General features: G+C 43.1%; 2 protein-coding genes across 5 annotated transcripts; both read right to left on the bottom strand.

Moving 5' to 3' along the window:
- Positions 1 to 11,957: 11,957 nt before the first annotated feature.
- On the bottom strand, positions 11,958 to 53,878 carry LOC306706298 (rho GTPase-activating protein 12-like). Of its 4 annotated transcripts, XM_079173311.1 has the most exons (19): positions 53,727 to 53,878; positions 47,942 to 48,709; positions 22,806 to 23,075; positions 21,418 to 21,624; positions 20,874 to 20,954; positions 20,471 to 20,599; positions 20,209 to 20,271; positions 19,679 to 19,753; positions 18,965 to 19,026; positions 18,674 to 18,755; positions 17,438 to 17,539; positions 17,039 to 17,137; positions 16,397 to 16,499; positions 15,982 to 16,101; positions 15,244 to 15,342; positions 15,019 to 15,096; positions 14,332 to 14,466; positions 13,954 to 14,059; positions 11,958 to 13,131 (listed from the first exon to the last, which is right to left on the bottom strand). In XM_079173311.1, exons 2-19 carry the CDS (start codon positions 48,641 to 48,643, stop codon positions 12,957 to 12,959), a joined length of 2,688 nt encoding a protein of 895 aa, XP_079029437.1. In that variant the 5' UTR covers positions 48,644 to 48,709; positions 53,727 to 53,878; the 3' UTR covers positions 11,958 to 12,956. The 4 variants fall into 4 exon arrangements, with proteins under 4 accessions (XP_079029437.1, XP_079029438.1, XP_079029439.1 ...); XM_079173312.1 differs by lacking the exon at positions 20,209 to 20,271; XM_079173313.1 differs by lacking the exons at positions 19,679 to 19,753; positions 20,209 to 20,271.
- A 1,418-nt stretch (positions 53,879 to 55,296) lies between these two features.
- On the bottom strand, positions 55,297 to 71,639 carry LOC306706297 (kinesin-1 heavy chain). Its single transcript, XM_079173310.1, has 26 exons — positions 71,316 to 71,639; positions 67,455 to 67,542; positions 67,302 to 67,375; positions 67,097 to 67,201; positions 66,466 to 66,514; positions 66,042 to 66,097; positions 65,872 to 65,959; positions 65,659 to 65,783; positions 65,406 to 65,510; positions 63,922 to 64,067; positions 63,596 to 63,744; positions 63,124 to 63,314; positions 62,780 to 62,848; positions 61,276 to 61,482; positions 60,792 to 60,935; positions 60,522 to 60,710; positions 60,299 to 60,416; positions 59,959 to 60,014; positions 59,715 to 59,824; positions 59,386 to 59,487; positions 59,125 to 59,185; positions 58,861 to 58,932; positions 58,635 to 58,739; positions 58,271 to 58,487; positions 57,978 to 58,155; positions 55,297 to 57,872 (listed from the first exon to the last, which is right to left on the bottom strand). The coding sequence occupies exons 1-26, from the start codon at positions 71,439 to 71,441 to the stop codon at positions 57,869 to 57,871; spliced, it is 2,934 nt and encodes a 977-aa protein (XP_079029436.1). The 5' UTR covers positions 71,442 to 71,639; the 3' UTR covers positions 55,297 to 57,868.
- Between the last annotated feature and the right edge of the window lie 450 nt (positions 71,640 to 72,089).

Here is a 72,089-nt window from a genome sequence, read left to right as displayed (position 1 = left end):
CGTACTTTTGTTTATGGTCTCAGTCTCTAGTTTCCAGTGTTCTTCACTACAGCCTGATGTTCACTACAGCCTGATGTTCACTACAGCCTGATGTTCACTACAGCATGATGTTCACTACAGCCTGATGTTCACTACAGCCTGATGTTCACTACAGCATGATGTTCACTACAGCATGATGTTCACTACAGCCTGATGTTCACTACAGCCTGATGTTCACTACAGCATGATGTTCACTACAGCATGATGTTCACTACAGCCTGATGTTCACTACAGCATGATGTTCACTACAGCATGATGTTCACTACAGCCTGATGTTCACTACAGCCTGATGTTCACTACAGCATGATGTTCACTACAGCCTGATGTTCACTACAGCATGATGTTCACTACAGCATGATGTTCATTTAGTCAATGATGCTCCATTTAGAGTCAAGCAGCCGACAGAGCAGGGTATGCTTCAGGGTATGCTGACAACTTCAACCGTTTCAGTGTGTTTACAGTTCATTAAAGGTTATTATAACCTTTTAGTCGCCGTAAAAAATGTCTCGCTCAGCGTTCGGGTGTACTTAGCTCCGCCCACTCGTGTCGCTGCTGGTTGCAAAAAAAAGGCCAAAATACCGAAGTTAACTGTAGTCCACAAACCAATGGACGTTTCTGTGGCCTTCAGGGTCTTTCAGCGCACTTTAAACAAAGACTTTATATTTTGTGAATGATAATAAGCACAGCTGGGGATTCTGTTAGTGACACTATTCAGTAAACTCACTCAAAACAGGTTACGACTAGTATCCGACGGACACAAATGTCCATCTTTGCCTCCATCAAGACCTTCAGAGTTAAACCTTTTTAAGATACTGGAGAGCAAACTGTCAGCAAAGTGTTTGACAGCGGAGAGACAGACACAGACGTCCTGTGAAGCGCAACGAGTGGAGCGTCTCCTCCACAGTCACTGCTTCTATTTCCACTGGGACCGTCTGAACTCAGAGTCCGTGCACTCTCAGCACTGTGAGCTGCTGCAGATAAGAGCTGCATGTACACATGATGACACTGAGGTGTTGATATCTGTCTCCGTCTGCTGCTTCTGTCTTCTCTTCACATGCTGCGTCATCTTGTTGGTGCAGAAAGACAAAGAAGAAGAAAAACCTCCCGGCCGCCTGGTTGAGCCAGAACTTTGTGTCTGACGGCCTCCTGATAGAATCCAGTGGAGACCGGACTCTTCCAAAGCTTTATCAGCAGCAAACAGCAGCACAATTACACCACAATCTACAACGGAGACGATGACTGGAAACAGCTTCTGGAAATTTACATAACTCAGAGCGACTGCCCGTCTCTGTCTCTCAGCATCTCTGCTTCTCTTTTCATTCTTCTCTCTTCAATCCTGCAGCGTCCCGGCGTTATTCTCAGCTCCACAGTTAAACCTGTTAGCTTGCATTACACAGAGCAAAAGGATTCCCCCACTTTAATTCACGCTGCTGTGATTCCCTGGACTGTTGTGTTGCTCTGGCAGGTTTCAGCAAAACAGCGATTAGTGATGGAAACGTGGAGAAAACACAAACATCTCCACTTCCTGCCAACACGCCTCCACAGGTAACAGTGTTTTTTTTAGATATTATAGAGGAAATTATGTGGAGAGAAAAATTACAATTTCTTTCCCACAGCGGATCCTCTGAGATCCTGGATGGAGGAGCATTTTCCTCAAGAGGCTCATGGTGCCAGAGAGGGCAGCTATTATGCAAATGACTTCAGACATCAAAGTGTGAGATGTTTTCTACTGGACACGTGTTGACAGCAAATGACTGGAGAGGTGGAACTTGTTGGGAGTAATCAGGCGAGACAAGCGGAGCCCGAAGCCGACACGGTGGTCAAACCTAACCGAGCGTGTGAAATCACAAACGCGTCGTTCCTCCTGCTTTTGTTCGACGGTCTCCCCGCGGAGCAGGAAGCTCACAGATCTAACCAAGCATGCTGTGTTAGCAGATGCTGCGACCATCGGCAGGATTCATTTAATGACTTCAGACGGAGCTTGAGCTGCTTTTGGAAAAACCAAAAAACAACCGTTCAGCCTCGACGGCCCAAGTTCAGGAAGACGCATTTGTCCTGGTGTTATTTTATGCTCTGAATACATTTACAGGAGACAGCGTGTGCAGCAGAAGGGTGGCGACAAATCCCTGAGCTGTTTCTTGACACTTTATGCTAATCTGCTCTATTATTTGCTTCCATTCGCCCTTGATGCAGACAGCTGCACCCTCAAGCAAGTTAGAGAAATGGGTTTTGGATTAAGGCCTGTCAGACACACATACACACATAAACACACAAAACTATGGCGTAGATCTGACTCTGTGACTTTCACGAAAGACAACAGAGCAGCTCGATCTGTTGGTGTTTAATTAAATTAAAGAGCTGAGGAGATCAGATGGTTATGAGATCGTGTTTTCTGTTGGGTTCCTTGAGGAGCAAATGGAAAAAAATACAAGTAGAAAGCGCTACACGACTGTAAACCACAGGAAGGACAGGCAGCCTTGCTGCAGCATTATTTATGCGCCGTACTGTATGTACCGGGGGACCTGGTGAGTGAGTTGGGAACAAGCAGGAACAGCTGCTCAGTGTCAAAGCTAAAGAACACAAATTGGAGGTGATATGACAAAGATATGTAACGTGTAAACCAGAGATAAACAGATGTTAATGCAAACACGACGCCTGCATTGTTAGCGTGTGTACGATGAGCCGCCCATCTTCATATTTAAGGACACACATGTTTATAGACCCTTTAAATTACACCTGGAAACCATTTCAAATATGTGTCATCTGTAAAGTTGGCTATAGAGAATGTTGAAGGACAGAGATGCAGCTGACTGTGAACGAGCAGCTAGTTCACATGTTTCTGTTTCTGCACAGACACACTGCTGGTGCTTCTGGTTGAGCAAACTATCAATATGTTTATGCTCCAACATGTTTGTGGCACAAACTTGTTCACATCCTCACGAATAAAGTCTTTAATGTAAATGAATTAATGAAATGGCCCAACGGTGTTTATTCTATGCTCACTCTTAGTTAAGAGAACATTTGAACTTGTTTAAAGATGATTTTTGGCATATTGAATGTCAGTTTCTGTGTTTTTTTTACAGCTACCTTGAGTGTCTCGGGTTTATGATTGCATCTTTTTTGAAGCACATTTCTTTTACCGATGTCAATGCCATTTGTTAATGCGTGCTCCATATTTAAAAAAAATGTTTTGGTTCTTTCCAGTCAGCAGTTTCATTTAAAGTCTTCTCTTTTTTTTGTGCTTTTGTTTTAACGTTTAGCCGGAGGAGACGGTCTGGACACTTATCGATCAATCCGCAGCAAGAGAAATGTCACCGCGTCGCTCTGGATTAGCAGACTGGCCTTTCGGGATAAATGACATTAACTCGGTAACTTTCTGCCATTTTGCTGTCAGCCATCAAACACAAATGTCAGGAGAAAACCGTCACCTTTGAGTCGAGGGGTGAGGGAATTCAAACAAGGCATTGACGGCATTTAGGAGGCAGCAACTTATTGTTTCTGTTTTCTTGAACTTATTGTTTCTGTGTTTTCTTGAACTTATTGTTTCTGTTTTCTTGAACTTATTGTTTCTGTTTTCTTGAACTTATTGTTTCTGTGTTTTCTTGAACTTATTGTTTCTGTTTTCTTGAACTTATTGTTTCTGTGTTTTCTTGAACTTATTGTTTCTGTTTTCTTGAACTTATTGTTTCTGTTTTCTTGAACTTATTGTTTCTGTTTTCTTGAACTTATTGTTTCTGTGTTTTCTTGAACTTATTGTTTCTGTTTTCTTGAACTTATTGTTTCTGTTTTCTTGAACTTATTGTTTCTGTTTTCTTGAACTTATTGTTTCTGTTTTCTTGAACTTATTGTTTCTGTTTTCTTGAACCCTTGTCAACAGCTTAATGGCCTCTCAATAATACTGGGGTAAAAGGAGGATCCCACGTTTATCTGTACAACGTAAGCAATATGAAAATCACTTAAGAACTAAATCCCGTCCAAATCGGAGGCTTCAGAGCATCAATCAATGTGAAGTAGGTGTCACTTCACCCTAAAGAGAAGTTAGTTAGAGCCAAATGAGTCGAGCCATCTGCTCAGCGAGGCTTACTATAGCTTCAAACATTAGAAAATGACTGATGATTGAGCGGGGTCGAACATCCACAGAGAGAGGGGGGGGGGAGGGGGGGTATGTTTTAACTCAGGAGGATATGAAGCAGCCAGAAAATGTTTCCATAAAAGCCCACATTTAGTGGCACATTGTAACGCCATTACTCTATACACTGATCCTAATATTGCACATTTTAATGAGTCTGCCTCCCCCACTGTTAACATGCAGAGCATTATTGTAAAGGAGAATCCGGCTTCTTCTGCGATTTAGCCCCACGCAGTGTGCAGACGGCTGTTAATATTCAAAACGGTGTGTTGCGTAGCAGCCCGTCTAATGGGAATGTCTCCTGTCTGAGCAATGAATGCAATTCTTACTGTGTTTTCTCATCAATTATTGTTGCTAATTTGTCAAACAATGCAGACTCTCCGCCTTCTACTCGGCACGACACAACGGGGAGCACACACACACACACACACACACACACACACACACACACACACACACACACACACACACACACACACACACACACACACACACACACACACACACACACACACACACACACACACACACACACACACACAGCTTGTGGAGGTGGGATTGATACAGACAGAGCATGCAGGCATGTTTCATATCATCATGCTCACATAGTTTGGAATCTCGTGGTTAGGGTAAGTTTCTAATCCGGTCCTAGATACAGACGCTCTGCTCTCTGTGATGCTGTGCTGTATCAGAGTGCACGGCGACCACGAGTATTGGGGATAACGTCTCAGGTACCGTAGATTCTGGGCGTGAGGGCAAAAAAATCAATACAGCAAAGTGTCGCGATATTTAGAGCTGTAGAAGTTTCATAACTATAAGAACTAAAGAAGCTCCGTTTGCGTGCGTGCGTGCGTGCGTGCGTGCGTGCGTGCGTGCGTGCGAGCGTGCGTGCAGTAAAGAGAGATCTGGTGGAAGGAGCGGGGGGTGAAATATAGTTTTGACAGTATGAGTTTTCAGCTCATTCGGACAGATAAGAAGCGACTCCACAGTCCTGTCTGATATTTTTTTAATTTTTTAATAGTTCTGCAGCGTTCTGATTTTATCCTGCTGGTTAGCTGTAGTGGCTGACTTACACAGATGTTTCTTTCGCTACCTGGAGCGCTCGTCATTCAGGTCAATCTTAATAGAGATCTCTCCCACTGCCCGCAGGAACCATTGAAGCTCGAAGCCACGTGGAGAAAAACGCAAAAGCAGTTCAGCTTCAGCTACTCAATCGGTGGATTCCACAGAGTCAACATGTCCTCATGCTTCAACAACAAGGGACTCGTTTGTCCAGAAAAACACACTAGACTGTTAAAAAAAAAAAAAAATTGAGTAATAGCATAGTTATGTTTAGGCAACTACAGCCAGTGTCTAAAATAATCTGTGAGGGAGGGAAATATAGTTATACAAGTTATACAAAACTTGATAGTTTCCTATAGGAGAGATCTATGAAACTGTAAAACTTTGTAAAAGTTTGATATTTGTCAAACTTTCTCCGTCTGGGATGTCAACCAGTTCTCATAATGCATCCACTCACCAAACCAACTTTTGTAACGTTCTCAGCCAGCTACACCACAACAATCCCTTTCAGCCAGTTTCTATTCAGTATTTATATCCATGGTCATCTGTTAGCAAACATCTTTTGATGATACCTTCCTGACTGAACTTAAAAACACTCCTGAGGTGAAGCTGAATTTACCAAAGCTAGAGCAGAGATGCACTGCATGCAAAGTCTCTCTCTCTCTCTCTCTCTGGTTAAAATTCACCGGAGCCTCGAAGCAAAGTGAAGTGCATGTCGACACACTCCGCCCGCCCCCCCCCCCCCTCCCTCCCCCCCCCCCGCCCCCCGGCTGGGAGCGTTGAGTCTGGGTTAAAAGCAGAGAGGTGTGCCCGGTGCTCGCAACATGAAATGACTGCGAGAGAAGCCAATCATCATGCAGAGCTGCAGGCAGGAGTCAGACAGGAACCCTGTCAGCCTCTTAAGTGACTGTGTTTGTGTTGAAATGACGGAGGAGGATGTGATTGCCATGCAGAGCCGGCGAGAAGAGACACAGAGGAGGTCTGGATTTACATGTGTGTAGATGGGAAGGCAGCTCCTAAGAGGTGGTCTAAAACACACACACACTTAAACACTCAAACAAGAGATAGAAGACCGTGTGTGTGTGTGTGTGTGTGTGTGTGTGTGTGTGTGTGTGTGTGTGTGTGTGTGTGTGACCTGTCACTGTCCACCATTGTTGACGCTCCTCACGTCTCCTCGTCCTCTGAGGCCAGTTGTCACTTGGCTGTTTAATGAAACCCTAAATTAATGTGGAAAAAGAGTATTGATTAATGTAACAGACAGTCGGCCATCTTGGTAAACATGAACTTGGGTTTTGTTAAAGTCAAGAGTAGTTGTAAAACAAGAAACTACATGTTATTTATGTTAATAATAATTCTTTCCAAATATTGAAATTATGCCCGAAGTACATAACCATTGTTTTAGCCCTTCTAAATAAAACATGGATGCTGCCACAGTTTACAATCACCTCACGTTACAATGTTTATTATTCAAACAGGAAACGTAATCTCATTAATGATGCATATGAACAAATATGTACGATAAGCGCCGTTCATTACGGTGTCGTATGAATTCAGAAAAAAACAAAACTTCAAAAAGTATTTTGAGTTGTGTTGAAGATTAAATCAAATTGCATTTCTGGAGTTGGACTCCGGTTCCCTTTGTCGTGGTGGAGTGGACAGCGGCTCAGCCTGTGTTTCTCATTCCCCATGCAGCCAGCGACTGGGCGGATATCAGCTCGGCCTTATCAGCAGGAGCCACAAAGGGCTGAGGGTGAAGTGGAGCGAATGCTGAGGGGGGGGGGGGGGGGGGGCCCGGCTCCTTGGGGAGGCAGCTAACGATTGTCCCCGCTGACGGAGCCTTGACACCGGGGGCCCGGGGCGACGCCGTGACAGCCTCTCTGTGGAGGCCCGACTGCAGCAGCGACAGCCAGCGTGTCATTTTAATTTCGACAGGAGGGATCTCCTCGTTCTGTACAGCCTGAGTTCACAGAGCATCGATATTAACTTTCAAATTTAAGTTAATTATAATTCAGAGAGAGGGGGGGGGCGGGGACGTGCAAGGTCAGGACCGGCTGCATAAAGTTCCCTCATTGGTGCCTGAGGTCTGAACCATCAACTTTTTCCATTTAAGACTCTAAACATGAACTGCAATATTATGAAGCTGCAGTATTGATTTCTGTCTCTGTTTGAAGTAATTGTACATTTAATATCATTGTGTTTGGGACACAAGCAAAATAACAATGTCAGCTTTGGCCTTTGAAAATCACGATGGGCATTTATATGATTTATTTAAGTGATTAAAATAAAGCAATCTTAAGTCGTAATATCTTCCAGCTGCAGACTCATTAATAACATTAGATGTCCAGCAATACAGCATATTATATAAATATATATTTCTTAACTGGATTAAGTTTACTTTGAAAGCGACTTTCTTCAGGTTAAAGTCATTAGAACGTGTCGAGCAGAGGAACAGTGCTCGTCCTGAGCTCATCCATCAGGTGGAACGGGAGCAATTTAAAGTAGGACAGTCCTAAAAAAAAAAAGAGCATGCAAGCTCAGCAAAAAAAACCTTTTCTGGATAATTGAGGGTGCAACGTTGTGAGACCATGCAGACCCATGACATAACAGCAGCTAACTTTGGTTTGCTAAAAATCTATATATATATATATATATATATATATATATATATATATATATGGTGGCTTGCACCCTCTGGGTTAGGAGTGAGTCACTGCCCCAAGCAGGAGAGTTCAAGTACCTCGGGGTCTTGTTCCTGAGTGAGGGTAACGCTTAATTGTGGACAGGCGGTTTGGTGTGGCGGTGTACCGGTTGTGGTGAAGAGGGAGGCCCCGGGGTAGACCCAGAAAACACTGGAGTTGTATATCTCGTCTAGCCTGGGGAGGTCTCGGGGGGTCCCCCCAAGAAGAGCTGGAAAGCGTTGATGTGGAGAGGAACGTCTGGAAACAGTCATTGTTCATGGTACAATGGTGAGTCGTGTTTTTCTAGCAGGTTTTAGACGAGCAACAAAGTTTAAATACTCTCAACAGTTTTTTAAGCGGTCGCACCTTTTGCGATGCATCATTTTTCTGAGTACCCAAAGTATGAAAGAATTTTGTGTGAACAAAAAACTATGTTATGCACAAAAATTACTTTTCCAAAACTCCATTACATTTTTGGGCACTCAGGGGCAGCAACATCTGGCTCATTAGCCGCTAACTCTGTCCTTCTGTTTTTAGTGCTGGGCAGGTAGCATGTAGTTGGTTTTTAAATGAAATGTGAATAAAATATAGCCGATGTCTTCTTTGAGGCACATTTCACCTCTATACAACGCATGCTGATGGCCAGTGTCTCTGGAGGTCAGGGGTCCCAGGATCAGAACCTTGGACAGCGACAACACTTTGTGCACAACGTTTTATAAAAGATCCACAACAGGAAGAAGCTGCAGACTGCAGGCTGATCACTGAGCTCAAGATAATCCACAGATCTCAGTCCAAAAACGAATCCCATTAACGGCCACTGCGTTATTCTCAAAATGTGGACAAATTACAACAAAACTATGAATGAATGACTGGATCCCACGAGACTTTAGAGTAAATATGTTGTTTTTAAGAACCGACACTTTAAACTGTGACCTGATTTGCAATTGTATTCATCCAGAGACTCCACACGTGATGGAATTTGGCCATAGTTGGACTCCAATTCAAAGCTATGTCAATTTGGTCACTTTTAAACAACAAAGATCAATCATAACTCTCCCTGTATTGCCTGTTTGTTACTTTGTATCTATTAGTAGACATGTTAATGAACCAGGACGGGCTGGGAGTTTTGTCTGAACCCTAATTTCAAACTCTGTGCCTGTGTTTCTCTGGTTGTTTGTCGGTTTTCTCACTGATTAGGCAGACGACGAATATGTAACCGAGATCAGAGGGGGGTGCCAACAACAATCACTGTTATTATCATTAGAACTACTTGTTTTTATACCCCGAATGGATAGCATGCTGAGAGACTGCAAAAAAAGAGCAGCTTGATGATACGTCCTGCTGCCAATAAAGTTGCATCCAAAAAGAAACATCTTTTCAGCCAGAAAAGCATCTTATCAAATGTTGATCTGCAGTGTGAAGCAGGGTTCCTGACATGAAAAGCTTTCTGGGGTTTTTGAACTAGACATCTGTAGGAGCCGGCACATCAGCAGCATCGCAGTATCTGAGCCGCATGCATCCATCTGTCTGATCTCTACATGTAATTTCACACATGTGTGCTCCCCCCTGATTGTACCAAGAAGAACTCAGCGGCTTTGAATTTTAGCAGATAACTTCCCCTCGGGGCTAATTTTCTTTTGAGGGTCTGCTTTGTAAAAACTTATTGGCACGTTCTGTTGAAGAAATCTTAAAGCCTGCCGGAGAGCAAACACTGAAATAAGTAATAGATGAAGGGCAGATATCTATTTTTCTGCACCAGAGCGATCAGATGTTAAATCACGAGCCAGAAACCACGTTCTGTGGAGAAAATAGCATTTCATTTATTTGAGTAAACAAAATTAATAGTGTTGACTTAACATTAGTGCATGCCATCTTTATTTTGTGCCTCTATTTGGCTAACACTATTACTTCACCTTAAGGTTTGACATTTAGGCTTATTCTTAGTAAAATGCAATAACCTCAGCAGCATTGCAAACAAAAAATGACCAGAAAGCTTAAAACCAAAAAGCATTAACATTACAGTACATCTTTGTAACAAAAAATATGTTTCCACATGTTTGAAATTGGAAAATGCAGAATTCCGTAAGTGGATGACATTGTTTTAAAGCTTTATCAATTACATTTTCAAACATTAAGCGTTACATGTATGAAAATACTTAGCTCCTCTAGGGTTGAAAGCCGGCTCTGAAGGGTGTCTTTCTTGTCAGTTGAAGTTAGCTTAGCGGTTAGCCTGGATTCACAGCCGTTTCTAAGTATTCCAACGAAAATGTTAAAAGAAAATTAGCAACAGGAACTTCTCAAATCGCTCTAGTATCATAATCTACTCATCTGCCGTCCATTTATTTACTCAATTTATATAAATAATACTAATATTTTGCCTTAATGTGTCGAAATAAGTGATATAGCTTTTAAACTAGCTAGCTAATGCGGCTGGCAGCCGGTTAGCTTAGCACAAGCAAGCTAACTGTTTAACGACGAAAGTAACAAACAGGAAAATTACTATTAGCTGTTTTTAGACCACGCACGGTTAATTCATCTGCCATCCATTTGTTTACACAATATAGCATTATAGTCACAAATACTTAATATTTTGCCTTAATGTGCCAAAATAGGTGACATATCTTTTAAACTAGCAAGCCATTGCGGCTAGCAGCCGGTTAGCTTAACACACGCAAGCTAACAGCCAAATGGCGCTAGCAACAAACGTTTTTAGACCACGTCCGGTTTTTTAAGATTTTACAACACCTGCTGCATTAGTTTACAACAACGGACATGTTTAGTTATGCAGGCTGCAGGGAAGAGACATGTAAATATATATAACTAAATGTGGACAATATTAGATCCATTTATTTCACTTTATAGTCAAAATTCAGCCCACAAGTAAACAAGCCTCTTTATTCTGTGGCTCAGAGGAAGAAAACCATCCCCTCCACAGGTGTAGCTCATTAGCAAGACACTCACAGGTGTATTTAATAACCCTAATTAACGCTGCTTAGTCTAGCAGAGTAACTAGTTCCAGGTCCCTGTTGTGTGTTCTGGTCAGTGCCACAAATTCGAGTTAAGAAAGCTGCACATAAATACAGAATTGCTTGTTTACTCACTTTACCTCCCAGGATATCTCTGAGCTGTCTTCATGGTAAATAATTAATGTAAATTGTAGCCATAAAGACACAGAAACCTCAATCTAATGTTGTCTTTTATGTTTTTTATAACACTTCATTTTCATGACAATTATATCCATAAACACATGTCAGGTTTCTATCGTATTATATACCTGTCAGGGTGGGGAAATTAATAGAATATGACTTCTAAAAATAACTATACATTCTACTGGAACATCAAAATTGTGAGAAGTATTAGGTATGATATACAATGTCAAAATAGTCAAATGTCAGATGTAAAGACTATATTATAATCTAGTACGTCAGTTATGAGGTACTAAAACAAATACATTCAATTTTGACTTTCTACATCAATGGCGATGGAAAAATAAAGAGATTTACTTTAGACACCAAGTTCTGACCAATATTGACATAAAATATGAGCTTATTGTCTCAAATGTTTGATTGAATTTGTCTTGATTAACCTTTTTTATTAGCTTTAATGTAGAATCAGATGATCAAACTTCAAATTCCAGCAGTGTCCCCTCCTTGATCTTCACACTGAAATAACTACTTACTGTAGCACAAGTCTAAATGTATGAACAAATATAAAAAAAACAAAGAATATCTCCTTTGGAAATATCTCTTATTAGAGCTCTTTATTCCAGTTCGTTAAAGCCAACAGTTACTCTCAAGATTTACATTCAACAACTTCCGTTTACCCGACACGCAGGTAAACCTCCACATCCCCAGTTCATCCCTCACATCTGTTGGTCACACAATGATCACAAAATAGTGATTTCTCCCTCGTGTCATATTTTCAACATTCCAGGCATACATACTTATATTTACTATTTGTACAATATACTGTCATTGATTTCCATTCATCCGTCCGCCCCACCCTCATCCACACATAAAACACTGTACACATTTATCGACGGAGTCGTGTTCAAAAGGCCGTACGCCTTCACGTTTAATATCCAAGAGTCCAGGAAAGACACTGCTGAGTACCTTTGTTTTATTTATATTCTTTAACTTCCCGACTGCTTGAAGAGGATTTGTTCTTAAAGCTAAATGGAAAAGGTGGCCTGCAGATATATTACAGAGAGATAACCTCTTATGTGTTCAGAGGACCCCGGTCCAGTGTGTTCAGGAGTACAGGAAGAAAAGGAAGGAGACGAAAATCCAGAGCGATGGAAAGAGGCAGAAAGAAACAAAATACTTTTAAATAAAGACATTGTGAAAGGAAGAGCAGTCCGGCAATGGCAGTAAATGTTCATATTAATCCTAAAAAAAAAAAAAAGGACCTCCATATCATCCCTTCTTCTCCTTTTCCTGTTTCTTCTCTTAGTGTCTAAACGTCTAAAGCCAAGCACAGCAGTTTAGTTTCCTCTTTTGGTTCCCCAGCGTGGTTCATACAAGAGTGATGATACATGGATCAGGTAATACAGTACAGTACATTCTCCAACCTCCACTAGTGAAGCCTCCTCTGTAATAAGAGGCTCCTCCATCCTTCTGCTTTGGTCTCAGTCGGTCTGTGCAGCAGTAGAAGTAGTAGAGGCTTGTTCACTACTTTTAGGAATCCAGTGTCGCGACAGGAGGACGTCACCCTTTTGCAGTAAAGTGGCACAAATGTAGCTGCAGGAGAGAAAATGAGACACTGGAAAGTGCAAAGAGTCTAAATCTTTTTTTGGTCGCTAGTTAGTTACAGCTATGTTTTGGTTTGGTGACGTATTGGCGTGGCTTTGGTCCGGAGGTTGTACGGTTGGAGGAGCCAGTGGTCGCATGTTGGTTTGAGATGAAGAGAAGCTGGACCGAGCCGAGCCAGGCCGAGCCAATCCAGGCTCTGCGTTGGGAGAGAGAAAGAGAAAGAGAGAGAGAGAGAGAGAGAGAGAGAGAGAGAGAGAGAGAAAAAAAAACAAGAGGCTCATCCCCCGGCGTCTCTTTCTACCTGCCGAAAAAGTTCTCGTACTCCAGCAGTATTAGCTCCACTATCTGGTTCTGGTAGACCATGTGGACCGCGATGTTCCAGGTCTCCGTTTCGGGCCGCAGCAGCGTGGGGCCGAACACGATGGCCACGCTCTGGGTGGTCATGCGGTTTTCATCGCCGTGTTCGATCACCCTGGAGGAGCGACGGACAGTTAAGACACAGCATCGAATATTTACAAAGTACTACTTATGCAGAATTTCATATTATTGGATTTTAATTATTGATGCATGAATGTTTTCATGTTTCAAGTTGGAGCTAATTTGAAAGGATCAATACGGTCTTGTATTATACATCATGATTTATTCGTTTTATATTTTGTATTAATAATCAGAATATTCAAAGGACCTCAAGGTTTCTCTCTGACTTGTCGTGGAGTAAAAGTAGCAGAAAATGGAAACAGAAGTACTCAAGTAAAGTACCTCAGAATAGTACCTAAGTACAGTAGTTGAGTAAATGTACTCTGTTACTTTCCACCACTGCTTGCTGGTAGGGTTGATGCCTCTTAAATTCACGTGCTGAAGTTAATAATAATAATCAGTGTTTGGCCCCTGACAGGCTGTCATTTTGTTGATCATTTACACGACGTCTGCTTCTCTAAATAAACTACATTTTAATCTCTGTCGGTGTCAAATAATGAGCCATGTAATTGATTTGGCATCAGAAATTAACCATTGTGATGATTGATCTTAAGTACTAATGAGTTAAAGTACCAAACATGCTCTTGTTTCTGCTTTAGATATGATAATTTGTTGCTTTTCTCCATTCATATGTTGACATGAAAACAAAAGAAAATAACAGATTAATGAACAATTAAAATAATCTGGTGTCAGTGTGATTCACACTGTGTTCATGTTTCTTGTGAGAATGGTGCCTATTTGTTGTTATCTTTGCATTAAAACGCTGCGTTCTGAGGGCAAAGATGAATATAAAGAAAAGGAACGGAGTGTTTCTTACTTCCTGAGGTGTTTGAAGAGAGCCTGCATGGTGTCGTGGTTGGGTTTGGGCAGCTGTCGGACCAGATCCTTGATGGACTGAACTCGCTGCCTGTAGTCTGAAATCTCTGCAGAACAGGAAACATTTATCAAAGTCTGACGGAGCAACCTGGATTCATCGAACAGTTGCTTCTATTGTTTCACTGATGCAATGTTGGATAAAGTGCTTGTGATACGAGCGGTTTATGGCTAAGTTACTGCTACTAAATCACTAAGTAAGTTGGTTAGTGGTAGGTTTTGCAGCGGTAAATTAAAGAGGCCGACTACATGCCTAGTGCCCTAACTCCAGAGTGTGAGTTAATGTGTGACAGAGTGCGGTGCGGCCGTGTGTAACTCGTACTGATGGCGCTGACAAAGTCATGGAAGAGAGCGTAGGTGAAGAGAGGCTCCGGCAGTTCTCTGAAGTACATCTTTAAAGCTCCCGTGGTCACATGGATGTCCTCCCATTTCTCATCCGTCAGGTTCACCGTCTCATCTGGACACACACACACACACACACACACACACACACACACACGTCACTCACATTTAGGAAGTCTGACGTGTAGATATAGTGGCAATATTCCAGAATATACTTTTTTGGGAGGAGGTTAAAAGAGCGATAGAAAAGATCCTCTCAAAAGACATTCCAATGGACACTGTTTTTATTCATCATTTTAGGGTCTGTGTGCCAAAAGTGAACAGATAATGATTCAAATCTGTCTCCTATCGCAGTCTTCTGGAAAAATACTAATAGACCAAGTGTTACTCATTGGATGAGTAACTTCTCCTTTAGAAAGAGTGTATATATATATATATATATATATATACACACATACACACACATATATATGAAAGGAGAAACAGGATATGTTTGAAAAGGTTTGAGGACCATCTACTGCTTTTATGTGTGGATTTATCTGATGAGGAATATAATAAATAGATAACAAAAGACCTTTAACCTTAGCATGCTTTTAGTCTATATATTGAAGTCAGAATGATTCTAACTAACCTTTAATATATGTTGTTCCAGAGAGCAGTAACTTACCGTGGTTGACAACAAAGCGTAGTTTCTGTATGATCGCCAGGTTCCCACTAACTCTGTACAGCCCGTCTATACACAGACCTGCAAGGGATCATGGGAGGAAAACATTCGTCACTCTCCACATTCTATGTGACACTACCCGTGTGCTCATGAGCAGCAGTACACCCCACATTACATTACAACAACCCAGAATCACTTCCTTCTACCGTGACACACAGGTGAACCCACCGCTGTTCTCCACGTGGTCGATGCACATCTTCACAAAGATCGGCACCGTGTCGCTCTCCCTGTGACACAAGCTGGACAGACTGCAGCCGAACACCTGGTCTGAAGACACGGAGAGACAGAAGCACCGTCGTAAAAACAGTCCAATGAAGCTCCTCTGTTTTGTTGCAATACTGTACGTGTGTTATTGACCCTCCCTGAGACGTGATGCTTTCTATTAGATATAAAAGAAAGGATGGTTTTCTTTCTGTGGGCTCTTTAAGGCCAAGAAACGTCATGGAACATCTATATATTATGACAGGTCTGGTTAATTATTATAGAATTATAAAACATTCACTTTGTCTTATTGCTGTGGGCAAACTGGCTCGTTGGAGTATGAATTAAATCAAAAGAGGACATAATTAAGGTTAGAACAAACGCCTCGTACTCTTTGGTATGTTTAGTGCACGATAAATGTCAAGACACTATTGATATAACCACAACACACATGACAGGAAATGTGCAAATATAAATGAAAATATGCAACGTGTGTTTCTGCTACAGCAGAGAACGCCAGCAGCTTATACCACAAATGTTCAGCATCGACCTGAAATACTGCTTCCTGTTTTCTGGTAAAAATTAACTTGACATTTATTGATTTCCTCAAAGAATAAATCTAACTTCTTGCTGTCCGTTATAGTAAATAATGAGTCTTTTCACAAATTTGAGAGACGTTTGCGGTTCTCCGTGGAGCCGCGGTACCTTTGATGTATCCCTTGTCTCTGACGGCCTGCAGGGTGGGGCGGCGGGTCAGGAACTTCTTCAGCTTGTGTCTGGTCTTCTTGTTGTCGGTGGCGTCCATGCTGGTGGAGGTCTTCATGGCTGCAGAGGACAGATGGGACAGCACAGTGTTGTCCACCACTCGTCTCAACACACGGCTCGCCATGACGGCCGCTCGAAGTTTTGAGGGAATGAAACTGATACGCGGTGGTTTTATAAAGGCACGAGGGACACATGACAGGCGGCACTCTACGCTTTCATTTTCACTCTTGTGTAATTAAGTGTGTGCCCTGTTCATTCACTCTGCTGTCATACTTGGCAATCTTTGACTTTTGATGATGTATTATCAGTTTAAATACAGCAAACGTGGCACGTGTTCAAACATCTGCTCACAGACCTCGGCCTTTCTTTGAGTCTCGGTGTTCTTTCTCTTTGTCGTTTTTCTCCGCACCAGGAGACTCCGGCATGTCCTCTTCAATGGCCTCGTCAGACTCCCAGGCCTAAGACGCACACAGAGAGATCAGATACAGGTCGTAAACCTCTACCTGCTGCACCTTTAGACTCTCAGGACTGTACAACTACACTTTATCTGTTGACAAGTGAGTTGACCTGAAAACAAATGACTTTCAAACTATTCTCAAGTTTTATTCAGAATATATTTCTGTTCCGATTCAGTCTTAATTTACAGTTAGTTAAGTGGCTTTTTTTACTAGTGTTTTAATAAATATCAAATACAATATCTGTACAGTATTCATCACGCTTCTGTTGATCTTCTCAGTTTAATTGTTTAAAATGAGCAGCTGGTGTTCAGCTGGAGATGCAGCAGAGTTCAAAAGACATCTGCTTTAAATGTGTATTTTATTTTATCATTACAAAGTGAACATGCAGCCGTTATATATCAACTGTGACAAAGTCCACTCTGTCTCTCCTCTGAACAACCTGGCACAAGCTCCCCTGTTTTTATTACAATAGTTATCATGTAATAACTAATGATAAAGAATATACAGTATATCTACTGTATGTCCCATCTGGTCCTCACATGGGTGCTGATGGTTTCCTGCAGCGTCCGGTACCAGTCGTTGACCAAGGCGTCGTTATCTGACTGGATCAGCAGCTCCGTGCCCTGACGAGTCTTCACCTGCAACCCGGAGAGATGATCAACTATTGATTCCGATCATCAGCTATGCTCTGGTGTTGTTTTGGAAACCATTTCTTTTCTCTTGTTTATTCTGTAGTTCTGTTAATTCATCATGTAAACGCATCTTTCATATTTAGTGTTTCAGTAACAACATCTTGGAAAGGGGTTCACTCATGCACCAAGGGGTGATATAAAATACACCTGAAGGATCTTTCGTTTGTATTTGAGACATTTCTTTAATTATACAAAAGACACAAATACGGATTAAAAACAAGAACGATCTGGAGGAGATCTGCTCACCTCTATAACGTGCTTCTTGCTGGATTTGTCCTTGGAAGCCCATTCCACCGAGCCGCCCCTCAGGTCCACAGTGAACTCTGGTTTGGACTGAACGCCTCCGAACTGGACAGAGAGAGGAGACGGATCAGCCTCGACCGTTCAACCAAACAGCAGATGGTGCAGAGGAGAGTATAAATATATAAATATGCTGCTTTGATAACGACGAACGTGGAGAGATTAAGATTCAAAGTTTGGATTCACCTTCAACTGGAGCTACACCTTCCAGGAGAGTTAGTGTGATATGATATATGACAGTTACTTTCATGGCTTTCTTTTTTCGTTGCGTTTGTCTGAGACACAAAAGGAATTTCCAAAATGTACTAGAAGACTTGTTGAGTCATTTGATGGGTTTACATGCTGGATGTAAATTCTCAAGATTAAGATAAACGACACAAAACTTGATCAGCATTTCTTCATCTAGAGAGCTAATTAACTGCAGAGAAAACTTTGCAGGAACTTTAGTTTCAAAGGCAAAGGAGTCCGTTGAGTTTTGCGCCATCAACCTACACACTGAAGCTAATCCTTCCCGCGTAACCAGAAAGCATGACGCACCAACAAAAACCTCCATGAACTCTTCAACTTCTACATTTCAAAGAAAACAACTCTGATTAAATCTAGTGATCCATGAACTTCATCTTGTCTAATAGTCTAAAATAAATAAGTCTACTTTAAGTCAGAGTAAAACAATTACTGACGCAGTATTATCGTCTCTCATCTTTTCCCCGATGCCGGTGACTCATAACACACACAGAAGGGGTCGGGGTCATGACGGACAGGAGGGAGGTGGCATGCAGAGGAAGAGGAGACAGAAGCACACAGGAGGAAGGAGGAAGCACATACAGAGGAGGCTCTGTCGAGGCCAGAGCAGCCATAGGAGACGGCCGGGCGTTTCTTAGCGGACGGCCTCCAGTTACTCAACAGTGAGAGCAGAAACGCAGGGAAGGACTCACTGAGGTAGTACGGCTGCATGGAAGGGAGGATGGGGTATGGAGGTATGGAGAGAGAAGGAAAAGGAAACATCTCGGAGATTTAATTCAACCCCAACGCCCATCTAGTGACTCAACAAACCTCTATATAAACCGTTACTATCAAATCAAAAGGGGGCATGAAAACTGAACCCTGCATCTGGAAAAAGGCACAACTGTACGTCTCCTCATATATATTATATAAGAAAAGTACAAGCTTCCTGTCACTCACCCAGCTGGTCCCGCCTCCTTGGCCTTTGGCGAAAAGCAGCGTGGATCCTTGCAGCACGGTCCAGGAAGACGTCCAGTTCTTCCTGCAACAGATGGTTCATGAACACTGTAAAAATACTGAAGTGAACTTTGACAATGTGACACAAAATACAGACAAAACAAGAATCCAATCATAAGTTGTCTCTGTAGCGTTACTAAAGGTCATCAAATCTTCCCAGGAAACCTTTTAAAGTAACTCTGCAGACGTCAGAATAATGTCAACATTGGTCGATTCTGAGTACGTGCCACTCACCGTACTTTCTTGCCGTGCTCGGTGATCTTTGTCACGTTCAGAACGCCGCACTTTTCAGACGGCTGTAGAGAAACAAAAGGACGCACACTGAAGAAAGGGTGACATACACATCCATCACTGATTCACAACCACAGCCGGATGACGGGAGAGAAAAGTGCTGTCAAAAAGTAAATATCGGTAAACAATAAGAGTGTGTCACTCCGTCGGAAAAAAACACCACCACCACAATAACAACACCACCACCCCGCCACCAGAACAATCACAGCCTTCAGCTGGAAGGAAAACCATTATTTCCACTGAAGAAAGACAAGAGAGTTTAGTCTAGAGACTTCAGATTAAATCAAATTAGAAAAAGATAAGCCTTGAGCAGATCTTTTGTTTCAGATTATAACCACACAGGTCGATCTTTGGGGAAACACAGACGGTCAACGCACAAACAATTTATCCAAGTCCAGTTCTGCTTATTAATGTGGATTCTACACAGGCTCAAGCTAAAATGTATTCTCTTACTCCAACTGTTATTTCTGTGTGATGGCAAATGTAATCATAAACTGGGACACAATCCTCTTCTCTATTGATTTCCACATCTTCTGTGCCTGTGTAGAAACCCTGCAATAAGCTGCCGACAACCAGGGCTCAAGTTAACCCCACCCATCCTGCAGGACGGAGCCTGGTGGGTGGGGGAGGGGGGGAGGCGACAGGGGGAGTACTAACAGAGTCGGGGGGCTTGGGAGACGAAGGGCAGGAGTCGGAGTCGGGGGAGGAGGGCTTGGGGCCCAGAGGAGCGTCCTAGTGAGGAGACAGGGATGGAGGAAAAAACAACAAACACACACACACACACTGTCACTAACAGCAGAAGGTTAATGAGAAGATGATGAGAGGTTAACAACACACAGACAGTTCAAGGAGTGCGATGGCAATTAGCAGTGAGATTACAACTGGGCAAAGTGTGTCGAGTACCTGTGTGATGTCCGGGAGGTGCAGATGGATTATTAATTAGACGTGGAGGCAGGTATTTATCACAGTGCTCATGCTGCTACTACAAACTACTTCATTTGTGTATCATTGTGGTTAAAAGCCTCATCAAGTTTGTGATTGAATGATTGAAATGAACAGACTCAGGTAATCGTGAAGACGGGGATGTGATTATCACTCCTGCTGCGTGATTGTTATCATGCGAGTTGATTTGTCTGCTCGGATTAAGGGACAAGCCTCCGATTGGTCGGTCCGACGGGGCCACTGACTTGGTGTTTGTACGGGTGTCGGCGGGCCGAGCCTGCGCGGAAACGCCTGGTTTTTGACAGCCGCTGCGAAGCAAAACCAGTCTACAACTGAAACTCTGGACTCGTGTGATAAACAGTGAACACATCTCACACCAGCTCCATGTGGAACACACTTGTTCTGTACAGGCCATACACATAACGCAGCTGACAGGTGTTAAAGAAACGGGTTATCCAACTAACTTTTAGGCAAAAAGTGTGTTTGCAGATGATTTGCATGTCAGACCTTGTCGTTAGCGTCTTGGATGAAGGCGCTGTGTCTCCACTTGGTGAGGACGATGGGATCCACGTGTTTCCTGTCCAGACTGTAGCTCTTCAGGGCGTCTCCAGACGGCTGGGGGGGGGAGTGGTTGTACTGGATGGGAGGAAACAGGAAGTGTTTCTGCATAGATGTACTTTTAATTCTACCTCCTACGAATGTAAACACAGAGGGCTTTTATAACTAAAATAACAAGTACTTCTAATGGAATGTGTGCCTGATTCTGCAGAAAGCTACCATGACGCTACAACTTTGTAAGTCACAAAGTGGAGCTGCAATAAAGATTCACAGCATCCCTTGTTTAAAATTCTCCGTTGTCTCTCTTTGGTGTTGGACAGAGAAAGTAACTTGGATTGCGACGGAGTCTCACCTTCGGCAGCTCCCATTCTGACCTGGAACCATCTGCGCTGTAGTAATACGGTCGGCCCTGCTCATCCACGTGTTTTAACCACTGGAGGCGAACACACGGACAACACGCATTAGTGCGAGTCCTCACATCACCCAAATATATATGAGCAAGAACATCACAACTACTGAACAACAGACAGGCTTCAATGTTAAAATGTTACAAATGGATCATAATGCTGAGGTGAGTTTAAGTCCTGCACTGTAAGTCTTCACTTTTCTTTAAATCTATACAATGAATCTAATGTTTTCTTATCGGCATGAGTGATGAAAGTATTTCATGATAACGAGGAATTGTTTTTTTGTTTGTGCGATGAGGGAAATAGCAGAGAAGAGTATTTCCATCATGTCTCTAGTAGTTGTATTCATTCTCGTGCTTCATCTGCGTGGAGGAAACATTTGAGTTGTGCCCTTTAGGAGGAATTTAACCATGAAATCAACCCAAGAAGCCGCTCCCACATGCATTCTCAGAAGCCACCACAGTAGAGAGACAGCAGGTCAGCCGGTACCTTCTCGTTGGTGTGGTCGCTGACGTACAGCGTGTGGCCGTGCTCGTCCATCTCCTCCGACCAGCCGCGCGGCGGCGACCCATACTGACTGTCTGACTGGCTAGAGTAGGTACTGAAGCAGGTGTCCTCCGACGACAGAGGCTGGAGGCGGCCGATGGAGAGCGAGAGGAAGGGAAAGAAAGACGGCGAGAGCGAGAGAGGAGTGGTCTACCGTCGGTGTGCGAGGAGAGAGGAGAAAAAGAGAGAGAGAGGGATATCTTTCACCACAGAGTCACAGAGGAGAAACACCAAACCACCATCTTTAACAGAGACCCAACAGAAACCACTCATGTCCATGCTTGATTTTGGAGAAAGTCTGGAGCTGGCTGCTGCAGCCTGACACAGAATGATTAACAGTGACTGCCTGTCTCCTGTAGGGGGCAGTGTGGTACAGCCATTTCATGTTCAGAGATGACTCACAAATGATTCATCTATTATGAGCGTTGATCACAAAACACATTATTCCCTGTTCAAAATTAATTAAAACTGTCGTTTCCACCACGCAAAAAAAAAAAAGCTGCATGTGTTTTGTTTCTCAAAGAAAGACAGAACTTTCTTTTTGATTTGAGTTTTTGTCAGTGCTGAAAGAATACGTTTGCAGATGCCTCCCCCTGGCTGTATGTACAGTGTTGTTAATCACAAGAAAGCACTGACACGCTGCATTTGTTATCCATTTAATATTCTGAGTGTATATCAGCAAGTTACTGTAATTCTACGCTTGTGAGAAGCAGATTGAGTTTAGAGTGACAACATCTTTGCAAAGTCAGCTCATTTTGGCCATCCTTTATCCGTCACTGGTTTAGTTTAATACTTTACTGTGGAAGTTATGATTCTGCATCCACTAAATCTAAGAATTAAGTTTGACTTGAGAGTCGAGTTTTCATTAATTAAGTTCATGTATACTTTGTCAGAGAAGCTGTTCAGAGCCGTTGTTTACGTTTGACTCAGAGTCACACCTGCTTCCTGTGGTGATTCACCAGGTGTTCACGTGTGAAGGGCCCCAAGAGATTCACTCTTATCTCCACATTTCTCAAATTCCTACGTCCTACTACCTCCACTTCTGAGCTGCACGGATTGCATCTGTGTTTGCAGTCACTCAAACATGGAGAAATCCCCCGCACGACTTTACATGTGTCGCCACAAGTAAAGTCAGTTTTGACTAATGAGAAGCTTGCTGACAATCCAGACAGCCACGTGTTTAATAAAGAGCCGTTGTTTAGCTTTGATTGTAAGTATTACTCAGAGTTACCAGTTTCGACTCTTGAAGTTCCTCATACAGATACATAAGAGTAATGTGTAAAGCCTACATGTGTGTGTGTTTCATGGAACCCTCTGTACTCGATCCGTACCTCGGAGCTCTCTCCTACGCTTTGGCACTCTCCTCTGGAGCTCCCGGTGCTGGCGTCCTTGGCTCGCGGCGGCTTCCAGGTCCTCTCCTGGGTGGACCGGTTGTAGTAGAAGTGCCGGCCGTTCTGGTCCTTGTGGGTCTCCCAGTCGCCCATCACGTGGAGGCAGGAGCCGGAGGGGAAAGGGGGCAGGTGGGTCTGGGTGATCTTCAGCTCCTGGAGGTTGGTGTAGACGGGCGACTCGGAGCGGCCGTGGCCCGACGAAGGTACCGTCTGATGGGGAGAGAAGAAACACAGAGCGAGAGAGAGAGAGAGAGGTGTGAGTCATCTGTGAGTGCATTTAAGTCAGTTACATAATCAGGGAAAAGTTCCTCGACAGAGAAATTCACAGCTTTCAGAGTGCAAATCAACAGCTGTACAGGCAAGCTGGCGAACTGTTTCATCCAGAAACACTTTAAAAACAGCGCCTGAGCACACATCAATCACCTCACCCCCGCACTGTTAATGTCGTGTTCCTACTGAGCTCCACAAGAAGTCAATCACTTCATCTTTAGGCCTACATTGTTTGCTGAGTGGCATCGGAGCCGAGAGGAAGTGGCCGAAATGTCAAAAGAAATCTGTAGTTAAAGCTGACATAGCCAGTGTTGACCGCAGAGGAGCAGAGCTATGAATGAGGAGAAGGAGGAGGAGGAGGAGGAGGAGGAGGAGGAGGAGGAGGAGAGGGGAAGGAAGTGTTGTTGTTGTATAACTGACAGTGACCAGATTCAGGTAGAAATAAGGAAGTGAAACGGACTATCACGACACATTGGTAGTACTTTCTGCCCAGCTATGAACAATGAGATTTTTAATACAAGTATATGGTCATGTGGTTCAATCTGTATCCTCTAATTTGAATGACTTGCTTTTCAAATTTCCTTTTGGAGCCTGGCTATATTATCAGAATTCTGTGGTATTGACATGGTAGCGATACCTGCTGGTCATCATGAACATCAGCCCAAAACAGAGTTCATACACGAAAAGAGAAAATAATCCACACAGCTCTCTGGACACTAACCACAGGAAGGTCCGTAAGAAAGGATTATGTTCATTGATAAATTATTTGCAGAATAATTGATAATTTATGCAATTAATCACAAGAGCTAATCACAAATTTGTTGATGTCTTCAAATTGCTTTTTCTCCGACTAACCGTCTGAAACCAAAAGATATTCAGTTTACTATAATAGTAGACAAGACAAAGCAGCACATCATCATATTTAAGAGGATTTAACCATCAAATGTTTTGGTAATTTAGCTTGAAAAAGAATCAACAGTTACAAATTTACTTTCAGTCAATTGGTAGAATAGAATGATAGCAAATGATAACTACTTGTTATATTAACTACATGTCACTGATGAGTCTCTGCAGACAGGATTAGAAACCCGACACACCGACATGTTTTTATGCTATTCCTGGTAAGATGAGAGCGCGCATGTAGCTGTGAGGGAGACCAGTTCTTATTTTAAATACTGTAACAATAACAAAGAGAGATGGTGAGCGTTGGTTTGAATTACAACAGCATGGATTTAAAAGTGAGCTCCAACATTTCCGCCGCTGTAGTACAGCCAGCATGCTGCTAATCACAGAGGCTCTGACGCGAGACTGATCCAGTCAACGGGGCTGCTTGTCATGATTCTTTCATACTGGCATTACTGCAGAGCAGCGGGGCAGAGAGCGAGAGAGACATATAAATAATGGCGGTGCCCCGAGGCCTCCTAACACCGGCTCCGTGATGTGTTTATTGCACACGGATCAATAGGGATGAAATATTCAGGAGCCCAGCACACAGCTGGAGGAACCCGAGAGGATCGACTGTTCAATGGACTTGATGAAGACTAAGACGCGTGCTGTTCACAACAGTATCGCAGCACCACAAATTAAAGGTGGAGAGTGCTTATTTTATACACTTAATACATAATTCAGCTCAGTTTATTCTACCTCAAGAGACTTCGGAAGCAAGCACTAGACCTTCAGAATAAAAGACTGCTTTTAGGGCTGTAAGAAAATATTGATACACTTCAGTATCGCGATATGTTTTGTTTACATGCAAAGATAATAACTGTATATAAGAAGTGGAATGTAGTCATCGTGACGTCATCCATTGGTTTGTGGGCCGCCGTTATGAAGTTTAAAGTTTGCCGATTTTGCTGTCGCCATCTTGGATTACAGCCGCCGCCATCTTGGATTACAGCCGCCGCCATGTTTTTTTGGCAAACAACGAATGAAAGTGACCATATTTGGAATGCGTAGGAGTGACGTAGAGACGGCGTATACGGCTCTGCTAGCTGCAGCGACCTGTCAATCACAGTAGCCCCGCCCCGAAAGCATATCCTGCTTTATGGTCTGTTTGACTCTAAATGGACCATCATTTACTAAATGAACATCATGCTGTATTGAAGAAGACTTGAAACTAGCGATTGAGACCATAAACTCATGTTTACAATGTTTACTGAGGTAATAAATCAAGAGAGAAGTAGAGTCATTTTCTCATAGACTTCTATACGACCAGAGGAGTCGCCCCCTGGTGGTGATGGATGGATAACTCACTGTTCTGGTTGCATAAAAAAGTTACAAAAGTAACTCAGATTTCATGCATACAGCAGAGTTGTTTATAATATGACGGATTTTGTAAAACTTAAAAAAAAAAAAATCACAAGACATTGAATCATAGCCCCTGTATCATGATATGCATCGTTAAAAGTTGTGCTCAATAGATGAAAATATATAAAATACTACCTCAGGCGGTGAACAACTAGTAAACACATCGTCCTCTTCGTGTATTGAGAATGCTCGAAAAAAGCTTCTCCTGAACCGGCTCACTGCCATCGTCCCTGCTTCAGATTCTGACTGGTGACACTGCTCTGTGGTCTTCCTGAGTAATCCTGAGCCAACATGTGATTAAGTGCAAGGATCTGTCGAAGAGGAAGTCCTGGTGGCCAACGGACCGTTAAAAACAAAAGCCAGCAGTTATGTAGCATCCCACAAAACCACATTCTGAAATTAAACTTCACTCAAGTGGTCGGAAGCTCAATAAACTTTACCCAATAATGTTTAAGAGGAGCCCCCCCCCCCCCCCCAACCTTCAGCTGTGTAGTGTAGAGCTGCGGAGGAATATATTATACCTATTTAACTTTTTAGCACCTGATGGAATAAGTGCCAGGTTTAAGAGCGATTTAAAGTAGAGATACAGCTGGGTGCAACTCAATATACGGAGAATGTTATGTCATTTCTGCAGTCGAACAAACGTCTCACATCCTCAAATGTGGCAACTTAACAGCAATATCAAGACGTAGCCGTAATGTCAGACTGGGGAAATGTTGATATAATTGGTTTTGAACTGGTTTTACAGGCCACACGGTTGTGAAAACCTCTCAGTCTGAAGGCCATGTAGAGCCGGAGCACAACCACTAAAACTGCAGCTCGGTCTTCCAGTGGCAGCAGCAATCGTCAAATAACAGCACTCATTCCGTAACTAGAGGCTGCTCCGCCACGTCGGCTCATTAAAAATGCACCGGGTGTCTCCTTGACTCCATTACATTGGCGGTGTGTTGCTGAGCAGCTGGTGCTGGACATCTGGTGTGAACGGGTCGACTGGCTGATCAATACTGAGCTCTACAACCACTGAACCGCAGACATTAAGAGGTTGACCTCTAACAGCGAGGCGGAGCTGCTCTCTTTCTAAGTACTCGAGGTGTGCAAGTGGTGTCGTGTACTCTAGAGCGGAGCATCATCTGGGCTTTCAGAAGTAAACGTCTCTTTGAACAGACGTAAGCAGCATTGTCAAAGACGAGCAACGGAATTAGAAAGTATGAGGTAATAAAATGTAAAGAGACACGTAAACTACGACTTTTAAGGAGCATTTCTGTGAAGAAACATCCAATCACTGAGCTTAAAATGATGTAGCGTGGGCTGTTAACGTTGAGTGAAAGCTTTAGATTCCTCTTCGTCGACACATTCAGCATTTTAAATCCGTTCACTGCTCAATGTTAAATAAACTCAGCAACCATGGTGAGGCTTTCTGACGACAAAGCATTTTGCATTTGCTGGATTGCTTCATTCACCAGACAGTTAAAATGATAAAAACTGACGGCCGGCACATAAACCTATAGTATTGGTACATTTTAAACGTCATTTATCAAGCAAAGAGGTCACACATTCTCTGGTTCCAGTATTACTAGCTGAACAACTCATTTAAAATAAATCACTTTGGGGAATTGTCCAAGGCATCTCTCACGGTTTTCTGGCATTGTGTGGAGTCGACAATTTGATTAAATTGTGGAAAAACTAGAATTGATTTGATTTGATTACAATACTGACCAGTCAATCTCAACCACAACACCTACAGCAGTCAGCAATGAGGAGCAGCGGGTCTGAACTGCAGCAGCAAAATCAACATTTGCTAATGTCCCGTTTGAATCCGGAGCAGCGGTTAATGAGCGGAGAACACGGAGGAGCTGCCGGCTCCAGATAGATGGACCTGCAGAGTGTCTTATCTGTGCTGCCTGCAGCTCTGCAGCAGAATAATAATCAACTGGTCCAGTGTTTCTCCAGCCGGAGATAAAAAACCACGTCAGAGACACACAGAGAGAGGAGATTGCAGCTTCGGGCAGCGACTGCATCACAGCTACTATGAGATGCAAATGCCTGCAGATGCTTCAGCATCACATAGTTTATATTTAGACGGGTCTGGTGCGAGATTCAGAACACTGAAAGCTGTTGTCCTGATTCACAAAAGTAGAACTGCTGGGTTGCTTTTTGAAAGCAGAGGAAAGCTGTAGTGACTGTTTTTGATGAGTCTGTCTTCCATTTTTTGGTTACTTTGCAATGTAGGCAGTTATTGCCAATGCTGAATTAGCAACTTTTTCTGCAGGATTTCCCGCCGTTGAAGCAGGATTTCATCATCTATAAAAAAGGGGACATGCACATGCATCTGCACAGGATAGGATAGCGCCCTCTCCCTGAAGTGACTTGTGATTGGCCAAAGTCTCCCGTCACGGGCTACATTTCCTAAAGTCTGAAAACAGCTCAGGAGAGACGGAGAAGTCGAGTTCTCTCTCAGACCACTTGAATTACAATGTGCTCAAATGTTAAGATGGAATTTTTGCCCAATGGAAAAAGAAGCTGCCTTGCCCAGCTTTAAAACAAAAGTTAAAGCAGCAACGCTCTTTACTCTGCAGCAGATATGTTTCGTAGTTTTTATTAACCCTGGAAAGAGTAAATACATCTTTTAGCATTATCATGTTCACCACTAAAAGCTGATTAGTTGGATGGACAATAGGGAACATTATAACTTCTAAATAACTATATGATAACATTAAGAACTTAACTTGTGTATTTACTCCACAGGCAACGTTGTTTAAAGTGTACAGACGTCTTCAGCTGATACCAAACTAATGGAATCACTCAGAATCCAAAAATATACAACGGATCACCAGAAGTGTAGGCATCAGTGTCCTTTAGGTGGCAGGCTGAACACTAAGTTTGTGAAATCTTAAAAAGGGATTGGCCATTGACTGAGGAGGAGGAGCTCCTCATGTTCACCTCCTCTCTCCTCCCCTTTACTGTTTGACACAGATGAACCTGCTCTGCTGCATACCTGCAGGGAGCTGAGCCATGCAAACACAAAACACACACTTTGATGCCAGCATTGCGCGACTGATGTACTAAAAATGTGCAAGTCCACACATGTACAAACGTTTCCACTAAAACTCACAAAGAGAACTCCTACCTCGTGTCTACTTCCTCCTCCATGCAGTTTCACAGGTGCAAAGTGATTAACGTGTTTGGCATATATTTCTAAAACATCTGTAGCAAATGTTTCTTAATATTTCCTCCACTATAGCGGACTTTTTCCTTAATTAATTTAGGATCTCGACCACATTCCAATAAGATACAAAACTGCCAAGGAAAGAGTTAATAATTCTGGCAGCTTTGCAGAGCTACTTTCAGCATGGTGGACAAAAAAAGAAACGCCAATATTTACCACAGACTCACAGACTCATGAGTCTATATGAGACTCATATAGACTCATGCTACAGCAAATAATGAATTTGATTAAGAGTTCCTTCTATCTGAGCTGATTAAAGCTAATTTCTTTGTGTAAATCAGTGTAATTTCATTCCCATATCAGATATCCGTTTGGGATGGAAGTAGTTCCTGGTATAATAGCGCTGGGTGATACATTTAAATGATTTAATGTGGGACAAACGACCAGTGAAACCAGTCAGGAGAGAGAAACAGGAAGAAAAGAGTTTTATGAGAGAGCAGTTGTATGCACAGTAAATGGCCAGGCTGCTTTCCGGGTAAAATTGCATCATAGATACTTAAATCACAGATATAAGTGAAAAAGCAGTTTGAATGCGGTTTGTGAAGTCTCTAGACCTGGATTTTTTAACTTCAGGTCAGTAAGTCTTATGCATATCCATGGTGTAGGAAGCATAGAGTATGTAAGGAAGAGGAGGAAAGCATACAAAGGATTAACCGGGAGCACAAAAAGATAAACATGCCATCCTCAAGAGACCCTGGTGTCTCGTTCAGTCTGCTCTGAGGTAATCTCACGAAATCTGACAGGAATAAATAATAATAGGGCAGAAAGAAAAAAAAAAGGAAAAAACGCAGACAAACACACGGCAAGTCAACACAAAAAGGCCTCGAAACGCTGGCACCACCCAAAGGCCATTATACCACTCCAGAGCAATTACATTCACCGGGAGCAAAGAGTGGCGGTGGAGCGCTGCAGGAGGAACGCGGTGAACCTCCTGAGGTGAGTTAGAGCTCAGAGGCAGGAAGCAGGGACCGCGGGACACTTGGCCGGTAGCGACGGACATATTTAGGGCAAAAAAAAAAAAAAAGGACCAACATGCGTCACACCCCCATGCGTCTGTTACAGGGCGGCATCCACTCGTTTACACATTCCTTCTAATACAGAAAAACACTTTGGAATCAGGCAGGAACGGAGTGAATTATTGTATAAAAGAGAACAAAAGAGAAGAAGTTCAGGTGGTCAAGTACGTCATATTTTACAGATTGTACATTAACAAAGATTTGGGCATTTTTTAATTAGAGTCACAGTTCATCTAACCTGCATGTCTTTACTGTGGGAGGAAGACGGAGAAACCTTTGCTGACACAAGGAGAACATGCAAACTCCACACTATGATGTTATGTTTACATATTATGTTTTTATTCTGAATTGGGAATGAACTAGTTATTAGATACAACTGATGGAGGGTTAGGACTAGGGCTGGATAGGCTGGATATTGGTGCTGATCTCAGAAAAGTCTCCAGAAGTTTCTATTTTATTAAGACCGACCTACATCCTATAAACACCACCACCGCATAGATAACTTGTAAAGCTTTTCACAATATATCCTGGGAACTAAAATGTGTTTTTATTCAACAAGTAAGCAGCTATGATGCACGTCACTCTTTAAATAACAGTTTTTGCCTCTTTGTGATATTTTGTGAAATAGTCAATCAGATCTATTGGTAGTACATTAGTTTAGTTGTTCTTTGAGGGTCTACACAGTTACAGAGCAGAGAGAAGGGATGTACGGTGCCCTCTTTTACATAATCCCGCCTGAGTGCAGTCTGTCAGAGACGAGGGTCCACAGAGGAATCCTGGTCTTGTTCTGAGTCTATCTCTGATCCACTCGTGTCTCTACACGCTTTGCAAATGGGTCAAATGTAAGAGACAGCAGGAGGGAGAGGAAGAAACTCAGAAAGTGATGCAGGAAGGAAGAGCGCTGCACGAAGACGCTCCCAAAGGGAAAGACAGTCTTTGATACACGACGCGTGGTTGTTATAACACAACCTCTGAATTCAACACAGTGAAGGGTAAAAGTTTGGGTTATGGGGTAAGTTTAGTACAAGAATAGAGTTCATTATGTAAGGGTATGTACTATATATTAAAGATTTTCTGATGGGTCATTGAGACATTGAGAGCTTTGTGATGCAGCCAATTAACCGACCATCCCACATTGCCTCATGAATCCACTGAGCTGTGTGTGTTTTAGTGGGTGTGTGTTGAGGGTTTGTCATAGTGCACACACAATAATTTCATCTTTTATTGCAACAGGGAGGTTAACAGTAAAGAATGTGGTGTTCATGTTACAAAGTACTCTAATCTATGGGCGTTGGCCAACGTAGCACGTTGCCACTTTGACAAGAGTTCAACTTTTTAGTCGGAGCCCTCCGGTTATGAAAAGTGAAGGCAATGGGGAAGTGTCCTAAAACCTGCATTCTCTCGACTGACCATCAGGGGGCGACTCCTCTGGTTGTATAGAAGTCTATGAGAAAATGACTACAGTTCTCTTGATTTATTACCTCAGTAAACATTGTAAACATGCGTTTATGGTCTCAATCTCTAGTTTCAACTCTTCTTCAATACAGCATGATGTTCATTTAGTAACTGATGGTCCATTTAGAGTCAAACAGACCATAAAGCAGGGGATGCTTTAGGGCGGGGCTCCGTTCATTGGGTGCAAAACAACCAAGATGGCGACGTCAAAAATGACAAACTTGAGGCTTCAAAGCGGCAGTCCACAAACCGAGGACTACGTCCACTTCTTATATACAGTCTGTGTATGAATGAGGGGGGTATGGGGGGCTAAAGCTGGTCCTTAACAAAATGGAACAAAATACATCCAAAAATAAACAACATCTTGTCCATCTCCCATGATTTCAAAGCAATACGTCACACCTTCAGCAGGGACTGCACACAGTCGACTGGATTTCATGACTAAATGTACAAAAGTGCATGAGTAAAAGTGACACATTGGTGGCACTGCCCAAATGTAGGAGGAGAGGAACGTTTCCAGATGTGTTGCTTATTGAATAAAGTGCGTGTGTGTGTGTGGAGACCCAGCTGTCTGATGCTGCTCTGCTCTCTCCACAGGGGACTCGGGGGTTTTCCCTGAAGGCTGAGACATGACACTTGAACCCACAGTCACCGTTTGTTTAAAAACAGAGAATCACATTTTACAGAAAGACTCTTACTTTCCAAACGCCTCGCTAACATTTTAAAACCATAGAGAGTTAAAACCAGCGAGTGGGAAGGGGTTCAGTGTTGCTCGCTGACATATTCCCCTGAGGTTTGAAGCTTTTTCCATCGCGATACACACTTTTCTTTTTTTAAATAGTCTAATAAAATGTCTCACGTTCTCAGAGTTTACTTTACGATCAGCTATGTGTGTTTTAATTCCCGAGGCCACACGGCAGAACCAGCTCGAGGGAAACACAGAGCAGCTGACAGCCGCCACCCAATGATTAATCCTCTAACTCCATCTACCTGACTGTTCGCAGCTAATGGTGCTAATTCTAGTGCGGGGGGTCCACTGAGGACAGCCGGCGTGTGTGTGTGTGTGTGTTTATATAAGAGGGTAGCATTGGGACAGGTGTGATCACTGCTCAGGACACATAATGCAATGAGATGGATGGGACTTAGAGAAGAGGCGTGCTGTGTGAAGCTTCTAAACTCCAATCTGGGCTCAATGGAGGATTCAATGTTTCTATCCAACATTGAGTTCTGTTGCTAGGTAGAAAGTGCATCTTCAAAAATGAAATCGATGAATTAAAAGTTCTCAAAAAGCCTAAAATGAGAGAACAAAGTCCTTCTTTCCAAATTAGAAAGGTACGGTTTTTTCGATACTCTGCTGAGATGAGCCCATCTGCTGCTGTTTGGCTTCTATCTTTCAGAAACAACTAGAGGACAACATCACAACAGGCTTTCAGACGGTATCTGAATCACTGCTGATGGAGGTTCACATCCTGATGTCTCGTATCTCAATCCAGCTCCTGAGCTGAGGAGCATGAAGACATGAACTCCTGCTCCTCCGTTAATGCCTTGAATCAGTATCAACATCCTCCTGATGACCTGTGTTATCTCCATCTGCTCTTCCTGTGCAACACACACACACACACACACACACACACACACACACACACATATATATATATATATATATATATAGTGTATATAGTGAGAGAGTTTACACAGACGTTTACTCCTCATCGTCAGCAGCAGTGAATGTCATCAGAACAACACATCATGCCAAACATTTCCCAATGAAGAGGAGCTGGAATAATGTGGGTTAAAGGGCAGAGGAGACGGTGAGGGAGGGAGAGAGGGAGAGAGAGGGAGATCTTCTCTGGATCTCAGTACATCACCCACTGAACTATGAAGCTCTGCAGTCTGAATCTCACATCTGAGCTTTGAGCAGAAAGCATTCACTTCCTGTCAGGCGTCGTTTAACCCTTGTGTGCCTAATTTGATAAACCAAACCTCTGACTTGATTTGAAAGTGGTGAGGCAGATGGCTGCATATGTGTGTGTGTGTTGTAATCCCTCTGTGGCAGACATGTAGTCCACTTCCCATCCAGCAGCACATTAGGGAACACGAGCTGGAACAAACAGCCTGGAGTCTACTGACAACAGCCTGATTTATATTTCTAAAACAAGAACCACATTTCTCTTCCATACAGCACACTGTTTATCTCAAGTAACAGTCAGATAATATTCAGCTGATTTTATACGGATATTGTTGGAAAGTTCATTTCAGTTCTGAACCTGCTGTTGGCTTTGATTACACTTCAATTCATTTGTGATTCCAACATCTTAATTCTAGTGACATTGGTGCAATCTATGTGTCATTAAGTGTGTTTTTATGTACCTGTTCAATTGTAAAAGTTGATATTTTGAAAAAACAAAAAGGTTTTATGCTTGGCTTAGGTGAAAACATTGGTGTATCGATAAAAACAAAATGCAAGTATGTGCAGCATGTTAATTAGTTGTCACTCAGAGAGATAACATGAAAACATCAGATCTGTGTGCAGCGAAGAGGAGAACCTTCCTCAAACTGATACAAGAAAAAAAAACATGAATAAACTATTTCCATCACGTCTTCCATCGCTTGAGGTCTTTTGATTACTTCATCTAGTTGCGTCTTCTTCTGCAGTGGTTTGAAGGCTCCAGACAGATAGCTCAACGTTTGACCTCCATGCACCAACTCATCAACATTCATTGACTTTTACGGGCGTTTTGGGGTTAAATTCTGACCTAAATTTGGATGGAAACTCGACTGCGTCCTTAGCTTTGATCAGTGGAGAGTGACGGACTGGTAGCAGTGTATGTATATAGATATATATACATATACACAGTATATATACACGTATAGATATCAAAACTGTTTATTGTCTATAAACAACAATGTATGTCAATGGCATCCTTGCTGAGTTCATCAAACTGCACACTGAAATGAATCCATCAGATTAATGTCCAGAACAAAAAGAATCAAATGTACTGAGAGCAATCCTTCCATTCAACAGGAAACAACTCACCACTGACTGTGACAAACCACCAGACAGTGTACCGAGTATTGAGCTGAACACTTCTCATCCTGTCAGATGTCACTCCCACACACACACACACACACACACACACACACACACACACACACACACACACACACACACACAGCTTCAGTGTGGAGCAGCTGGACGACACTGAATGGGTTAAGAACAGAACCGAGTATTATTCCTTCAAACACAGACACGGGTCCTTTAAAGGCCGTCGGGTCAAATGTGCCGGGTGTGCATTCATGGACATGAATGAGGCTATATGCTCATGAGCCCAGCAGACAGTGACTCAACACATCCAGCACACTGAGCTCAGATCAGTGGAACCGTCCACGATAACAGGAGGTAAGTGTTGAAACCCAAATGTTTCTGGGACTGGTCTTCTCTAAATAGTAACGGGACCTCACTCCCCTATTATTCACACATACTATGGGTTATACAGGATATTTAAATGCTGGGCTATTATGCAATAATGTATACTGTAGGGAGAGGCTCTACAGACAACATAGTGACAAACATCCAAACAAAACTCTACAAACATCCACTCTGTTAAGTGAAGCAGCAGCAATCTTCCACAGTCCACAAAAAGGATGCAAGTAAGTTGCTCCTTAATACGGTAGTTTTCCATGTAAAGAACATCTAATCAGATAAACTTTACGTGAACTCTATAAAGATGAAACAAATAGTCAATTAAATGAAACAGAAAATGATTCTGCATCTGTTTTGATAATCGATGAATCATTTCAGTAATTATTCGAGGCTAAATTGTGAACGTTAACTTTTTTTAATTGTCATTTGTTGCATTCATTTGTCTCACATGATAATAAATTGAAGATCTTTGAAGACGTCTTACAGACCAAACTATTAAGAAATGAATTAAATGACTTCAATACTCAACTGATCATGAAGAGATCACAAATATGAACGTCAAGCTGTAATCAGAAGAGTCCTTTCTCACTGAAAGAGATGAAAATCATCATTTCATCATAAACAACAACAACGTAGAGGAACTCCTGGAGGCCCACAGAACCTCAATAACCACAACCTCCATCCCAACATCAGTACAGCTTTAGTTGCTTCCCTCTTCAGGACTCTGTTCCTCGGGGCATTAATAACGGCAGCGAGGTCAAACGTTTGGGTCACTCGTCAAACTCCAGAAGAACTGATTACAGAGGTTCATCAAACACATCCTCCATACTGAATGATGACTCAGGGTTGCCCATAAAGTCCCCCGTTAACGGAGAGGACGTTAAAGATATGATTCTGTTAATAGAAGTGTGTGACAGACAGTCAAAGCTCTGACACCGTGACACAGAATGTGACCGACACAAGCGTTATATGGTGGTTACGAATAATGGAAAGTTAACGTTGTGGGTAGACGTAGCAGTGGACGTCGTACATGAGTGGGCGCTGCAAAACAGTGAGTCACGCCTGAGAAATGACACAAGAGGCCTTTTTACTGACAGCAGCACCCGGAAAATGAAGGGATCACTGCAAGATGATTACGTCTGAAGAAAGAGAACCGTGGTGCAATAGCACCAACGCTGATGGCGTTCTGGGTTAGACGCTTCTTGTTTCTCACTCACAGACTTGGTTTGAATCCATTAAAACATGATTAAAACTAGATCCACAGTTGTTTGCCTCCACCAGCCAGTCAAGTAGCAGTTCAGCACCATGTCTGTCTGAAATGTCATCACTTCATCATGTTTCCTGTTAGATATTTGTGTGAAATGGTCTTAATTAGCAGATGAATTATTGGTGTTTTGTGGGGTCACAGTGATCTTTCTCAGATTTATAAAACACACAGCAGGAGAAGACAAAAAGCCGTTTTCGGTCCAGACCGCCAGTTAAACAAACTGCGACACAGCGAGTGAAGAGGACAATAATAGCGACGCGGGGAAGGTGAGCAGCAGCATGCAAACGACAAAATGACAGAGCAATTAGAAAAAGCTGGGAGTGTAATTAAGCTTGACAATGTGCCCAAATATTCCCACTACAGTCTGAACACAATGTCAACAACGGTGCAAAGTAATTGGCGGCAAGTAATGAGGAGGAAACAACATACGACGAGAGACAATCAGTGCAAAGATACAGAAGAACCCCCGAACTGAGGAACACTACACATAATGAAAACTATTTAGTGTCATTGTTGTTTTAATCTCTTTCAGTCCCTGGAGGTAACCAGAGAGCTGGAGGAACCACAACAGGAAGATACTTTTGTGCCTTTTTATTCCCCGCCCCCCCCCCCATCGTTCACTTGCTTCCTTTTTTGTGCATCTTTTCCTCAAAATCTTTCACAGCTCTTCTTGTTCACCTGGGAATCATGTATCGACTTGTCTCTGCACACCTTGAAGAATGTGGTAAAGAGAGAGAGAGAGAGACTTTTTCACCTCCTTCAGCTCCAGAGAGGAGGCCACGTGTCCACATGCCTCGACAGCACACCTCTTTATGGAGATGGAGGAGGAGGAGGAGGAGGAGGAGGAGGAGGAGGAGGAGGAGGAGAGTAAAGAGGGCAGGTATGAGGAAGACTGATCCCCCCGGCTAAGGATGATCCTTCATCCTGCCTGTAGCATGTCACGACTCCTCCTTTTAAAAACACTCATGGGCTCAGGTTGAGAAGCTAGTGTGCAACACTGACAAGCAAAGTCCTGCTATAAGACTCAGGTTTTATCATGTCAGATAAGGATTTAAGTACTATTTAACGCCAGCTTTAAAGTTTGATATTTAAGGGGGTCATCCACCATAAAACACTATGAAACCATAAGCTACCTCATGTCCCACTATAACCACCTTGATATATGTACCATACCTGTTGTGATGAGGTAATGTCTCAGTCTGTAACACATTGAACAGCAATAATGTAAATGCTGCTGCAAGGCGCCAAGTGACTGAGCAATGCCTCAGCAAAAGACAAAGCTGGATTTAAAAATACTTAAAAAATGTCTTATGGGGAAGGAAAAGCATTCAACATGCTCGTTAAACCTCGAGGTGTTTGGGTGAGTAATACTCAATGTTTGTTTGTTATCAAGAAGCTTATATGATTAAAATATATATATTCCAAATGCAACATTATGCAGAATGCAGGGTTTTCTAAATCTTATCTCTAAGCTTTTAACTTGACGGGGTAGATATCTAAAAACTCTGCAGAGAGTCCGTAACCTTTCTCAATAATTCATATTCAGACATTAAGATCATTTGCAGGATACAACGTGAGAATAAGAAGCCCGTCATGGTGGTCAAGCGCCTCGTCCTCGGGAGAATTCATGCATCGTCAGCTGCTGTAGCTCGTCTTCAAAATGACTTCTGGCAGTTTTCCCATCAACAAGCTTTTCACTACACATGCCAGGTCGTTGTGATAGGCATGCAGGGAAGCAGACAGATAGCAGGGAAATGATGCAGCAGTGACAACAATTCAACAGGGAGTTCAGAGGAAACACTGCACCAGACAGACATGTTCCAACCTGAACCAGAAACAGGGAGAATCTGCCCACGAAGCCCTCGGGAGCACTCAGGTGTAAGTGATGGAGCAGTAACAAACATGGTACGAGTGAAGGAAAACTCAAAACTACCAAAAGCCTGTGAATCAATCCAGATGTGAGTGATGCAGCTCCAGCAGAGGTTCATTCATCTCTGGAACCACAGATGTTAATATTTGGTGACACTCGCAGAGATCAAATAAAAGAAGCCACATGCTCTGGGTCAGGATGAACCACAAACGCTGATAAAACACAAAGCCACAGCTGCAGATGTTTCCATATTTGTAAGATTTAAAGGCTCATCCTCAACGTGTCACTGATACATTTACTCTATTACAGTGAGAAGTGCAGCAGCAAGGAGACGGATCAGATTCAGCTTGCACTTAAATAACTACAAGTTACCAGAACACAGTGAACAGAAGGCAGACAGGTGGACTCAAAGCCAACTGTCATAGGAGGAAAAAAAAGCTTTTCTCTATTCAGGATATCAGCCATTCACTGGAGCTGAACCTGTACTTCTGGTCTTGAAAGCTAATGAACTAAAGTGAGCATCATGTCTCCGGCTTCTCAGACAGAAAACCTGACCGTGGTACAAAAACCTGCTCTAGTCAAACCAGTTCAACGAGACGAAGGGGGATCGCTTTCAGATAACTGCACAAAGCACAACGTCACACATGTAATGTGGAATATTACATTAGCTGTTATAAATGAGGCAGGAGTAGGAAAGAAGAGGAACCAGCAGGCTCCTCGAATAATCTACTAATCTAAAGTGAAATGCAATTATCCCAGGGGAACAGTCCAAACAGGAAGTTAAGGAGCTTTCATCCTGCAGGAGACCAGGCAGAGCTGACAGGGTGCAGCTAATTTCCCAGCATGACTCTGCAGGTCCGCCGACTGACGCTGTAATCTTTGTTCTTCTTTGTTGAATCAGAACAATTCAAAATCGCAGCGTTTCAGACACGGAGTTTCACACACAGGCAGCTGTTTCACGACAATAAGACAAACAAAAACAAAAGCTGGAGAGCTGGGTTTGAACTCGTAGCTACGAGGTTGAAAGGTTCAACCAATCGACTACTACGCCACACTGAAAGCTACGACGAGGAGCGGAGACTTCAGCAAACGCTTCTATTACCGGCCTAAACACGTCGGAGATCATTAATGATTTAACTCCGAATAAGGAGGCTGTGAGGTCTGAAGAAACAGAGAAAAGTTTTTTTCAACCAGTAGAGCGAGTTTATGATGAGCTGGTTTCATTTAGGTTTAGTATAGAGACATCTACACATGAATGTTATCTACAGTGAAGCAGATTATTGTGCATGTTTTGTGAGGATCTTTTATCGTCAGTTTGGTGACGGCACCGTTATCCAAACAGTCCTCGACAGCCTGAACATGTCATCGAATGCTTTAACTTGTCTGCAGCTCATTCCTCACCGTTCCTTTATTCTCTCTGTCAATTAACAAAAGATGGAAGAACTAACTTTTAGTGTGAAACTGTAGATTTTCAGAGGACCGCGTCCTGGTTTGAATGTGTCGGCTGTCTATCATCAAGAAGCACATGTGTGAATTCTTTGCTGCTGCTGGGTAGTAATTATCCGCACACAAAGACAAAGACGTTACAACGCGGAGCTTTTATTCCACGTGGACGTGATTGACGGCGACTCAGCCACAAACGGATCTTCTTCAGAACCTCAAAGGAACATTTTGCTGTTAAAACGTTGATTAACAACATCGATAGACAATCCGCTTTGTTTTAGTTGACATGGATAATCATGCGCTTGTAGAAACGAGAAACCGTTGTTTGTGTCTAAAACATGTCTCTAAAAACATAAATAATGAGACATTTCTTTGAGAAAAGCATGTGACGTGTATGTTGTACTTACACTAGAGGCGTGTCACTTTCATACGAGTGTTAACGCCGAGCTCCACTCAATGAGCAGGACGGTGGACGTAAGATATGTCACGATGTATATAATACCATCACAACAATAAAAACAGAGAGAGAAGCCTTTACAAGCCCACACAGTACATCTCACACAGCAGAAGCAGAACAAAGCTTAAGCTGGGATCATCCTGTCATTGATCCTCAACCAGTTCATATTACCACATACGCACTGGTTCCTTTATCCTCAACTACACTCTAAGAACCAGCCCGGGCGACACTATTGAGCAGGGTGTACATTGAAAGGTTTTGTTTACAAAGTTCTTGTGATTCTTCCCTTCTTATCTCCATGTTTTTTTCCTTCTATAATGCATTATATTCACACCTAAACTCGGCTAAACATAAGACATCTTGTGACCACGTGGCCAAGTTAATAATCTGTGACGCTGAACTTCACCGGGGGGGCAAAGTGCACACAAAGACGGTGCTTTCTACTTTCAAGTGAGAAACAATAGCGCACGCTGTCATCAGCCAGAGCAGAGTACACACGAGCAAACCTTTATTTATATTGGACCAGGAGATTATACGCTGCAAACTGCTCAGATACACACGGCGATTGACCTCATAACACAGAGGAAGACACAAGCTTCTTCTTCTTCACATATTAAAAACCGGGTCATGTTTACAGAAAAATACAATCTTATAAGAGGCAATATGTGCTTTCCTTGTTTTATAAACACTGTTTTTAAAAGATGCCGATGTGCCAATTATTAATTCATACTTTCTTCTGGTTTGTAGCAAAAGATAAAAGGAAGAAAATAAAGGAAATAAAAAGGAACGGTTGCCGCTTTTTGCTGTTTATGTTCGTTGAATACAACGTCATGCAAGATGACAAACAAAATCTACAAAAGGTGTTTAAAAATAAGGACGTTTACCTTTAAATTGAGCACTTTATGGTTCGATGCCTCAAGTAAATTCATATGTTGAGACACTACAGAGTAAAGTTTACATTCAGTTAATAATGATTCTGAAAAGGCAAAGCACTGTTCTGTGAAATATATTCTGATATGTAAAATATCACGTTATCCTAATAAATACCACATTATATTCTGTCCCGTCTGCCTCCTCCTCTTCCTCTTCCTCTCACCCATCATCATCATCATCATCACCGCTGCCCCGAGCTCGTCACAGCAGCCAGCTGTCCAAACAAATGTTACGTAGCCGGCGCTTATGTAATGAAGCATGGCAAGTGCTTAGCATCCTCTTAGCTATCCTGTTGCATGTCATCATCAGTTCAAACATCTCAGAGAGCACGATGGACCTCCTCATCTGCTCCCTTCTGGCTATGAGAGCAGCCGTGGCTCATATAATCAGTGTTATTGATCAGAAGGGGAATAAACACTAAGTTGTGGACAAAAACTGCGACATCAGTGAAAGAGACAACGACAGAAACACAAAGCTGAGGATGAAAAAAGTCACATAATCCAGAGCGTGTGTGTATAACTTTAGGGATCAAAACATGAGCGCAGTAGCATGACGGTAGAAATGTAAAAACCGGCAGCACTTCATTTATGGATGATTCTCTCAAGAGTGAGACGAACACAGTAAATGCACACAAATGCCAGCCGGCTCATGTGAAGCCTTCCGACAAACCCTGAAAGCTCTATGATGAGCGTTAGTCACTGTGCAGTGCGCTACTCTGACAGAATCCAATATTCAGAGGGATGTGCTGACTCGGCAAAAAATGTGCACGCAGCATATCGAGATGTAGGCATCTGAAGTGGACCGTACACATGCAGGGACAAAGAAGGCATCTTACCGTCTCATTGGTCTCATCTGGGTACATACTGTCCTGTCCTGTGGCTGAGTCGCCTCTGCAGCGGTGCTGACGAGGACACTGACGACGCAGACAAAACACAGCAGCCTCCAACTACTCGCAAACTCTCTCTCTGACTGACATGTCACTGTGAGGCCCGACACACACGCACACACACAGACTCTTATTCACTCACAGGTTCTTACATAAACAGAGAGAGAGAGAGTGAGAGAAAGAGAGAGAGAGAGCTCAGTGATGCTCGATACATGATCTGCTCCACCATAATGCCACCACACACAATGCCCCAGCTGAAATCACACACACACACACAGATATCCAATTGAAGCTCCCAAAGGGATTAAGAAAAGCTCTATAAAGTGAGGAACACACACACACATCTCTTCTGTTTCTCTAATCAAAGAAGTCATACATGACAGACTCTCGCTCTACACTGGATGATCCTCTATCGTCACTACGCAGGATATTTATTATACTTCTGACAGTCGTGGCTCATCATTGGCCCTGAACCTCTGGAAGGTATTGATCTATTATAATGTGGCACAAATCAATATCTACGGGTAGAGCCTTCAGTTCTAGATCTCCCTAATCTGATAAAAAGTCTTTCTTTCTGCTTTAGTGAGAAAGATGAAACTCACACAATCCTGTTCATATGTCAAACTTCTGGGTTCTTCATGTATGTTAGACAGCTGTCATTTTGTGACAATCTGACACACCGGATGATATCTTTCATAAAAATGATATTACTTCCACATCATGAGGTATGATGGCGCTGATGTTGGATTGTTTCTCTGTATCAGAATCGGTGTTGTATCTGTTGATCCCTAGACGGTATAAGTTGCCAAATCTTATATGTTGTTTGTATGTTACAATAAATCATGTACAAGGGCTGCCAGGAGACAGAAATGTCGTCGTTAAGAGATCTTACTACATCATATATAGCAAACTATCTCACACAACAGAATGGCTTAAAGGTGACATCAGATTTACAGCATGATGAGGTAATCACTGTAGTTATGCAAGCGTTTCATTTCACTGGATTAGCCCAAAACAGATAAAACCAATAAACACCCTTTAATTTGATCCATAAATGGTTTCTCAACTGAATTTCAAGAAAATAAAGAGAGTCAGAGAGAGAGAGTGAGAGTGAGAGAGAGAGTCAGAGAGAGAGAAAGAGAGTGAGAGAGAGAGTCAGAGAGAGTGAGAGTGAGAGAGAAAGATAGAGAGTCAGAGAGAGTGAGAGTGGGACAGAAAGAGAGATACACAGTAAGGTTTTTAAACCTGGCCTCATCACTGTTCTGTTACACAAGCACCAAACGCACTGCAAAGGAGCAGATCAGCTGCCAGCCCGCCTGAAGCTGTGCGTGTGTGTGTGGAGAACAGAGCTATACACTCCTCTGGGCTGCTTCATAACGTTGGTAATGAGCACACAAAACATTCTCCACACTCCACTGAGACGTTCCATCTTATTCCCAAAGTAACGGCTGTTTGCTCGTAGCGATGTTCCTGAAAGGAGACATCTGTGAAGTCCTCTTGAGGCTCAAATGTATTTATTACTTTATCCATACTAATGTGTTTAAAGACAGCCCAAATATTAGAGCTGATGAAGCGGATCAATCGACAGGAAATCTACTTTTCCCTCTAAAATAACCAACGTGCTTTCTTTGGACTGTTTTTCCACCAATAACATGACGCTTGAAGACGTCACCCTATAGGCTCTGGGAAACATTTTCCGACCCGTCATGAACCAAACAATAATCTATTAATCAAGAAAAACTCTGTGCAGCATGTCGCCGGTCATCTGGTCGGCTCAACGGTGACCCAGATGTGAGAGAAGTGGCTTTGTGACAGAAGGTCGCTGGTTGTAATCCACAAACAATCTGTCAGGAAACATGACTGAGCGAGATAAGACGAGCAAAGAACAAATACAAACACACGACGTGTGGGGAGAAAGTGTGGATTGCTTGTTAAAGTTGCTCCCCTTCTGTCAACAGCGAGCATCAGGGGTATTTAGTTGCAGCAGGGAAGCTTTTCAATTGGCGACTACGAGGATAAAGTGCGAGCTTTATCTGTAACCAAACAGATTCTTTCCAAATTGTTGCCAATTGTTTGTATTGTTGCCATCTGGGGGGGCCTCAGCATGAAAACATGTGGGGGGGCCCCTGAAAGAGAGGATGATTTAGCATCTAAATAACCTGCAGTGAGCTCAGATTCTGCCTGACAACATGTCATATAATAAGCCTTTTTTAATAAGGAAGAAACAGTAGTGCAGATGGTCGGGCTTCCGTTAACAGATCTCTCAGACTGTGTGTGTGTGTGTGTGAGTGTGTAATGATTGACCAAACTAATAGATCACTTATTGTATGTGCTATGGACGTACACTAACGCACACAAAGGTGTGACAGTGTATAAACTTGCCAACTTGAACTTCCTACCAAACACCAGGTGATCAAAGAAATTAGGAAGTGCTTCCTCACAAAAAACCCAAATGATCCCCATTTTTGATGATGACAGACTTTTGAGGGCTTTAACACGAGTTTCTAAATGAAAGACTTTAACCCGACAGACAGAGCTTCAAGTTAACGAGCAGAGGTTGCAACATTACAGTCTAAGGTTAATAATGAAGGGAGTTGTGGGTAAACTAGGGCTTATCTATGACACTAATATGGACAGTCAAGGTGCCAAAAGCTCAACTTTTTTGTTGCCGTTGCTTTTACACATTGTCGTTAGCATAGTCCTCTGTTTAACTATTAACTATAAAGCGGATTTAATAAGACAGTGAGCTGTCAGCATGATTTGTGAAATGTATTCTGGTGTATCACCTGTTTTGTCATTTAATCTTGTAAAGCCACACTTATAATGTTTTGTTCATGCTGAACATTTAACAATAACCGACTGCTGTTAAAGTCAGTCAAGTGGGCGTTCATGACAAATAAGGAATCATAATATGTTTCATGAAGACAAATTAAGTTAACACACCACAGAATAAGAGGCTTGTCATTAGTGCCCACTTACAGAGTTAATTACTCCAGCGGTCATTATTTAATAGCTCCAGATATCTCAAATGTCTCCTCATCCACTTTAGCAGCTAGAACACATTAAGACGTGTTGTCATCACGTGACAGGAGAAAAAGAAAGCTAAACATGTGAGCTTCCTACATACAGAGCACTGTGCATTTAGCATGTTCAGGTTGTGCTGTTGTGATCCTGGAGGAAGAGGAGAGATGAAAAAAGCAGAGCAGATGAGGCGGTGCAGTGAAGCAGCAAATTAAAACACACTGAGACCTTGACAGCCTTTATATTCATCGGCTGGAGGGAAGCGTCTGCTTCGCTGGATGCGACGTCCAATCCATCGCAGCCGGCGGCTTCCAGGCGAGATGTACGCATGAAAGCATCGAGCGATCTCTCAGCTGGTAACGTCAACATTTTCTAAATGAGGATCAATGGCTGTTGGGCTCAGAAGAAACTCAATAATAATGTTGTGATAGCTCAAACACACCTCTACAGCTTCTTTTATTACTTTATAGCTAAACTATGAGCCCTCTGCTTTGGATGCAAGGAGTGGTACCCCCCAAAAAAAGGAATGAAATGTCCTTGAATACTGATCTGCCAGAAATGCCTAAATGCAAATTCAAACCAACTTCTAGCATCCACTAAAGAACCCAACTCGTTCACTCCCTGAAGCTACTAAAAGGAAAATAACTCAATAAAAGTCTGTCTGCTTAATCAGATATCATCAAAATCAAATCAGCAGTGTCTGAAATATTTGGATGAACACATTTTGGCACATTGGTAATATGTTGGCAACAAAACAGGACATTTAACATTCTTGAACTCGGCTGTCTGCGATGCTGACAAATGGATGATGTAATCACATCCCCCACAATCTAACCGCCGGAAAGAAAAGAAAAGCGGCAAAGAATAACACCTGGATGATGACAGAGGATGGATGATGATAGATGACTAGAGCCACTAAAGTAGTGACAAAGTGGGCCTCCGATGTCAGGAACAGTGTGGCAAATAACATTATATATATATATATATAGATAAGAGCCTGGCAAAGAGCTGCTCTCCAGACCGTCACGCTCATTACTCCCTGAAAGCAGGAGGTTCATCACAGGGAGCCGGATGAGCTGGCAACAAGGAACCAGACTCACAGCTCTCCTTTCTGCATTTACACTACCGCTGCTTTGGGTTTATGTTCAGTGGAGATCTCTAATCAAAAAGAATCCATAAGAGCTTCGATAAAGAACCGAACCGGTAAGCAGCATCGATAAGAGTACTAGTATCGAAAAAACGATACCCGTCCTCAATGTTCAGTCATCCCTCTTCCTTCCTCTTCCCTTTAAGAGATCACGCTGCAGTGAAGGAGAGACAGAGGAGCAGAGAGGACAGGGGTGGGGTTTGGCATAGTTTAGGAAGTCCTGACTCACTGAGCTGTTGTCACCAGCAGCATGCTGCCAGGAGAAAGGAAAAACAAACAAGCAACCCACTGAAACTGGGACACCTTCACATCACCACTCCTGACTCACGTGAGCTTTTCAGGTCAACGTGGACACCTGATGGAGTACGACAACTCCACAGACTCCGGTACACTGAGATACACAAAGAGCTTTCCTTGGTGGCAACAGACGTTGATTCATACGTAAAAGACCCGCAAACTGGCTGTGAATCAACATAGCATAAGACATTAGCACTGATGAGACTGCCATGATATTGATAGAGAACAGTATCCAAAATGTTAACAACCAATCAAACATAAATACTTTGTTTTCATGATATAAAAGTGTCTGGCGGGAAAGAAAAAACAGAAAAGCCTCGTGACCAAAGGGAGAGATTTTTGCATTTGTTGTAATATTTGCACTTGCCGATCAAATGACTCACAGAATGAGAAAATAAATAAAAAGAGAAAGTGTTTACTTTGGGACAAAGCTGGGTTGTTTTTAGATTACCAAAACAAGCTGGACTACTTTGACCTTCTTCTCTTGACATTTAAATGGCACCCAGCGGCCGAGGGAAGGAAGGAGCTCCATTGTGAACTTGAGCTGCTTTCACATACACACTTTGAACTTGTATACACTCACTTTTTTTGGTAACCTTTTAACACTTCATACCGAGTCAGCGGCTTACGTCATTGAGTGATGCATCGCTCTGAAATCAGTCCTTCAGAGAGTACAGAGGGTGTTGGTGTGAACAAAACTGCGACAAACTAACCAACTTACAGGAGAGAGTCAAGAGTCATTTACTGGAAGTTAAGCTAAATATTTAGTCAATGACAAGTGAACCTACATTTTCTGTTTGATAGTGCTGTGGAAGACTCAATGCAATATGTTTATTACTTAATACTTTGAACAGAAGTCCATTTCCGGGGTCACCCAAGAAGTCGTGGGTCTGATATTGTGTATTTTATGCTAAAACAACGCGAGAATATTTAGTAAATTGTATTAATGGTGCTAGAGAAAGGTGTGACTTGGCCTAATCTCTTATATTATTGTTAAACTGCATTCACAGCACTTTAATAAAAGGATAATGGATATGAATGAACTGCACACTGCCTCTATCATACTGGACTACAGCAGGCAGGGTTCAGGCTGCCTAACAAGGTTGAAAAACAGGGAAAGGAGTAAAAAATACTCTGAAAGAGGAGGTCTACACCCAGTGGCAGCACTGCACAGACCCAGTTTCTATTTTCTCTCTCTGGCTTTTGTTCAGCAGCAGACTGAGCGAATGATTTCAGGAACAAACACCACCGACAGACCAGGCTCACAACCAATCAGCTGCCTCGTCTCACCGAGGCCGCATGCGTCTGAACCTCAGTAGCTTTAGGCCTGGACTGACGGCTCAACACCGTGATCTGACCTCAGGTCAAGAGGTCAGATCACCTAAACACGTCAAACAAAACCACGTCCAACGTCATAAACCAACACAACTGAACTAAACGCTTGTACAGACATCTGTTGTAGCTCTAATAGGAACAGGCCGAAGATGACGATCACAGTTAGTACAGGTTCATTACACTTTATCTGGTAAACTGGGAATAAACATCACAGCGTGAAAGGGGATGTCATTTCAAAAAGGTCATTAATGTTTGTATATTAAAGTACAGTACAATCATAAAACAGATGTTTACAACTATTAACAATGGTCTGAAATTGGCATTGATAGACTACTTCCTCTCATGACGTTTGTTGTGTTAGAACTAAACCAACAGACATCCTGGATCCAAAATGAATGCAGAGCTTCACATGTATTTAATCATTCAACAGCACAAACTAGGGCTGGGACATATATTAATAATGTATAGACGTGATATGAGACTAGATATCGTCTTAGATCTTAGATTTCCTGGTTTTAAAAGCTGCATCACAGTAACAGGATGATATTTTCTGAACATACCAGACTGTTACGAGCTTTATCCCCATTACTGATGATTATCTATCAGAAATATCATTGCGTTAATATCTTGTGAACGCGCCAATGGTTCCTACAATATGGATATTGTGATGTTTTCCATATGGCCCAGTTCTTGCACACACACTTCTTTAACTGTGTTCTTACCTGGGGAGGTTCAGTGGAGCTGCTGCTCAGCTCGTCTCCCGACTCGGAGTCGTTGGTGCGTCTGTCTTCCCCTGCAGAGTCACAGTGGTGGGCGTTGTCCACGTCCAGCGGGGCTCGCTCCAGGTCTGGGGATCGAGCTCGGGTGCGGGGGAGAGTGCCGGGCCTTCCTCTCTGAGGGGGTTGGAGGGCTCCGGCGTGGAAGAGGACGTCCGCCAGAGCTCGGTCGTGGTCGGTGGGACTGCTGGGGGGGTACTGGTGGCTGCTGTCCCGGCGCTGACTGGGCGGACTGAAATGGCCCGAGGAGGCGGTGTGTGCGGAGGGTGAGCGCCGATAGCTGGACTCGTGTCTGTTGAGGTTCTCCGTGGACTGGCCGTGGAGCCCCAGATCCAGGCTGGTGGGCTTTACCCAGAGTGCACCACCCCCACTGTGAGGAGGCGAGCTGCCAGTGGCAGCGGGAGCATGCTGGAGAGGTTTCGGAGGCGGCATGAGGGCTTTGCGCACTTCGCGGACGTACTGAGCAGGTACGTAGAACGCTTTAGTCCCTTCCTCCTTCCTCACCTGCCACCAGTCCTCGTTGGTCTTCTTCACCAGCAGGTAGCACTCCCCCTGGTGGATGGTGATGTTGCGGTCCTTGGCCTTGTATTCGTAGTCGTACTCCACCTCGATGTAGACCTCGCCCGGGGCGATAGGCAGCTCCGCCATGATGCCTCCCGACTGTCCACCAGGCAGCTCACCGCAAGAGGAAGATTATTAGCATGGTGCGCAGAGCTGGAGGGAAAACAAAGAACCAAAGTAAGTATCCAATACATTTAGATTTGACATTGGATGTCCCAGTCATGATTTAATCAATACTCGGGGCCTTAAAAAGTGTTTCTTGGGTGGAGCAGAGGGTAACCATATACCACAAAGTCCTTAAAGTCCATTTCTTACATGTCATTCACATCCTTCTCTCCCACATGTCCCCAATTATATGTTATATACATTTGTTCCCTTGAAAGATAAAAAATGCTGAATTTGTTAACATACGCAGCTAAAACAGAGCCACCAACAGTCCTGCATTGGCATATGTTAAGACCTTTGACTCGATGAATATCTGAAAAAAGGATCTACAGGTAAAATTGGTATATTATATTATATATGGACTCCATTCCTTGAATATTTGGTACCTAAAACGTCTGATGTATATCCTGGAAGGTACTTCAGAGACAGAGCGAGTATGTCTGAATGCTGACGGGAGGCTTTGTTTTCCGTATTATTTTCATTTTTCTACTATAAATGCTTTTATTTGTCCTTTACTTATGCGATCACGCCGTGCTTGTGAACCAACAGCAGCAGTTAGTTTATAATCAGTAACTAGGAAGTAAACATCAGTATGAGTGATCATCAGTCAAGGAGAGCAGTGTCACCTAAAGGAAACTCAAACGTAAAGACAAAGACACAAAGTCAAAATGTGTTCAAGTTGTGACGAAACCTCACAGAAAGAATTTAACAAAGTAAAAATAGTACCAAAAAGTGAAATAACAATCTTTAAGGTTTATCACCTTCGGTAATGTATTCATAAATCAGAAAAAGAAAAGCCTCTTAAAGTCTAATGAACTTATCAGAGCGAATGATTAAAATACAAAGTGAGGAGCTTTAATCCTCTTGGAGTCAGACGTGAGGAGCAGAGACAGTAATGTGACTCACATGGTCTGCTTCCACCACTCAAAGGATCTGTTATTCTGTCTAACTGATCATGACAGAGAGTCCAGCAGCCACTGAGGCCTTCTGAGCGGACAGACTAGTCAAATCACACACACACACACACACACACACACACACACACACACACACACACACACACACACACACACACACACACACACACACACACACACACACACACACACACACACACACACACACACACACACACACACACACACACACACACACACCGAGGTGGGGCTCCAGCACACCTTGAGCAAGCTGAGCTTTGAAGTGTTTATATCTCTAAAAGTTATTAAAAATGCTCATAACTCAACCGACGGTGACAACAAGGAGGACGTAATGGAGCCAAACGTTAGTTTAAAAAGATAAAGTCTCATCTGGGGTGAACTTCAGGGGCAAACCTGAGTTTAATAATAAATAACCCGAGGGGCATGTACTGCCTCAGGCGATACCTCTTTGCGTGGGCTATTTTCAATGGAAAGAGATGTTCCACAAACATTTCACGCTCGAACACGCTTCAGAGTTCAAAGATTTGTATCTCTGCCACGATAACTAATTCAGGTTTTGGATGATAGCAGAAATAACTAGTCATGGTTAAACATTGTGTAACAGTGATACTCACTTTTATGGCCTTACTAGAAGACACACTCATCACTCTCTTGCAGCAGTGTAAGCGGTGCATTACAACAAGTTATGAACTCATTACAACAGTTTCCTGGAATCTTGGAAATGAAATTAACCGCTCTACCATTGAAACAAATCCCTGCAGGAGAGAATGTGACGTACGCTGTGAGGAGGGCAACATGAGAGGCCCACCAGCTATCAGTGCAGATAGTTATTAGAGATACATTCATAGAAACATCATCCCTGTAAGTTTGTCTTTTAAACATTCATTAGTGACCAATTCAGACCAATGAGACCGTAGTGCAGATATACCATGTTGTGTTTCACATGAAGTCTTAATGACAGTCAGTCATCAGTGAGTCACATCCGGTCACAGCCTAAAACCCAGACTAAGATTTTAATGGTCTGAATCTGTCTTTCAGCTTTTCTGTTCATGATGCTCAGAAGGAGCCGGCAGCAGACCGGGCACCAAACCAACCGCACAACCAATAACTTTCATTGCCAAGTCTGTGCAGCGGTTCTGCCAAAATCCCGATGGATCTATTTGGGGGAGGCGTGTTTACAGCTAGATATTTTTGCCATCCTATTGTCATGCGGTGTTAGCGTCCGATACGTCTTGATTGACGAGCACATGGTTCTAAAGCCAGCAGATGTGGGTTAGTCAGCTATTGTCCTGTACTACTACGTGTTATTTTTATTTACCTTCACCAGCTGTGGCTTCATAAAGATCTGTGATTAGGTGTGATCACAGCGCCTGGATTACAGTCACCGCAGGGATAACAGCATCACGGATTACCAGCACAAATCTATTGGCCGTACACAACGTCCATTAGCCAAATGAACACCGACGCCAATTCACAGCTCACGGTATCAACACACACAGAGATGGACTAGTGAAGCATCAGACCGGGGTGATGTCTGGCATATCATGACAACAACTGGCAGCTTCATCATTGACCTGTGACCTGTGATCATTCAGCTGGCTGGAGGAATCTAATCCTGGTGTTGAAGACATGTGCTCAGAGGTTGAGGAGCTGTGCCTGCTTTATTTACAAAATAATAACTAATAGAGTTTTGAGATGTTCTCTGTGCTGAATGCTCCAGTACACAATCTGTCACAGTGATGCACTTCATAATAAAGGACTGTGGGTTTCCTCAGAGTCACTTTTCCTGACACATTCTGGGAGTAATAACTAAGAGCAAAAACAGCAAAAACCTTCAGAGGCTCTGTTCTAGAAGTACTACTCGTCACTAAAGAGGATGGGAACTTTTGGGACTTAGGTCTCTGCAGCAGATGAGACAAAATTTAATTTCCGGTGTTCTTTGTGCCACCTTTCCTCTGGTTGTTTACTCCTCGCCAATATCCTGCCAACGATTTTAAGGGAAATCACAAACCAGTCTGACAGCTGATGATTCAAAAAGTCACTTAAACAAACAAACAAAAAACTCATCTCACAATATCTAAAAACAACACTGACATTCGTCATTTTTCCAAGACTTTGTGGTGGCTCCTCTTCCTCATATTGAAAGGTATTTAGAAGGATCAGTGCCTGGAGGTCTGTCTAGATTAAGCTCCAGCATCAGCGGTGGCTATTTAGTGAAAAGCACAAATCTTCTTTAGAGTCCAATCAGCAAGAACTCAGAGGAAGCACCTTAATTCGATGTGATGGTAATGAGCCTTACAGGAGAATTAAATCATCCAGAGCGACGAGGCTGAAGAGTCGGGAAGGTAGAAGACGAGATGTGTGTGTGTGGGACCATTTCAACTGTCACGGAGGTGGAGAAATCTGCCGTTGTCAGCACATGTAGGAAACGTACCCTCGCGTTTCTTTTCTCCCGCCTCAGCAGAACAGAAAGCAGTACCATGGAAAGAGTTTTTCCAACGTAAAACGCATTAAATGTTTCCCCCGAAAACAGCAGCGGAGTCACTGCTGTGTGACTCGAGTCAGCCGAGTCAGAGACGCTTTGTGTTTCAGTGGTTACTCGGAGGCAGGTTCCTCTCACATCAGGGAGTTATTTACAGATAAGTGCAATCAGGCTCAGTCAGCTCGTGTTAAACGTTCACACGGTGTCGAATACAGAACAGCCAAAAAGGTCAACGGATCAGAAACAAAGCTAGGGGTTAATAACATCACAAACTAATCCCTTAAAAAACGTGTTCATGTAAAGATATGCTGCCTTTAAGATAGAAAAAGTCTTTTTTTAATGCTTTAAGCAGCAGAAAACCTCCTTATCTCACATGTTTTAGAAACAGACGACAAACACAAACCGTCAGCTTAAGAGAGCGAGAAAGTGTTTCCTGTGATTCTGCGTCATCTGGAGTCAGTTTGTAACATCAGTAACGAGCAGCGCCCGTCAAGAAGTGCACAGTGACCTTCACACCAAGTCTAAACCAAATATAGGTCCACGTTCACCCAAAATAAGCCTGGATCCGGCACAGGATGTCCCAGTTAAGAGACGACTCTCCCCGAGGTCAGCGAGCACAATCTGTCACACTTCAACAAACCACAGCTGCAGCTCACGGAGTGTGGGCGTCGTGAAAAGAGAATAAAGTAAAGACAATGGAGGTGTTTAGAGCAGGTAGGTCACCTGAGCAGGTAGACACAAATCTTACTGAACATGACATCACCTCCCTGTGACACAGTGAACCCTATGACTCACACTTACTGGTAAACAAACCAAAATTTAATGGAGAATGTATTCATTGTGATTTTGATAATCCAGATTAATTTAGAGATGCAAATGACAATATTTTGATTTGGCCCATCACAGTTTTCCAAAGCATGTGGTGTCACCTTCCTGTTGCTTAATATATGTAATTCACAATAACAAAAAGCAGAAACATCCTCAAATTACCCAATCAAATGTCCTGATATGTGACTTAAATTAATACCAATCAGCTCCACTGTGATTTACACTTTCATTTACAGAAACACAAGATTCATCTTATCTTAAATCTCTGTTATTAAGATATTTCCCACGCACGTGTTGTTATTCAACACATTCCAAAAAAAGGTGAAATGACCTGTCACCTGTGCCTCGTGCTGCACACCTTGACAGATGTGACGTTACTGAACAACAACCAAACACACAGTAACATGTACGTCTGCTAGCTGCAACTTTATGGTACTAACAAATATTCCCAAGAGGATATAAACACACCTCTGTGAGGCGTTAGTGGGTGTATTAGGTAGTATTCCTACAGGGAATACTTCACTTTCACAGTTCCTGGTATTTGTACAGCATTCCTCTCAACTTTAATAGTGATAGAAGTACTTGTGTTCACTCTCAGTACTCATTTAAAAGTCTTAGCAGTTAAATTATACTCACGTTCTGTAGTCTTAACGTGATTTACAGGAGCTAATCTGGACGCTAACGTTAGCTAGCTAATTAGCTTTCCTGCTAAAACATTCCTCGGTGTCCCAAACACAACGTCCGCACTTTAACGTACCTCCTCTGCTGGCGCGGGACACAAACAAACACAGTCCAGGAGCTCCCGAGTTGAGGGTTAGAATCCCGTAAACTTCTCCGTTGGACCAACCGCCGTGTGAAAACTACTTGTCAGGTTGGTCAGATAGTGCTCGCTCCCGTGTCTCCTGTCTCTTCCCGGTGTAATCCACAGCGGTGCTCGCTCCCGTGGACTCAACAACTTTGGCAACTACCTTTAAGCAAAGATCGTCTATTAACAAGAGACGTATCACTCTGATGTGTTTCCAGGAGACAATCTGACTCACAGATACTCACAACGACCCAATCCCAGATGAGAGGAATCTCTCTCTCTCTCTCTCTCTCTCTCTCTCTCTCTCTCTCTCTCTCTCTCTCTCTCTCTCTCAATTCAATTCAATTTTGCTTTATTGGCATGAAAGTTTAGAAACAATATTGCCAAAGCATCAACAAAATTAAACATACAATAATATTAATACATATTAACATTAATATAACACTCTCTCTCTCTCCCTCTCCTTCTCTTTCCCTATCTTTCTCCCAATATGTTAAGCAAAAATAAATCAAAATGACCGTTTGGCCATTTATATACTATCGATTGAGAGTGAGACCTCTGATTTAAATGTATACTCTTTAGTGTTTCGGGACGCAAACAGGAGAATCAGCGCCACCCGGCGGTTATAAACCGGAACTACCATTTAAATAAATATAACGGTAACTTTTAAAATGTTTGCTTTAAAGTTTTTATCAAATGTGACAGACTGTAAACGCCATCACTAAAATATTAAATATATTTTTTCATTTGTTTCGTGACCTTCTCATGTCTGTTCACTAAATATGAAACTACGCCGCCATCGGCCGGAGAACTTAGCTTAGCAGAAATACGGAATACAGTTATCCTGGTCACAGAAAAAGTTGATCTGTTTAGCCATAGAATTATATATTAATATTATTTTCCACCTTCACCATTTTTATATTTTAACCTGCATCATTCTTGATCACAACTACCGAAATATTTAAAATGTTTGATTTTTAACCCTTTAAATGTCTGTTTCCCCTGTTTTCATTTTTTTAAATAAATAAATATTTTAAAATGTAATTGTATTTCACAGTCTGGGATATGTCAGTGATTAGCAACAACATTGATTTAAACACGGCAGTGCTCCATAATACAGCAGCTATGCCCCTAGTGGACACCGGGGAGATCACACGTATTAACACCATGAGGCAAACATTGAAATATTTAAAACTACATTTCTGAAGCAAAGTGTTCTAGCTTGAAAGCTTGCATGTTGTAACGGCAGTGGGATCAAATATATGGTTTTAATGAGTTTCAATAGAGACTTTTGTGTGCGTGTCTGAATACAGTAATAAGAAAAATAAATTAAATGTAAATTAAAGTTTAACATCATTATAGCAATTTTAATTGGATTTAGAAAGCCTAAACCAAACCATGAACACACTACATATATTCACTGTTCTTCAAAGTAAACTGTCAGATTTCATAAAACCAATTAGTCGGCGTGACACCACGTCAACATGAACCAAGTCTTCCACAAACGGAAACAGAGATTCAGTGTTTTTCCTCATAATTATTTAATCACACATACATTTACATCATGCAATCAATCCAAAAACTGTGATCTCATGAAGCTCCCATCTCCGTCCTTATCAGAGCCGTTAGTGCCCCAGTTCTCCAGGAATGATCCAGAACCTTCGTCCACCGATGGATCCTCAAAGCTGTCCTCTAAAATAAATGACCAACTATTACACAGTAATAAAAAAAGTGGCTACACTTCGTTTTCAAATTTAGAATTAATGCAATTTTAGGTTAACGCCTCAACTATTCTTTGCAGTTTGTTTTAATTCACGTCCAGTTTTGGGTGGAAGGTCAAAGGATAAACATTTCTGAGGTCCATGCTGCGAAGTCTTCACTACTGTTGAAGACTACACAGAGGGAGTAAACCATCTCAATAGACACCAAACACTGTCCTGTCATAGATGCAGCTTGTAGAAAGTCATTATTACCACTTTAAGTTATTAACGGACCCATTTACAGAAGCTTCTGTGTTCTCCAGTCAAAAGAAGAGCCACATGTGGAGTGTTTCTCTGAGTGCAGGTGTTGAGAAGAAGTGCTATGAAACCCGACTTTAGTGTGACATCTTAGGATTCTACCTAATCCCCCCCCCCCCCGTCCTTTATAAAGCTAGATTTGTTCCACTGGTCTAAGCCAAAACTGTCATCGTTTGATAGTTTCTTTAATGTGTGTTCCTAAAAAGCTTTTATCTACTAAAGCGACCGTCTCCTCTACTGGGAGCACACTGTGTGTTACAGGAGCAGATCTGTTAGAAGACGGTCCAGCAGAAGTCCCGTTTCAGCTTTTTAGAAACGGCAATGAAAGAAGTCCTCGCTGAGAAAATACACTGAGGGCCAAAAGTAAGCGGATCAGATGCTAACAAGGGAAGGGGGGGGGGGGGGGCCGGACTTTTGACTCTAGGTGGCTGCAAGCACACCCTGATCACACCCGCCAGTCCACTGATATACAGTGTAGTTTTTACAGTGTATTGCACAAGATGTTAGCCGGGGTTACAATCACATCGAAGCTCTTTGCCGATGCTGAGGGGCTTCACGGGGTTAAAAAACAACAAGCTGTGGTGGGAGTTAAAAACACGACAAAGACAATAAAACACAAAATAAATGAGAAACCCTCCTCCAGATGATGACGACAGGAGATTGTTGTGCAATTGTAGACCCTGCTCTCCTGACTGGCTGATCAGCAGCAAAAGGTCCGACCCAACGACTGACTGACCCCCCCCCCCCTTCAAACAAGCATCTACACCAGCTCTGGAACAATGAAAGAGATAAACAGTACAATAAAACCCAGCAGAACACATTCTGCTAACTCACAACCAAAAAGCTCGTACAGTTAAAGGTCCTAAATCTATTAGAAACAACACACAGGTGGGAGGAGCGAAGACAAAAGAAATAGCGGAGGCGAGGCACCCTTCAACAGAAATCCTGATACGAGAGGGAACAGACAGTTTTTGGAGATGAGTGACCGGACGAGCATCGACTATGTGCAGAGAGGTATAAACGGCGCCCATCAACACAGCGTCATTAACCACGGAGAAGTAAAAACAGTACATTTAGCTACGTGGCTTAGGCTATGCTAACAGGTGGAAGTGTGTTGTGTTAACCGGATCATCCTCCCTCCTTCCCTCCTTCTTACATTCTTTAACATCTTTCTCATGAAGTCACCAATAACGAGTAAAGGTTTTATTTTAACTTAATGATAAAAACAATTCTCCTCCACGGGTATTTAGTTAAATACATCTACAGTACACCGTCGCACGTTGTGGGTTTTATATCTTTTCATCCTCCCCCTGCCGTTTCCTTACATCTCTCTCTCTCGCTCTCTCTCTCTCTCTCTTTGGGGAAGCGTGTGCTGTAGTGCCAATTTTACATCTGTACAAGAGCGGACAGAACAGAAGTGCTCGACGCCATCTAGTCCATTCAAAACCATACAGTTGTGTTTTGTAAAATCTATTGAGAGAAAAGTGTTGTTAACCAATAATAGCAACGATGAAATGTACAGAGGTTAGCCGACAGGGTGAAGGTGGTCGGGTCTCCTATTCTTTTTGTTTTTTTATCTTCTTGTATTTTTCGGCTCTTGCTACGCTTACGTTCAGCACGGCACAGTGCAGAAGTACTCGACGGATGACGACAGAATGTGCAAAAACAAAAAGGAAACCGAAGCGACAACGTTTAAAGGTGTTGGCTGGTTCCGCTCGCTCACGACTGCGTTTGGTTCGGTGGATACGAATCCTATCTCGCCTTTTGTAAATGAAATGTGTTTTTTATTATTAATATTATATCCAGTACGAGAAAAAGAGATAAGTCATGATGAGAATTGGGGGGAGTGGGTGGAGGTGTGTGGGTGGGGGTGGGGGGGGGGGGGGGGGGGGGGGGGGCTGGAGCTGTACAGGCCAGGAATATTTATATATATATATTTATAATTCAGAAGCTCCTTCGTGGCTCCAAAGCAGCGACGATGAGCCTGTTCGCTGTTATGGAATGACGTGGTGTCGGGCTGGGCGGGGGGGTGATATTGGCTTCTTCAGTGGTGTCGTCCTTCTGTCCCGCCGCTCTTCAGCTAAAGATATTCAGAAAGGAAAGGATGTCGTTAGTGGACGTCGGACACGTGTATGCAAATACAACTGCTCCCGGCATGTGTCCCAGCATGCCGTGTTGTTCTTACTTCTTGTCGGGTTTGCTGCCGCCGCCGCCGCTGCTGCTGCTGCCGCCACCGCCACCGCTGACGCTCCCCCCCCTGATGGACACCGTCTGGCTGTTCTGGTAGAAGCCTCCCCCGCTGCGGTTGATGTTGGGGTGGGTGGGAGACGCCACTGGCTGCTGCCCGGGCCGGATAGGCTTGGCTGGGGGGGGAAGAGGAGGAAGAGGAGATTGAGGGTTGGCCGTTTCAGATGATGTTAAATTGTGTATTCTGTGTATTCTGCACCGAGTAGAAGGTGCTTCTCATCCCCGTCTTACCGATCTGGGCCGAATGTCCCCTCCTGGCCATGTTCTTGGCCCTGACGGCCTCTTTGATGCGGTCCACCTCCTGCTGGTAGCGCTTGCGGTCGCGGGCTGCGTTCTCCTTGGCCTCCTTCAGAGCAGACTCAAGGGCCTTGACCCGCTCAGCCGTAGCGCGAAGACGTTTCTCCAGTTTAGGAAGCTCACAGCGCAGGTCTGCGTTATCACGTACCAGCTGTGGGGAAATGTGCATTGAGTTAAATCAAAGATTGTGATGACGAGGAGAAGATGGTCGAACGAACTGAAGTAAAAGGCAGCGAAAGAACAGGACAAGGACAGCATTACTCCATCTCGTTTCTGGGTGTGGTTATTAACTTCCTACCTGTTTGTGAACCTTGGTGAGTTGCTCAAGATTGTTCTCAAGAAAGGAGATTTTCTGTTTCTGTGCTGCGCTGCCGCCTGTGTCGTCTGAGTCCATCTCAGCGCTCTGCACGACCAATAAAACACAAGCATTACAACTTAAATAATACGCACATTGTTGCCGTTTGTGGCAGAACTACTAACTATTTTGTTATCAGTATGCACTTAAAAAGAAATGTTTGGTTCACCTTTTTCACTCTGGTAGCCAAGTCCTGGACAAAGAGCTTCCTCAAATTGTGCAGAGTCTGCAGCTCCTTGGCCTTGAATGAAAGACAAAACAGATCGATTGAGATGATTGGAACAGACTGAAAGAACACTGCAGATATATCAAACAAAGTAAATGTAAATATCTGTTCCTACGTGTCAGTATGACACCTCAACGACTACATCAAACTACGACAAAGACTCACAAGAAGTGCTTTTAAATCATGAGTTGGTTGAGATGAACTCACCACTGTCTCCTCCAGACCCTTCAGGTCCTGCCTGGCCTGCTCCCGTCTGTCCTGCATCACCCTGAACCATAAACAACAATAGTAAACACCTGAAGAAAGACACTCGCCACAACGCTGCTGATGAAGGGATGCACATGTGTTGCACGTGTCCTTAAACTGAAACATATTGTGTGTGTGTGTGTGTGTGTGTGTGTGTGTGTGTGTGTGTGTGTGTGTGTGTGTGTGTGTGTGTGTGTGTGTGTGTGTGTGTGTGTGTGGTACGTGAGCTCGTGCAGCTTGCGGCTCTTCTCCTGGTCGGTGGATTTGAGCTTCTCGTGCTCCACTCTGAGCCTCTCCTGCTCCAGCATGATCTTCTGGTTCAGACTGGAAGAGACGACAGAGCACCGTGTTCATATGAACCTACTGACTCATTATGTACATCTGCGTAAACAGCGAGTATTATTTTACTGTAAAAACACCTCACTCCTATCGTTAGCTAGCTCTATATATATCTGAAACACGGTTTTCCTGATGATATTAAACGTAGTTTGGTCTCTTTGTTTGAACAGTAACCCCTGTAGCTGTGCTGTCATTAGAAAGGGAAGCCTTACTCCTGCAGCTCAGTGATGAGCTTCTCCTTGTTGTCCAGCTCGTCTCTCAGGCTGCTGATCTGCTTCTGATGAGCGTCACGGTGGGAGTGGATCTGCTTGTCCACCGCTTCCTGAACACACAGAACACAGAAACACCGTTTCAAACAACGTCTTTACGTTAAACTCACAGTTCTCCTTCCTCATAGAATCTGCAGAACCGTGGCGTTCCCTCGTGTTTACTGTTTTACGGGGCTGAGGAACGCACCTTGACTTCATTGGCCGTCTGGATCTCACTCTCTTTCTCCATCGCATGGACTTTCTCTGTAAAACAGAAACACAGGATTCATTATCATGAGTTAGGAATACAGGGATGTTAGTATCCACTAAAGACTTAACATTAGCTGGGTTTTGTTTACGCTGAAGAATAATTCTTATTTCACTTATTGTTTCCGATTCAGAACCAGTTTTTCAAGTTGGATCAGTATGTTTAGGTTAAAGAGGCTATTTAAAGCTCCCGTTAGGATTAATTGCCTCCAACAGCATTTAAGTGGACTTGATGTGAGTCAGTGCTTTATCTCTTGCTCTCTCCGTGAACACCAACACACCCTGAGCGCTGAGCTTGACCAGCTCCTCGTTGAGAGAGTCCACGTTCTCCTCCAGCTGCCTCTTCTTCTGCTCCACGTTCTGCAGGTACTCAGTCAGCGACTTGATTTTAGCCTCATGCTGGAGACGGAGGAAACGATACAGATGTTTATGCGCATGATCTTAATGAGGATTACACACACAGAGGTCAGACAGGTGCGTTGTTTGCGGCTTGTTTCTATGTACCTGGGAGATGCGCAGCTGGCAGGTAGCCAGCTCCTTCTCGTTCTCGTCCATCTTCTTGTTGCTCTCCGACTGGGTTCCCTCCAGCTGCTTGCAGCGCTTCGCCATGGTCTTCACCTCCGACTTCATCTTGCTGATGTAGAGGCGGGCCACCGTGAACTCCTCGTCTATCAGGCCACTGCCCTCATGTTGCTGGAACGGCAGAAGAAGAAAGTTGAAGAGACAAAACCACATGGAAGAAGATTTTAAAAACACCACGAGGAACACCGGTACCTTGATGTCATTGCTGCCCACGGCGATGCCGATCTCAGCGAGGTCTTTGAGCAGCGAGGACATCATCTCGGTTACTCTCTTCTTCTGGTGGTTGGACATCTCCTTCAGCTTCTGGAGCTCAGAGTCCAGAGACGACAGGATGGACTGCAGGGAGAGAGAGAGAGAGAGTGTTCTTCTATTGTTTTCACACACTCACAAGTGAATATGAGAATTATGTGATAAGTGTAAAGGACGTTTACTCCTCTATGAATCTAACATGTTGTACATGTAATGGATTTAAGTCAGCAACCAAGTCCTTTTAAAGTTGAAAGAAAGAAGCTGTGGCAGCAATACATGTGTGTCTGTGTACATGTTTAATTATAGTGTAGAGTCTCTGTCTGTTGTATATTAAAATAACCAAATTGAAGGAGAACTAAAAGGCGTATTAAACTAAATTAAAGCACCGCGGTGACTTTGGGCCTGCAGCTATCCGACTCCAGCTCACCGATTTCTGGCAGAGCTCCTCGCTGATGGCCTCAAACTCCTTGGTCTTGTCCTCCACCTCCTGGCTCTTCTGGTCGTAGTTGACGGCGAGCTCCTCCAGAGCCTGCAGCACCTCCTTCACCTCGTCTTTGGAGGCCTCGTTCTCCGCCTGCAGGCGGTTCAGCTCTGCCTGGAGGTTCTCGTGATCGCGGCGGGAGGACCCTAGGAGCTGCGAGCAGAGGAGAGAAGTGTAGTTATGTTATTAAAACGCATGAGTGCTTATTCAACATTCATTACAATGTTCAGTTTGCTTTTGGATCCATTATCAAAACACAAAAGCTTTCCTCCTTAATTACTTTTTTTTGCATTTTCAAGGAGGCTCCGCCCACATTTTAAACAGGCTATGAGTGGCGCACAGTGCCCAGCTCCCACGCTGTGCAAGTAGCAAATGTAATAGTACTTCCTGCTATTCAAAGGGGTCGTTATTGAAATAGTAAGATGCGCTGACATAGGTGGGTTCACAATGCGTCCACACACACACACACTTTTTCAGTAAAGTTACACACACGGTAAATACAGAGTCAGCAGATGACGACCCTGTAAAATGAAGTACGGCTCTTTTGTCTGAGGCATTCTGTGTTGCTCAACCTGCAGTGCAGTCTCAGCGCTCCTCCTCATAATAATACGATTAATTGGACAGGCGCTGCGCCGGTTAAATAGGAAATCTTATCAGACTTTGGGAAACGCTGGAGGTAGAGGGACCAAACACCTGTCCCTTCACAATAAGCCACAGCTCCATTCATTCAGCACCAACAGTCAATAGACAGCGACAAGTAGTAAAGGAAGCGTCCTTATCAGTAAACACAATATGAAACTCATCAATATAAGACTATTCTAGGGTTGTAGTGAGCAGTTGGAAGCTTTATTCATCATTTTGACATTTGAATCCTAAATCTATATTTTAATGGCGTGCAGGATGTTTTTTCCTTCCGTCTATTGATTCTGTTTGAACCCAGATGTTTAGGCTACCCTAATATCATTAGTATTACACCGTTATTAGAATTAGATTGCAGTGGTGGATGTGTGTTTCCAACTAGTGTGATCCAAACATGTCTAATAACTTAAGAGCGTTGTTAAGTCTTAAAGTCAAATTGTTTTGAAAAAAGTTTTTTATTTTCATTCAATCATTTTCAAAATTCACAACATGTTTTTATCAAACAGACTATTCTGCTTCAACCCAGTTTTGTTGGCGTTTAGCCTTTCAAACAATAAATGTTTGCGTCTCCAAAGTGACGAATCTGCCATTTAAATAGCAACAGGTAGCGGTGCAGCTCGCAGTTAAAGGGAGACGCCGATTTGTTTAATTCATGTTACGCACAAACCTTGGGCCTTCTGCCTTACTTTGCACCAAGATGTTGTGCTGCTTAACTAGCAAAAGTGGAGTTGGACACGCCCTAATTACACTTTCTATGTTTACACGGGGCCCTGAGAGTTCACTCTACACCTGCAGAACATCCGGTACTCACCTCATCCTGGTCCAGCATCTGTTGCTTCAGCTTCTCAGCCAGCTGGCTCTGCTGGTTGATTTCCTCGTCCTGTAAAGTGCAGAAACACAAAGAGACATTAACATTCACAACAGGCCGTTGGTACGAGGTGACAGACCACTGATCATGTCTAAATATTTGATATTCTTCCCACCAGTTAACCTACAGCAGATTCAAAGTGTCATTTTTAGATTTTATGATGAAATTCATGCGTGTTGTTGCTTGTTTCGATTTTTAAGTAGCGTGTGAAACCTGTAACATAATGCATCAAATCTACTAAACCCACATTCCCACAGCTGTTACAAACCTCCCATCCTTTCGCTCACCTTATCATCCAGCTGTTTGTAAAGTTTGGCCACCTCAGCCTCACACTTGTCCTTCTCCACATCGGTGAGGCGAACACCTGGCGGCACGTTGGGCGTGGAGGCCTGCTTCTCGTTGATGACGTTGTCCAGGGCCTGCACCTCGGCGTGGGCCTTCTCCTTGTCAAACTGCTCTTCCACTGGCACACTTTCACCTGAGGTACCGCGCACACACACACACATTAAGTATGAGAGTGTAAGGAGCTTTATTTGTACCATCAAATAAACAAGTATTAAAGTAAGTTGTCCTTGATGCGCCGTAGACCAGAACCAGCCCTTTATAATACATGCAGTGACTGTGACCACAAAGAGAAAATGATCCCCGATGATCACTCCTCGGTGTTAATGCATTACCCCCGATACAAAGAGGAGTACTGATGTTTGCTATAGGAATCAATCATGCAGCAACGGAATAAGACGCAGTCTAGTTCCTCACCATTCCTCCAGCGGTTGAGCTCGTTCTCCAGCCAGGTGACGGTGCTCCTCAGGGTCGTATTCTTCACCTTCTCCCGCTCATATTTCTGCTTCCACTGCTCTGCCGTCAGCTCCACGTTCACCGTGACAGTGTTCTTGATGGTCTTTGCTCTGAAAACAAACAGGTTTCATTCAACTGAAAGGACTCGAATAAGAACATTCTATGCACCGTTATTCCTTAAAATAAAAGGATACCTAAATGCACAAGCAACCAGGCGTGAACACACAGTGATAATGATTATTAATACATGTATGGCTGCCCATAACTGACAGCAGTGGCCTACCAACCTTTGTCCGAACATGAGGGTGGATTTGGTTTCGGACTCATTGTAGGAGGAAGGCGAGCAGCAGATGACAATGGTGGTTCGACAGTTACCGCCCAGCGAGTCCTGCAGGATACGGGTCATCTTGCTGTCTCTGTAGGGGATGTAGGCCTGGGACACACAAACAAAACAAACGCAGGAACATTTAATCTACGCAAACTCATCACGGGTGGGAAACCCCCATGGGAGTGTGTTTCTCTTCTAAATATCAGCTTTAAAAAGTGGATTAATTGTCAGTTTTAGCATCAGGACACAGGGAGAAACACACCCTAGAGTTAATGTGAATGATGTAAAACAACAACACACAGAGCCAAACAGGATGTGATGGCTTCAGTTACTAGATGGCAGTTAAATGCTAACTTGATACTTTATTAGTCTTGATACAAAGAGCTGAGCTGAAGCAGTCTGCAATAACTCTTTAGACTCCACAATGAGTCAGGAGAGAGACATCTCTGCACAAGAGCTCGTTTGTTTTTAGACCATCACTTCTATATCTGAGGCCCCCCCCCCCCCCCCTCTCCTCAGGTTGTTTACAGAGCGAAGGGGCCCAAGAACAAACCAATTGTTGATTACAGTGAAAAGTGTGAAATCACTGTGAAGCAGGGAAAGAAAAACATTGCTCGGAGGAAAGTTGTTATCTGCTGAAGTTATTCCTGCGACACAAAGAGCCTGTAGATGACTAATAAAAACACTGAGCTCTGGGCTGTGCAGCTGGTGAACAGCACATTCCCCTTCTGTGTGTTACATTGATGGTGATGTCTGTAATTTCATATTACCATAAAACATTTGGGGGGGGAATAAATCATCACCTGAGGCTCTAACAGATCCAATATGTGTTGTGCAGAAAAAGCTACAAAACTCATTTGGTCTCATTATGATCTGAGGTAAAGATTAAAGCTTTACTGACTAGACATAAACCTCAATTAGGGGCGTTATCCATTAAAGCATTTTTTCCCTGAAAACAGCAGGCTCTCTTCTGGGAGCGCTTTCCTTTTTTCCCCCCTATGATATGGAATATCTGCAGAGGTAAAAATGCCAGCACAAGGAAGTACTGACTCTGGATGAGCACGTAGAGAGAGAGGACGAACCTCCCGGTCTATGTGACTGATGAGATTTGATGTGCCAGGAAACATCTCGGCGAGTTTCATCGAGTTGTTCAGAATCAAATCAACTTTATTATCCTAAACGATGCTTTTGGTCCAGTGCAGCAGACACGAGGGCACCGTTGAGTCCACAGTAATGCTGCTGGCATTTGTAGCATAGCTTTCATACATGCCGCTCCCAATGCAAATCAATTTAAAAATACCATAAATGCTTTGGTGTACACCGCTCCTTTGGAAACACTGAATAGAGTGCAAACTAAAAGTCTGACACCACCACTGTACATTCAACAGGTTTAATGTGAGACTTAAGAACGAACACCAAAGAGAGTTGAGTGGAGGTACTGACCGTTCCTTCAGCCAGGGCAGAGATGACGTTTCCCAGAGACGACAGAGACTTGTTGATGTTCTTGGCTTCATCCAGCAAAGCTCCCTCTGCTCCCGTTTTACTGACCTGAAAGTCACAAAGACACAAACCTCAGCACGGTGTTGAAGTCAGAGACACTAATCTGAACCCAGCCCAAGTAGACAATACAGGGGAACGAGTCATCCGATGTACACAGCGTAAGATATCTACATGTATGACAGCTGGTCCTCTGTACCTTTTCACTGCCAGCCAGATCCACCAGGTAGAGCTTTCCGCTGAGCTTCTGCTCCGTCTGAGTGTTCTCCTGTTTGACGTTTATCAGGAAGATACTGTGACTCCTGGAGCTGTGCTCGTTCATGTCTGAAGGAGAAAGGACACCCACGTGGTTAAAAACGCATCAGCCTCAAACTACAGTCAATGACTTTGTGACGACAAGATGGCATCTTACTTGTAACGGCTACATGTCTGTTCGATTTGCCTTCATCGATTGTATCCATGACCTCATCTGGGCTGCAGACAAACCTCTCGGTGCAGCCCTACAAAGAGAAGCACAACGTGAGGCTCGGTTGTTGACCGTCACAAAACAGGTTTTACTGGATATGTGACAGGAAGTCTCACCTTGACATACGGTACTCTGTTTTTGTCTTCGTGCACGGACAGATTGGTCTTCGACACTGGAGACGAGAGGAAATATAAACATTTATATAGACATGTACAGTATATATATATATATATATATATATATATATATATATATATATATATATATATACACGGTTTATATCTCTGTGTATCCTTCTAATTGATCTCATTACTTCTAAAATGTTTCCAAATTGGCTGATTTACAGCGTACAAACGAAGACAACTTCCACTCAGCAGGTTTATACACCTTGAAATAAGTGACCTATACATATAGTATATATACATCAACAACAAAGTCGTTGTGTTGACAGGTAACATCCCCGTCCATTATGTTCAGGCTTTTAGCAGCTGGTTCTGGCCAGATGAGAGCTACAGTGTTCACTGCACTATCGCCACTTACCGTCCAAAAGATCCCGGATCTTGTCTAAGTAGATTTCAAAATATGAAACCTGTAAACAGAGAAAGAACCTCATTATTGGGCAATCCACCTGAAAGATCAGACCAGTGAATCAAAACACACACACACACACACACACACACACACACACAGCGGGCTGTGTTGATGACAAAACAGCAGCAGAGTAACATACAGTTCATAAACATGTTTCTAATGTTGAACACAAGCAGCTCAGGTCCGATATGTTCACAGTTAACATGAGTTAGATAGTTTGATATATTCTGAAGAGCAAAAATACTCTTTTTTTTTAAATACAACAAGTACATGTCACCATGTGTTGTAGTGCATGAGTAGAGTTCAACAAACACAGTGACGAGTCATCCAGGAAATACATGACATGCTACACATCACTTATATCGTCTCTAAAATAAAAGCTGAGTAACAGCAAACAAGAAGTATGTAACGTGTTGCTTGCACCCACAGTTTGAAATAGTGGAAGTCAGACATAAATATCAGACTTTAAACACTGTCTGAACCTGGAATTCTCTCTATTTGGAGGGCAGTGTGGCAGTAACCAGTGCAGCACGCTGCTTCTCATTTAGGGCTCAACAGCTGGCCCCTTCTAACTACTCACTTTGATATGAAACTCCAAGTTTTCATCCATGGAATAGATGTAGTTGAAGATATCTTGAACTATCCTGGGGATGATGCCCATTGCATCTGTGTCATGGAGATTCCCCTGCAAACAAGAGAGCAAACATAAATAAACGTTAACGATGTCAAGCGAAGCTTTCTATTCAAAAACAAGATGCACACAAGTTCTCAGAAGTCATCCTTACCTCCATGGTGTGTGTTTTGCCAGATGACGTCTGCCCGTACGCAAAAATTGTCCCATTGTATCCGTCCAGAACATCTACAAGACAGACAGTTTTTGTTCAAAAAGACTGAATAATAAGTGTAGCGTACTGATTCAATCAAAAGTGAGAGCTCACCTTTTACAATCCTCTGGGCGCAGGCGTTGTACACTTGTTCCTGTGTTGTGTTTGACTGAAACACTCTGTCGTACATGTACGGTTTGCCCTAAAACAAAGAGGAGAAGTGAGTGAATAAACAAAAGCACTATCGTGTCATTCAAATCAGACATGTCTGCCTTTTTTCGACAGTGACAATAGAGAGGTGACAGGAAATTCGACTTAATAGGATGGGTGTCATGCATCAAAGATCCCATGCCAGACACACACAGTGGGCGTTGCGTTAGACGGTCAGTCTGGCCACCAGGACGCTCTCAGACTAATTTATCCTCTGATGACTGCATTTCAGTTCACCTCTGAAAGTTAGCTGTCCTGAAAACAACTTCTCCCGTCCCATTTTAACTACAACAATCTTGATGAACTACACTAGAGTCGGAGTTTTCACCACTGGCTAAAGAGACAGCAGACTTCACACAAGCACGAGTGCAGCCATTTGTGATTTTTTTAAGGGTGAGTCAAAACTTCAAAGCACAACTCCAGTGAGACGGCGATCAATAGCTGGATTTAAGGAGGCAACCGCAGGGTAATAAAAAGTGATGCTACAAGCAATATGGAGGTTCAACTGAGATGCCACGCCGTCTTTAGAGGTTTGAAGTCCCAGTTGACTCATCTCGTCTCCAGCCTGAGGTATCTAGCTGTATTGCATTAAGAGTTTAAGAACATGTGACAGCCCCCTTCACATGTGACAGCCCAGGTTGCAAGATTAGATATTGATTCAGTGTTAACACCTGTAAGTGCAGTAGAAGGCTGACAATGTTGACACGCAGCTGGTGTCACCTTGTTTAGGACATGTAAACACATTCATAACTCAAGGTGAAACCACAAATATGTCCCTGCCTAGCATTAGAAGCTATGGGCACCTTTCAGACTACTACAGCTGAGACGTCCTCAATTTGCACTCTTGGCTCATAATCCCTCCTGGCAGACGGTCACATCCAAAGTACAGCTCGGTACAACGCAGAGCAGCAGCATCTTAAGACATTCATAACTCAGCCCAGATAGCCACATCCTGGCAATTAACCCGGTCCACAACAAGAGCCCAGAGCCAGTATCACGGCTGCCAGACACTGTCAGCAAACAATGGCACAGCCCGAGTTTAAAGTCCTCATTGTTACTACAGCTACTGGCCTCGGTACCTACACTTCTGTCTAATGGGATTACTTGCTGAGAGTGTAATTACAGTGAAAATCATTATTAAAGTATTAATAAGTGCTCCGTCATGTCTCTGCTTCCTGATGGCTTTGTTAGGATACTAAATTCAGGAGAGACCGTGACACACAGTCCAATATTCTTATTGTACAGTGCATGAAATCTAATTGGATTTGCTGTTATGCAAAGTAAGTCAATATTCCATGGCAACCTTGCTTCCTCCTTCCTTGCTTCCTGGTACACAGCTGGCAGGAAAAGAACAGGTGTCAATTGCTGTTGCAATGCACATCTGTTATGTACTTGTTTTAATGCATTAGGAGCACTTTTACTTATCTCTCTAATCCTTTTTCATTCCTATTATGTCTCACGCAAATCCACCATTACACTAAAATTATCTCCGTTGTGTCATTGGGGGGGGACGTACCAGGATACTCTATGCAAGTAAGAGATGTGACAGCAAAGAAGTATAAATAATTCACCTGCTGCACACTGGCACTACGCTGGCAAATCAAGCTGCTCACGACACCTATACCACCTCACTTTGTCTCCCTCCCTTTCCGGCAAAAGGCCGGCAGGTATGGGCGTACTGCTCTAGGAGAACATAATCCAAGCATGTCTGCACGCACCAAAGCAGCGTCCCCAAAGCCTGCTATGGTGAGGCTGCTTGTTGGACGTCTCTGCACTCAGCACTGCTGTCGAGACTTCAGCCCTAAAACAGGGTCCACGCCCTCGATTGTTTCGGAAACGGATACAAATGTGAGCTAAGTGAGTCAGTCGCCCTGGATAAGAGCATCTGCAAAACAAAGTACATCACCATAATAATTGCCCTGCCCACCCGGAACGATTGCCCGGTGCCTGGCCAACTGCCTTCTCCGATTGGTCGAACAGCTGGTTACCAGGAGAGAAAACACAGGAGGGGGATTACCCAGGAGGCCTGTGATGCTGCTTATGGGCACTGTTAGTGTTGTACTTCTCAGCGTAGATGCACCAGCAGAGCCTACAAAGCTCTAGCCTGCAACACTTGCATCCTTCACAATGTGCACTGGTATTTTGACACTATGACTAGCACTCTGAACTGGGCTGGGCTGGGCCACGCCGTGCCTGAGGGGCACAGGCAGTACACTGGCTATTAGTTAAAGACCTCAAAATAGTGTCAGCAAAACTATTCGAGAAGTCACCACACAGCTACAACAGCCTCCTCTGTTTTGCGTGACAGAAAATGAATAGTCTTGTTGTACTCGCCACCTAAATTAGTAGTTTAACTACAAAGAGGAAGTGATTCATATCCACTCAGCCGAAACCTGCTACTTTGTGAATGCTATTCAAGATCAGTTTCTATTGCCTAGTAAAGTCTTTTAAAGCTTGGGCGAGTAAGGACACAAAGTCCACATAGAAAAGAGATAATGTTACAAAGGAAAACTAATGTTTAACCACAATTATTTTTTTAAATGATACAGCATTGGCTTTTGCATGATCAGCATGTCCAAACTTGAGATGTTAGCCTGGCATTTATGCTGTTATGCTCCCTAATTACTACAGTCATAAGGCAAACATAAGACATTTTGCATGCTGCCATACAGCTATAGTGTAGAGGCACGTCATGGCATGATCCAGGTTGTGTTAAGTAAACAGAGTCTTTTCAAGACATAGGCGACTGTACATAGGCCTATGATGTCAAGTGCACATCATTCTGCAAATTGACGTCTGGACACATTCTTTGTTGATTCAGTAAAATGGAGGTTACACTGCATTAGAAAAGGGCATTTCCTACCATCAAGAGCTTGATCTGTACCACTAATTACACCTTCGGTTTGATCCCAAACCTGAACGTCCTCATGTAGAGAAAACAGATTAAGGATTTACTTGAATATGTAGTTGAACTTGTTAGTCTATTAACTCTTAAGTGTCCAGTCAATGAAGGCCAAGACAAAATAATACAACTAGACTGATAATTTGACAATTCCACTGCCAATGACACTATTGTGACGTTGCCATTGTCTAAAAGGTTATTTAAACTTGGTCTACCAAATGGGTGGTGTTGTGGTACCAGCTGGTCAGCGAGCTAATGTTAGCTTTAATTAAGCAACAGCATTAAAACTAGCCAGCTAGCACAAGGCCGGCTAATCTGTCACCTACCAGCTGGCCTAGTGTGTTAGCCACGACTAGCTTAAATCAAAGCAGGCTTAACGTTACATGCTTTATGCTGAACCCTACATCAATAATAGCTTTACTCATTACAGATGCACGGGCTGCTTATCAATTAATGTCGTGATTAATAGTGCGGTGTGTATATAGCGTGCAGCATATAGCAGGCTATAACGCTCGCGACGTTTTAAAACATGTCTGTTTGTGGCTTTTGTTGAATGACAGCTCGCGTGAAATGTCACAGAAAAGTGACATTTTACGCGAGCAGCAAGTCGACTAACATGTTGAAATGTTTATTTAAGTTCTGCAGCCGACTATCCATTTATCTGGGGCACCGAATAAGTCATAAGTTTAACGTAACTGACTGTTTTGGTGGCGCCATAACGCAGCGGTTAACAGGTCAGCTCTATAGCTAACGTCAGCTAACAGGCTAAAGGGGCTAACTACCGTAGCTTGCAAGACAAACAAAAATGGCTGAACTGTTTCTAGAAGTCTGTCAAATAGGTAGTTCAACTTAAAATGACTCACCCCGATAATAACGTCTTCCTCCCCTTGAAACTTGGGAATGTATCTGTCGCCTCGGACCACCTCGGAGCTGTTCAGGGGCCTAAAGCGACACATCACTTTGATGGTGCACTCCGCCGGGTCGGCCATCTTTCCACACGGTTTATACGAATGGAAATAATTCACCAATACAAAAATAAAGTGTATCCTGGATCCCTTTAGGGATCAAGGGTGGTTCTTGGGGAAAGGGCGATAGTCTGTCGCTCATTCAACAAGAAATCCTTGTTTTTCCTCCTCTCGGTCACTTCCCGTTGCCTGTTAGGAAGCCATGATGTACCGGTGTGGATCAGCTCCTGCTGCTGTGGATGTGGATCACAATGACGTCACCTCGGCGCTCCCCTTCCTCGCGCTGTCCGGCTGTTGTAAAAAAGAAAAAAAAAATGACTTAATGATGTTTGTAAAAATAATGTATTCATAATATATATATATGACAAGAGGACATAATACAGGTTCTGTATACAGGGGATTCTATTCAAATAGAGCAATAACAAAAGAACCAGGGGTATATTTTTTTCCAAAATGACTAACAACAATGAGAGTAAAATATAATAAAAAAGTGGTTTAATTTAAGAAAGAAATGTAGAAAATATGAAAATAAAAACACCTACATCAGAATGTTTTTTTCTTCAATTTCATCAACACAATCTCCCCCCATGAAACTGATTGTCAAACTTAGCACTCTGACCGTATCACACTCTGCAACTGGTTATTTGACTTCCTCACAAACAGACTCCAGGC

This window comes from Pholis gunnellus (genome assembly GCF_910591455.1).
Source record: "Pholis gunnellus genome assembly, chromosome: 14".
NCBI lineage: Eukaryota > Metazoa > Chordata > Actinopteri > Perciformes > Pholidae > Pholis > Pholis gunnellus.
The sequence above is the reverse complement of the archived record's forward strand: the minus strand, read 5'-3'. Positions and strand labels throughout refer to the sequence as shown.

Coding starts and splice junctions, on each gene's coding strand:
- LOC306706298 (XM_079173311.1), bottom strand. CDS start 48,643: ATGGCGGAGCTGCCTATCGCCCCGGGCGAGGTCTACATCGAGGTGGAG. Junction 20,272..20,470: donor TCCAAGACGCTAACGACAAG/GTCTGACATGCA, acceptor TTTGCTTCGCAG/CGGCTGTCAAAAACCAGGCG. Junction 15,097..15,243: donor CGACCACGTGGAGAACAGCG/GTGGGTTCACCT, acceptor GATCCCTTGCAG/GTCTGTGTATAGACGGGCTG.
- LOC306706297 (XM_079173310.1), bottom strand. CDS start 71,441: ATGGCCGACCCGGCGGAGTGCACCATCAAAGTGATGTGTCGCTTTAGG. Junction 63,315..63,595: donor GCTCAACCGCTGGAGGAATG/GTGAGGAACTAG, acceptor GCGGTACCTCAG/GTGAAAGTGTGCCAGTGGAA. Junction 59,488..59,714: donor CTCATCACTGAGCTGCAGGA/GTAAGGCTTCCC, acceptor CGTCTCTTCCAG/TCTGAACCAGAAGATCATGC.